The 72,089-nt window shown below is 40.9% G+C and overlaps 1 long non-coding RNA gene across 1 annotated transcript; it reads left to right on the top strand.

Moving 5' to 3' along the window:
* Positions 1–41,958: 41,958 nt before the first annotated feature.
* Positions 41,959–58,979, top strand: LOC124299877 (uncharacterized). The gene is made up of 3 exons (XR_006907091.1): positions 41,959–42,098; positions 56,209–56,211; positions 58,953–58,979. It is a non-coding gene; the product is annotated as an uncharacterized LOC124299877 (long non-coding RNA).
* Positions 58,980–72,089: the final 13,110 nt, after the last annotated feature.

Here is a 72,089-nt window from a genome sequence, read left to right as displayed (position 1 = left end):
GTATCTCTCACCTCTATGGACGCACGAGTGTATACGTTTTCCGTACAAACTTACGCATCGCTTAGACGTGTGTTCACCGAGTACACCAGAGAGGTAGACTTCTGTTGTGTACTGGCTCTTCTCCAGGCTGCCGCACACTTAAACGGCCTTTATATTAAACTACTAGCAGCTTACGTGAAGACGCGACGGTAGTCGGCTCTAGCTCTTCGATTCCTAACAACAAATTAACAAGGTCGTGATGAATAGCCTGTGCCAGACAACCCTGGACGGGGGTCCAACTACCTCTCAATGCCTCTCTTGAGCATCAGCACTGCAGGAAGGTCGGTTTGTCAATTTAACGCTGAATGCAGTCCGGGCAGCAGACCGTGCCGAGTTGGAAGGGCTTTCAATCCCCCAACTCTCAAAGTTTCGTTTTAGGTACCCACGAAGTTCGAAAACATGCTAACGATGTTCTTTTGTCCATAGTATCAGTTGAAACACTCGGTTCTGTTTCGTCTTTGTCAGAATTAAAATCACTCTTGAGGAATTTTACTTTCGGAATTCATATTCCGGAAGGCAATTTGAGCCAAATACAACTTTTTATACATGTTAGATATCTGTAGTTGACCGTATTGACTGTCATCGAGAAGTGAAGATAGCTCATTTAGTGTGCAATTAGACATTTTTGTTGCAGGTTAGACTCCTTGTGTAAAATTCAAATTTCAAGCCTTGACATTCGGAAAGTCGATCTTCTCAAAGTCAACTTTGAAAATATCTATAGTTGGTCGTTTTGACTGTAACGAAGAAGTCAAGCGAGTTCATTCGGTGCGTAATTACAAGTTGGACTCAGTCAGTAGAATTCAAAGATTTCCGACACCAAATCTTTAGTTCCTGTCGCACCGTCTCGCTCGCCAATTATCGCCGATATTGCAGCTCGAGTCAAAACACGGGAGATCAAACGAATATTTCAAGAGCGAGGGTGGAAAGGACCGAACAAGTACTTTGTGCTTTGATTTATCCTGAAAACCAGTACAAACCACATTGTGATACATGATTCTGAAGAGTTTTGACAATGGTGGAGGAAAATTTATCTCTGATCTAGTCCAGGGTCAGTATATTGGTCAAGCAGGTTCTTTCAGCGCTGTGCTGACCCTATTGAGCTCGTTGAATGGACCGTTTTGCTTCAATGGACGTGTTTTGGTTTCGATGAATGCGCTTTGACGCATCGAGTGCTGCGCGCAGCCTGCAGCGCGAGTCTTCTTTCAGTATTTTTGCTATCGCGGATGGTCCGGATGGCGGCGACGGTAGTAAATTCCTTGTGAAAACTAGAAGTGAGCAATTCTCGAGTATTCAGAAATAAATTCAACGGTCAACCGGCCCTCGTCTCTGAGGGACTCTGGACGGTCAGTAAAGAGGAGGGAACGAGTGGTCCACGTCCGCTGAGATACTTATTGATAAATTGCCCCGGCAACGACGATCTCCTTCAGCTCTTATTATTCCCCATTCTACCGTCCATTCACGTTCTCGGCATCTCGGATGTGTTCTTTACACATTTTTTTCTCCCATTATTCCTGCTCTTTTCATTCCTCTCGCGTTTTTTCTCCCACCGTCGATACTCTCTGACAACTTCGGGAAGTCTGTGGATACTTTTTTTTTATCTTTCACAGTATGATCGGCGTCCGGAACTGTTTAAAAGTGATTTTGTCAAAAATTCAGAATTAATTAGAACCTGATCCGAGTATCAGGCCAGATTTAAATCACAGATGCTGATGACGAACTGCTGAGAAATATTTGTTGCGATCTGAAGCAACGGGAAAAAATGTCGGGCCTTGATGCTTTTAATTTTTACTACTCCAGGTAGGTTAAAAAGGTTTTTTAGGCACGTCGGTACACTAATCAACTCATAAATGAGCAAATAAAAAAATATTATTATACGATTCACTGAATAGTTTCATTTTTACCCGGAAAGGGGAAGAATATGTCGGCGCCATCTTGGGTGGGGATTACAATTTCTCTTTGTCGCAGACACCCGGAACATCTGGCCGCAGTGTTGCACCATTGGCTGCCCTTAGTTGAAGGGAAGAATTTTCGCACCCCACCCCAGAAGTAACTGCCTATAACCCTGTTCACAATATCTCGCATCTGCTTCCTCGATAGATTGTCCGAATCGTAGACAGTACGTTAACGATGATGATGGTGATGATGATGATGGTGATGATAAAGTAAATTACTATGTATCAAATCTGTGGAAGTACGTGTAGAAAGGTCCCGAGTAAAAGGATTCCTGGTCAAAAGTAAAAGATAATGGTAATTTTAAGTGTTGTTGACAAACATAATCATGTTTCATCATTACGGATAGTTCGTTGGAAGTACAAGCATTGGGTTATGCTGACTGGGACTTACGGTTCTCTCAAAGATCAACGAAATCGGCGCGCATCGTGCGATCGTTGAAGACCGATAACCGGGCTTCGAGAAGCGTGAGTTTAATCAATTCCATGACTAATGGAGTCGCGGTTATGCAAGGGATTGAAACAACGACATGAGCCAATCGCGACAATCGCTTAATACCTGGTTTACGATCCAAGCTAATTCGTATACGGATATGTGGCTGATGGACCCAGGCCGTCCTTTCTTTTCGTGGTTGATTCATGAGCCATCTCGAAGGCTAGTAATTATTGGATATGATTTAGTCATCGGTATAAAATTGTCTGCAAGAATTCAACCGACGAAAATTCATGAGGTTCTTTTTCCGGCTGACGTTTCGTTCTCGAATACAATGTCACATTATATGCATTTGACACTGTACTTAAGACAACGGAACGGAGAGCGTAGCCCATGATGATTTGGATTGTGTTTATGGTGGGAATTAGTGGGAATAACTACGCAGCATATCCATTACACGAATGCAGGTATCCGCATGACGTGGCTATGGAATTAATTTTAATTACGTTTCATTGATTTGTGATACGCCGTTCATGCTAGGTGTACTTCATAAACTCGCACGTGCAAACGACGACGCCTTCTCACCTCGCATATTATATCAATTCTATTCAGATGCATGCGGTGTGTAATACGGAGATGAGATTAGCGACAACCAAGGACGCGAACATCCCGGCTCCTCTCTCTATCTTTTTTTTTTCCAACAGACCTGTAAATCACACGGACTTGCATTCAAGTTCGTTTGTTTTTTTACATCATCCTCAGTTCTCAGTATATTCATATAAAAGACACGGTGTTGGTCGGAAAATTTTTATCCAACAGAAAAAAACAGGTGGGGAAAAGTTCAGGAATTTCCAATCAAGGATTTAGGACATGGACGAACGAGTATTCTAAAAAAAAAAGCAAGGTGGAATCTGTTTTGCTCGATGTATGTATTCTTCATGAACCATGAACAGCGCTGCACGCGATGTCAAAATGTTACAGGAAAATTATTATATTCCAATGAGCGAACTGTAATCTGTAATTTTCCATAATATCTTCGCTACATTTCCACATATATTCATCTCGAAGGAAAAGTCTTGCTGCTCTTCTAGAAGATCTCTTCTCCACTGGTTGGACTGTCATGGTAGTCGGTCTTTGCAGTTGTGATCTTAGAGTCAAAAAATTTTCACACGTGAGATCTGGCCACTTAGAACCAGTGGTCATAAGGAGCTTTCAAATATTCAACGACAATATTATTTCGGGCTAAATTCCGTGTCCTCCTTGTCCATTCACGGAACGTATAACAGATGCCTTAGCCCCTTTCGCAACACCTTCTTTCCCTCCAAATTGAATCATTCTACTCCGACCGCGTAACGTACACGTCTTATATAATTCCCCGAGAGACAACATCGGGATACCGATTGTACTTGAGATGGTGTCTGAGCCGCTTGAGAAAATTTATCCAAGAGAAGCCACGCGGTCCTTCAGAATCACTTCGTCAAGTGTGTGACATGTGCCAAGAGAGAAGCTTCGGTGCAAGTCTGTAATCTCGGTTTCAGAGCAGGATTTCATGCTGGTACAGAACTAATCAGCGATAATGCTGCACAGTCCGACTGGGTCTGGCACTCCTGATTTGACCGAGGATGAAACCTGTTTTCAGGCTTCATATGCGTATATACACTACAAGCACAGAATCATTTGTTATTCCGTAATTGTTTGCTGTCGCGTTAAAGCTTTTGTAGTCGCGATCTATCACTTCTGGCTCCGTATAAACGGAGTCTGCGGCAGGTAGTGCAAGTATAAATAACAGGAAGAAGCAGAAGCGTAAAAGGACATCGTCATTCTGTATTAATATAGTTCCCGGGGTACGGTGCAGATGCGACTTGGCAGGCAAGGTGTGACCTTTCAAAACACGTAGATGATTAGATCTGCAACAATTTACGATTATTTACACACCCGCGGAAAGAACTCGCATCAGCGTATCGAGTTGCAGCTTCTATGGGCATGAAGGTATAAGCTCGGACTCGTCAAAGTTGCTCAACAACCCGCGATCCTTCTTTCGATATCGTGATTAAATATCTTCAAGATGCTGGAAGAATTTCCTACCCAATTATCCCCGTCTAATCACTAATCACTCTATTCACGATCGAGGTGCACCTACATATAATCACTCCTGGCCAACTATTACACGTCAGGTTGTATGAAATACGAGTTTTATTGTCCGGCTTGATCTATGCTCTTGAGATCCACGTCAGTTGATGCAGCTCATGCTCAAGTTGTTTGTTTTTCAACGTGTATTCACACACGCTTTGAATACACAATTTTACTTCCTTCTCTATCTTCTTCTCCTTCCTCTTCTTCTTCTTCTTCTTCTTCTTCTTCTTCTTCTTCTTCTTCTTAGCCTAGTCCTCCGTGTTTTCAATCATTCGCCGTGCTCTTTGGATCGAGGAAATAAAATTATAATAAAAAATAGTAAAAATCGTTGTTCCAGATTTACGGGAAATTGCCAATCTGTAAACGGAGCTGCGATACGTACGTGCGGGTATTATACTGTTCACCATGAATAAACGGCTTACATCTAGGATACATCTCGAACTGGTTTACGATTCAGCCGATGATGTCAACAGGTAGAATTATTAAATGGATCCCGATCAAGATCACACCTTTTCGGATCAATGTCACGCCAGTCGAGATCTGGATACCATGAATCACTATCGGCCGGGCGAAGCGGTCTAGATAACCAAACGTGTACCGTGATCCATTACGGATCGGTACAATAATCCTCGAGGACTGACGTAAGTCGGCGCGTCGAAACAAATTAATCTTTCCTCTTTGACGCTGTTCAAATCCGTATATAGCAGCTACCCGCATTCGTGCAGTGTGTAAAAACCTTACGTCGAAATTTCGTAACATTAAAACGAGGATCGTGGCAAACTTCCTATTTAGAGATTTTCTTTACAAAGAGATTGATTCGAAATCTTTTCATCCTTCAGGTAGTCGGCGTTTCTTTAATCAAAGAAGATTTCATTTAGTTGATTTAGTTCCAGGTAAATCAATGAAGATTTATTTCAACCATATGATAAGGCAACAACATTTTGAGTTCGTTCGAAAATGGTTAACGTCTTTTTCTCGTGTTGGGATCATTAAGTAATCAATTTTACAACATTACACCGATATTGAACACGATCGACGATTAACATAAACGTTGATTTTACTACTGCGAAAAAAATTATTTCACGGAATGAAATCTACGGAAAAAAAATAAGCCGTCAGTCCTTCAGTGAAACTAAACGAATCTATCAGACTTGAAACTATTTTGAAATGATTCGAAATAATTCTACGTAATTCTAGTATTTTCTATTTTATTAACTTTTGAAGAAATCTTCGTACTTACTACGGAAATACAATAATTTGCCAAATACTAGACGTACGATTATTCCATATAAAATTTGATAACGAGTACAGATTTTCAGCCAAACAACATTCAGCCGCTGAAGTTTGGTTAGAAAACGTTAAAATTTGCAATTTACAAATATTTCACACGATCAACCTCAGTTCCACCCTTTAAATCCTCGTTTCGCAATAGTTTCGTCCTAACCAAGCGATGAAATTCCGTAAATACAAGTCGGTATGTACATAAATGAAAGATAGCAGCAATTACCGAAAGACACCAAAAAGTAGTATAATTGCACAGCGATTGCAGACCGGTACAGTAGACGTCGGGAAGAAGGGAGGGGTTAGGGGAGGGTAAATCGCTTAGCGAAATGCCAATTTAAGATTGCCTTTAGCGGCCGCAACCTACGGAAGATGTAACAATCTTCTTAACATCGTTCCGCGTAGGAGATGCGCGGAGAGTTGAGCGTATGAGCCGGTTAAGAATAGTCGTTAGTTAATGGGCACCAAGGACAGCGGTCGGCTAATCAAGGGGTCCAATACTTATGCGAGTTTAAAATTCCCCATAAACGCGCCGGACTCTGCATCGGAACGGCCGGATGGTTTATCGCGGGGAATTCTAGCCGATAAATTGAATTTTTTATCCGATACGAATATAGTACCGCCCATTGAGACTCGCCGGGTCCATCGGGGACCATAGGCTTGATCCTGCAGGTTGCATCCTACCCCCTTTACAAGAGAGAGCCACTCTTTCTATCCATTCAAGAGTCAGCGCCCAGTTCGGACGCGCTAAATTATACCTTCGAACGGATTCACACGGTGGACTCAGGTATTCTATTGTAGACAAATATACCGCTCGAGACACTCCGTCTTTGTTTCTTGTTTCAGAGTTTTAGTCGCGTAGCTCGGTAGGGGTGAGATGGAAAAGGATCAGAAATCAAAGGGCCGGAACGTCGAATCTTTCAAGAAACAAAAAATTAATATGTACCGAGACGATCTCTTGAAGCTCGATAATCGACCGCGCATGCGCGAGTTTTATCGGCTGTTCGCGCAGGCTGGCCAACCCGAGTTTTCAGCTGTCAAAATGTTTCTGGCGGCGATGCAGTTGATACGAATTTTCGAGGTTAGAATCTCGAATAATTGAGACAGTGACTCGGAAAGGTTTCGGAAGCGTTTGTTATTGGGTCGGAAAGTTGATTCTTCAAAGAACGGTCGGAATTTAATGCTTATGCTCTTTGAAAATTCATACGTACACATTTTGCGTAGGTTGGCCAACCTGCGTCGCGGACAAGAATATCGCTGCGGAAAGATTTCGCCGACCAATGAGATTTAATTATTTGGCGCATGCGCGGTTGATTTTCAAGTTTCAAGAAATTGTCACGGTATACAGCGATTAAAATATTCAAAAGTCGAAAATTGGAGAAGTAAAAGATTAGAAAAGTCAGAACATAAAATGCCAAACTGTAGAATCTTGGAAATTCCTCTTGATAATGTAGAATCGTATAGAGATCCCCTTTCTATATTTCGACTTTCCGTGTTTTCAATTTTCTGTACTTGAACTATCCACACTTTTAAATTATACGAATAAGATTTTCGCGTCTGCGAATATTGGATATTCTGGTACTTCTGTCAATCACCAATCCTAGTTCTTTACACTTTATCCGCGCAGCTTTTCTCTTTCAAGCTCATTCTCAACTTTGTTCGGTACTCGTGACGTCCTCCTCCATTTCTAAAGTACACTGATTTCCCATGATATTGAAAACACTTCATTAAATTCTCAAATTCTGATCGTTGAACTCATCAGTAAATTTTCTTTTTTTTTTTTTTTAGTTTATTTCAAGGATCATCGAGTCACTCTTTTAACTACTGCTCTCAACTCTTTCCATAATTAGTTACTTCAAGTGTTGTTTAGAGTCACACTGTTTCAAGTATTAATAAAGTTGAGAGGTTACTTGCGGCGCATAGTTCTGATTAGGTAATATTTTCGACTATCTTGTTGTACTAATTTTCATTCCGTGACTCGTTTTTACATTATGCTCTATGGGTACACAAGATTTGTAACACAGTGAGTATGGTAATTTTTCTTCCCGAATCTTCAGTCTCGAGTACTGTTTATTTATGCACTGACGTTTCTAAAGTGTACTTAAAACACTGTATCGAAAAATTTTTCTCAAAATTATATTTACATCTGGAATGTAAGCGTTACGAAGTGGTCTTCAGAATACGTCACTTTCGTGTTACAGTGGGATCTCTGTCAACGTCAGGAATTATTGCCCGAAGAAAACAATCCTTGAGAATAATTAATAAGAATCAATTTCAGCCTGAGTGATGAAAGCATCGCTAATGAACTAGAAACTTTGTATCTAAATATGCCTGAAGGGAGTTATATTCCCGTCAACTTTTGTTCGCATAATTTTATTTCACGTTTATTTGCACAAGAATGTGACACTGATTATTTTGAATTGTTTACACATGCATATTAATTAAATGAATTTAATGAAGTTTCATTAAGAATTACAATATCGTAATGTGGAAGAAAAATATTCTGCCGCTATTAGTTGAGATGAAAATCTGTTCAAAATTGCCAGATTGCAATTTCTTAATGATACATCAAAGTGTATTCTCATGCTGGGTTATATTATAGTATCATTTTTCATAACGGCTGACTTCTCGAGTATTATACAGTAACGCGGGTGTAGAAAAAGTGTGAAGAAGAAGTAGAAGAAAAAGAAGAGAAAAAAAAAGACGTGAACCGTAACCCAGTTAGTTTGTTTGTAATAATGGGATAAACTGAGTAAGAGGACGGCAGTTAGTCGAAATTGCAGCAATTTAGCGTAACAGCTGAGGTGTCATTCGGTAGAAGGTATACAACCTAAGAACGGAAGACGGACGATGGTAGCGTGAGAATCGTACTTAATCGTAATATCCTGCCGGTGCAGTGGCCGAGTGGAAGAAGAAGAATAGAGTTAAGAAAGAACAAAAGAAAGAAATTGAAAAATAAAAAAAAAAAAAAAAACACAACACCACACACAAGTCCGCTCCTGAAAAAAGAAATGGGTAACGAAGGAAAACATAAATGGTATAAAAAGAAGTTCCAGCGAAAAAGTAATTTGGAGCTAGAACATGTTACATGTGCTCAATCAACCGACGGTCCAAGCTTCCACATATTAACAGAATTGGTACACCGGACTATGCAAGAACTATTAGGGTATCAATCATTATTTCACATCCACGGAGAACTTTGTACAAAACGTTAGGTACACCGGACCAAATTACCTTTTCAGCCTCCTCCATTGGAGGCACATTACTTTTTATAATTAGAAACCACGGATCAATGTTCTACGTGTAACGACACGTGGTATCGAATTAGGACAGTCAATCACTGAGATTTTGGCACGAAAATCTCGTTATCTTATTCTTAGATCAATCATAATACCGTCTGATGCATGTTCGTTTAACAGGTTCAATTTGATTCGACAAGCTTTTTACGGTTTTGGTACCGTATCTTATAGACAGAAATCCTTTGTCCTGGTTTCGCTGTAACTCGTCAATTCTCGTGGCTTTTATCTGGGATTGAGAATGGGTTAGAATTTTAAAACTGTGAACAAACCCGAGTCCAAATTTAGCGCCTCTATTTGACAATAACAAGGTTCATGTAAGCATACTTTGAAGGACACTGAACCTAGACATCCTACATTGCTTTTATAACTCTTAGAAATTTAAAAACAAATTCTACGTTGAACCTCCAGCTCCTAATAATTAAAGTACCAAACTCTCTCAGTAGACGATTTAACAACGTATTTTGACGCTATTCAATCTACAGCTGTTCTATTGGACCTGTAACTACATTTTTATAGATGTATTATTACAGCGATATTCAAGTATTCGCAATAAGTAAGCATTTGAAAATTGAATGTTGCGTTTCAACTGATTGAATATCCAGAAAATACGATTAAACGCTTTTGTAAACAAATTTCTATTTATTGAGATTTTAATTTCATTTCATGAGTTTTAATCGTATTTTTTGTATTTCAATCATAACCAATCAGAATTGACGGGTTTTTATCAGCGGGGTAGGATTTGGAATGTTAAAGGATGGTTTTAAGCAAGCAGGATGTGGTGGGTTAAAGAAGATTCTAAGCAAACTTTACTTTGAGCCTAAACTTGTTGAATCGGCAAATGTCGGACATTTTTAGCGTCAAGGTAGAATCTGACGTTGGATTTAAATAGAACCTACTTTAAAAAATAGAAATTTCGACTCAGTAAGACAGGATGCGCAGTGAGAACTGAAGGATTCGTCGAAGAAGAACAGTTTACAAGTCCTGCATCGAATTGCATCAGAATCGGTGATGTGACTTTTGACACCTTTCATTTTCACATCCGAGCCGATGACACGCGATGGCTTTGCCAGTTGTACGGCGTTTGCATCATTGTTAAAATGGAATTGACCCTGGAAGCGGTGAGTGCGTGTAAATTGTTTACGACTTTAATTTATACCCGGTATCGAACACGCGTACTTGTATACGAATTTTATTGCGAGTTAAAATCGTTTGGTAACGGGTGTCGAGAGGCTGGCCGATCACAGGTGTGTGGGCGCATATTTATGGCGTTAACTTTCGGCTAAACTGTTTTACATCAAAACGATTTTCCTTCGGCTATTGTAGGCACGATACCTCGCGCTTGTTTCTAGTCGACGTGTACAAGATGCCAGATTAATACTACGGCCAGTAGAAAGCTGAGATATTTACTAGATTCCTCCTTCTACTACTCCTGGGCCATCCATCCATCCGCGCTTTAACATTCCATAAAACATCCAACGTCAGTATTCTACGCTTCGATGTCTGCTGCGCTCAACCACGAGCAATAAAAATACTTACATACGGCGTTAAAACCGTTTTCACGATCAACCCAACGCCGTCGTCGATTCGTTACACATCATTCTCACTATTTTTCATCGCTCGGTGAGCTTGCGTGAACCAATCAAGATACACTTTTAGACGCGTCATTTGAACAGTGCGCGAGCTTTTTCGTTTTCTCATACGACGTCTTTGTTTACTTAACGTGCTGTATCCATTTACAGTGTTTCAGAAATTGAGAAAATTATGTGGTCAATAATCCGCAAAGATTTGTTTTTTTTTCGTTTTTTTTTAACGTAGAAATGATATAAGACGTTTGAAATTTGCGCAACATTCAATTTTTAAAATCAACGCATTGATCAGAACGTTTTCTCAACGCTTTCCGTGCGCTGAAGAATGGCACAAACGCAACACTTTCATGCAGCTTAAGCGGTACCTTACGGGGATGAAAAGCGTCGCTGAATTTTGTATAACCACAGAGATCTTGATGTATAGTAAAAGGTTGTACAATTAACGATAGCGATCGCTTAACTTCCGGACGACATTATCCCCCGGCAACAGTAAATTTTCGTTATTTATCCTTTTGCGGGTGTATTCTTACCTCCTCTTCAGACATACTCAACGAACTCGAGGGTATCCTGTTCAAGGATCGACGGCACGGTTCATAATAAGCACATCGATCCAGATAAGATCGCCGCAACAAACCGCACAAATGTATGAGAGGCGCATTGTTGCGTAGAATCGTGCGGTTGATTTTCTAAAGAACAAAACGTTTTGTGCGTCGTTGGTTCGAACCGGGTATTGCAATACCTGCATGGAACCCGACGCCGTGAGTCGTGTCATGTTCTACGTTTATAAAAAAATTTCAAACTTGTACAGAGTTTGGACACAATATTTGTCAAAGCATTATAACGTGCCGTCTCGAATAAGATTTTCGCACATTCGTCGCTGATTTATCGCAGATAGGCGAAGTGAAAATAAACTGTGATTTTGTGGAGCTTGCTGACAAAACATTTTGAAATTCTTTCTCATACAATATTCACAGATTTTTGTGCAGATGTAGCTTAATTTTATGCTAGCTTCTCGATGTGAAGACTTTTCGTTCAACTGATCCACGTTTTTAATCAGCCTCTGAGATGTGTTTTAGAAATTACTGAATTTTAATGCTAATCCGTGAAACTATCCGATCCGATATTCTTTCAATTTTATGAACAAGCTGTTCTTCTCAGTTGTTGAATTGTTTTTTTTTTTTTTTTTGTTTTTCATTCACGTTCAGGTTGCAAAATTTGAAGGAATCAGAAAAAATTTATATTCAAATGATTTGTCTGTTTTTCTGGAACCAGCGATTGCCGTCGCGTTGTTTACAATGAAAACTGTTTAAAATGGCGAACATTTGAAAATAACGTTACGATTTGGCCATATTTTTTTGCAGAAACTAATTACGCAGTATTTGGGTACGTATGATATTTTGTCAACTTTTGTTTCGAGGCTAAACAACGTTGTGTATTATTATTGCGACAGAGTATAATCGATACCGAAGTGGAACAAGCTGCGATCGTTCTCGAACATTTCTTGCGCGTCTAAGACCGAGAGGATGCAAGAAGTGGAAGGTGAGGAGACGTGTGTTTAATCCGCATAAAGTGCAGGTATATGTATGGTTTGACGATACATGCGAGACTTACATGTTTTCTGACGATCTTGGAGGGCACGTTGTGTGGTCCCGTTGTCAAAATGTGTCAAAACTCGAGTTTGTACGAGACGAGCGAAAAAAAAAAACCGGTTGCGACCGAGCGGAGATGCGGCGAATGAGAGAAGAAGCCTTCGCCGCCGAACAAATTAAGCCAAGCAATGATAAAGAAGCCCGATTTATTGGATCTGTCACCGATCTGTGGGTAATCGAATCGGCCTGCCGTCTCGCCAATCCGATATTTGTATCCTTATACGCTGCACAGCATCGACTGAATAAACGTCAATCATATCTTGCGGCCCACACGCAGAGAAAGGGTTTCTTCAATTCGCCAAACATGGTGATCAAAAATGCTGAGATAAATAGATTTCTTTTTTTTTTTTCTTGATTAAAAAACGTCTGTTACGTTACTGGGTCAGGTCAAGTTAGGTTACACAACTTATGAAATAATGTACAAAAAAATAAATAAAGTGTGTAACCTAATCTAACCTAATAACGTGACAATTTTCTAAGATTGTGTTACATTAGGTTAGGCTAGGTTAGGTCACACAATTTATTTTTTTATACATTATTTCATAAATTGATTAACCTAATCCAACCTCGTATCACCCAACCTAACCTACCCCACTAAAGTTACATTTTTTATCTCGATTAGAAAAAATTCTACATTATTGCCTTAGGTTAGGTCAGGTCACACTGTTTGTGGTCAGGAAAATAATTTGGGTCATCGAGTCAGTAAAATATTTCTTTCGCCAAACTTGATAAATTCAACAAATTTACATCTCTTCTTTTGGGTCGTGTGCGTTTTTTTTCTTTCCACAGCTTGAGCGGAATAGCTGGCGGTGCGAATTGAGCGTGACCATCGGATCTCCGTTGAGGGTGCGTGATATTTTGAAATATCGTTTTTCCTTCCTCGAAATGCATCGGTATGGAAATCGGCTGTCAATATCGAAACATCGCGATTCCGTTATATACCGTAATATCGTTAAATCGGTTCACACCGAAATCCGTACCGAAAATCGTTACCCAGTTTCCAAAACCGCGTACGGTTAATCTCCAGGGGCGATATATCGAGGCATGAGAACCGGAGGCTCGTAATTCAAATGCTCACGGATTTATCAAATGCAAGCGAGACGGTTGCGCGGTGGGAGACAGATCTATATATTATTATTCAGGGACGGGGGTTAAAGGAGGCGGGTAGGAATGTGTAACGGAAATTTCTAACCATCCAGGGTCATAATCGTTGAACGTGAGCGCGAACGGGGCCCGAGAGTCCCGATTCTGGGTTCCCCTGTTCCCAATTCCGTACGGATGAGCAAGGCCGGCTTTTGAACTAGTTTGAAATTTCTCGAGGAGGTGGATAGATATGTGTATATATATATATACACACGTATAACGCGGCGCGGCACGGTTCGAGGACGAGTTACGATCCATAAAAACGTAATGAAACTAAGACCGAGACTTTGGAAAGCATAAGGTATATTTCATCCGCAGGTCCGAAAGGCTAATCTGGCGGGAACAAATTGGGAAATACACTCATTAGGCGTCTCGATCCGCTCGCTTCGCTGCACATTACCGCCGCTGTCTCAAACGGCCACGGAAACATGGATGTACGGTATCGCGACTACGTAGAGCCGTTGGTACCCAGAAAACAAGAACAACCCGCAAGGGCGAGTGTAACCTAGAGATGATATATGGCCACTAAAAAATGTCGAGCAGGATACGCTAGGAGTAAGTTACGACGGTATCTAAGGGGTTCTGATGCCTGGGATTAGCTTCAAAGTTATCTTTAACTGCTCCAACCTATCTCGACACCACCGCTCTTCGCCCTCATACTCCGACTTTGACTTTAACCTCCTTTATTCATCCTCTCTGCAACTTCAAGTTCAAAGGTTCAAGTCCGATGGTGATTTTCATCGTTGGTTCAATTTTCAGAATATAAATAGACAGATAGACGATACACAGATGGACGATAAATAGATGGACGACAAATAGATAGACGATAAATAGATAGACGGTAGATAGATAGATAGATCGAGGTTTATTATTCTCGTAGCGATGTTGGACAAATACTTAACGACAGAATATTAATACAGGATACAACAAAAACAGAAAGAGCAAGCGAACAGACAGGAAAAATGACTTAAAGTAGGCAAAATCAAATGAAAGAAAAAAACGAAAACAAAGAGTACGAATTATAAAGTAGGTTACAGTGGAGAGTACAATGGTAGATTAAAATAAGGTGAGGTAAAATTAAATCAAAGTTAGATATAACAGGTAGAGTAAAACTAATAGAAACGTAAGGAGTGAAAGACGAAAAATAAAAGTAAGAAATGGATACCATTGACCGTAGAGTGACAGAATCCTGAATGTGATAGAATTTTTCATCAGAGAACGATATAAAATCTCAATCTCTCACGCAATCAGGTATACATATACTGTATATTTCATGGATTTTATTACGAATTTCGCAAGCATTTTAATTCCATATAATTTAGAGGTTGATGAATTGGAAGAAAGTTTTTGAATTCTTAGTGCCTGATGCGTTTCGAAAGATTTTTCGCCAGACTAAAGAACTCGAATTTCTATTCAACTCTGCTGAGAGAAACCAAAAAATACGTCAACACTGACTGAAGTTTGCATATGTGATTTCATCCAGTACCGATTTCGCTTTGCAACTTTCAATGCGGGATTGGTTTGAAATGAACTTTGCCCTGTAGGCATTTATCTTATTCTGGTACGGGATCATGCTTCTAACCAGCAAGACAAGTGGCTATAAATTTACATGACAATAATTTATACATAAGTTCTCCGACATATCGATTACCGTTGAATCAACACTCGATTATATTTATTCTATATCTCGGAGAATTTATTCTTCCCAATAACGTACCGACGAAATATAACAACAACTCCAAAGACATCGCGTGTCTTTCGTAAAAATAACAAAATATTGAATTCGTGTCAATTAGACCGTAAAATATCACATCCGATTCGACTAACACTCGACATCGCCAGGTTTAAACAGAGTCAACAAACATTCTTTCAGCCTACCTTTCGGCACTTGAATTTCAAACTATAAAAAATTTCTCACAAATTACCATATTCTCCTGAAAAAAGTTTTCAAAAAATAATACCGATTCAAAGACTAACTTCCCGTGAATAAACAAATGACCCATAAAATTCTAAACGTTAATTATGCAGGTTTACACAAACTTTTGCGTCTCTTGATTAATTACAAGAATAAAAGATAACAAAAAAAAAAAAAAATGGAAGAAATCGTCGGAAATGAAAGCAGACTGCGCACGATTATGGAAAGAGGAACAATTAATATCGGATCGCCGGGATGACGGGGACGAATTCCCACGCGTCCCACGCTTCGTGTCGCCGTGGCTCGTGCTAAGGGCATAAAAGTGTCCAAAGAGCCGAGGAGGCAAGGCGAAGAGGAGCGAAGAAGGCCTGGAGGACCAGGGACCACCTTGCAGCGGCGTGGGCGCGGCTTGCGCAAGCTGCCCGAAGAGGTGTTATAATGGCCGTTGGACACGTTCACCGGGTTCACTTGCCCGGGCCACCGTACCGCCGGTGTGACCACCACCACCACCACCATCACCATCGCCACCTACCAACCGGGCATAACGAAATTCCTCGATAACCTCACCAGATCTTTACGATTACACCGAGGCTCGGATTAGAGAAACGCATTATGACGTGGCTGGTGAACCGATGGTGTGGGGATGGAGGAAAAGTTCAGATAATGGTAGCAACGTTGATTTTCAATTGCGTGCAGAACTCGCAGCTAGTCGCGGCTCCGATTGCTACAATGAGCAAAATTTCATTTGTTACGGTAAATAGAAAATTTCAGTAAAACAGCTATCGTTGAAAAAAACTGTTTGAATACTGTTGGAATTACGAAAAACGAGGTACGCGTAACCATTTTGCGCTATCGTCGATCCTTTTTTGGTTATTGCAACGTAAAATCAGTTTGTGAGGCTTACTCTACTTTTTTAGTACTATATTTTTCGTATGTGGTAAAAAATGAAAATAGTAACCGGAATTAAAAGTTTCTCTCAGTGTAATATTCTCGAATGATTCTTGCGGCAAAGGTATTTCTTGTAGACATCGAAAGCTTGAAAACTTTTTAATGTAAGTTTCCTCTGTGGATGAAGGTTCTCGGTGTCTTAGGTCTGAATGAAAAATTGTCAATTAATTACTTGACAGAGGCTAATAATATATTTATAAAGATCTAAGTTGTACGAGAAAAAATTAATATGTAACCAGAGGAAGCTAAAAACGCAACAAAGAAAAAACGAACCTTTTTTTCTTACAATCCTGATACTTGTATCAAGTACATGAATTATCCTAAAAAATCATAATAAACTTCCGATATGGGAAAAACATGAGGAAAATAGAACAGCAAAATTAATGTAATGTGCAAAATTACAGATAAACGAATTCGCTTTTATTTCTCATAATAATCATCTTCCGATCGTCGTAAAGTCATTTTTATGACGGTTTTTTTTTTTTTATGACGGTCCGTACGTATTCATAAACTGATTTCTGAAATTCGAACACTCCATCCCTTTCGCAATTCGGATGATTCGTAGTTTTATTTTTCATCCGCTTCTCCCTTCCGTTTCACAATCTTTCCAGATAATTTCAATTTCTCCCAGAGAAGTTTGCCGTGCGTGAAGTCGTAGTTTCATTCTTCTTTTAACATTTCTTCCCCCCCCCCACAACAGTTTTATTTCGGTTTAGTTTCTTCCACTCCTCTCCCGTATTATTTATCGTTACTATTAAAATATAGCGTCGTCGTCGCGGTGGCCACCGATTTTATACACACGTAAATATACGCGCGAAGATACTGAATATGAATATTTCTATATGGGCGCTCACGAGGCGCCCGGTGTGATTTACAGTGGTAGAGTTATGGCAGCAACGCAAACGCAAATGCACCACCAGCCAAGCCGTAATGCCTCAACCATCCGCAGATACGAGTTCGAACTCACCTTCGTATATACTTGCGAGACGCTGGAACGCGTATCTTGTCTTTACAATCGTAGGTTGAACGTTTCGTAAAGAGAGAAAAGAAAAGCAAAAAAAAAAAAAAAAACGTTCAGTGCCCTGATACCGTGCTATTTTCATTTCAGATTGTTGGAAATTTTAACCTGAATTTCAAAATAAAATCAATCGAATTGAGAAAAAAAATCAGCGAGTTGATTTGCTGTTAGAAATTATTTGGAATCCGATGATTTACACAATTCGTCCATAAAAAATAATTACTTCTACCCTTTAAACTGGCTGAAACTGCTTCTATCTTATAAGCGATGATTTCGAAGTGTTTCTCAAAATAATCAAACTCGCTGCAAAAACCTCTGTGAAATTAAATCTAACGAACTTTGGCTCTAAGTTCAATCTGTAAATTGACATTTAATTTTTTCTACACTGTTTTTGATCCATTCAGTGCCTTAGTACCGTGTTATTTTGATTTTTAATTGTTGGAAATTACAGCCTGAATTTCAAAATAAAATCAATCGAATTGAAAAAAAAAATCAACGAGTAATTGTAAAATCCGGCAATTTATTCTCATCAGCTAGTTTGTGAGTTGAAATTGAAATAAAACTGCTTCTGTCCAATAAATGATAATTTCGAAGTGATTCTGAAGATAATCAAATTCGCTGCAAGAACCTTAGTTGAATTGAATCTAACGAACTTTGGCCCTAATTTGAATCTGTAAATTGAAATTTGACTTTTTCTGCACTTTGTTTTTACCATTTATTTCCCACGTCAACGAGTCGAAATTTTATCGCTCGTAGGAAGAGTTACAACAAGGTGAATACAAACAAGCGAGCCGAAGGCCAGAATTTTGTTAGAAGGCGATTACGGTGATCAGGGGGTTGGCAAATGTGTGGCTGCAGTTCATTCCGGGCGAAAATAAGCGCGTGCATCAATATTCCTGACTTTTATAGCCGTCGCGTGTCTTTAACGTCAGTCAAGCCTCCGGTATACCAACACTTTGTTTTCTATTTCTCCTTGCGCTTCTTCGACGACTCCGCCATCGGACTTCAGTGACTATAAAATCGGCAACCGATGCGAACAACTGTCCTAACGGTTAGCGTTTTACTGATCCACCGTCCCAGGAATCCTGATCAGCCATTCTTCGTCACCTTACGACCATCCTTCGTCAGGATTTTTCGGAATGTATAATTTCATGCCAAAGTTACGTACTTCAAACCCCTTACGATTCTGCAAGCTCTTCGAGGTAAAACACACACGGTTAAAAATCTTCAACTGTCATATCTTATGGCGCATTAATAGTTTCAAGTGTGTAAAAATTACAAGAGTTTTCGTTCTCCAGTTGGAATTACATACCAATCGTTTTCCAAATGCGTAGAATATTTTCACTAGATCATACAGAATTTTATATGAAATTTGAACAAATCTTGACTTGCAATATCGTAAAAATCTAGACATAAAATTTGGACTAAATTTGAACAAGAAAATTGAATACTGTTGAATGAAAGGGTGAACAGCAAACCGAAATTATTCGAACTGAAAAATGATTCGGAAACGAAAAATTAGTTTTATCCGTTACCAGAATTTAGGTTAAAGCAATTATTTACAATTATTGAACACATTTTACTACTTTATTTAAAACTGTACGTACTTGATGAAAATTCTTATATATATTGACAAGTTTCTGTTCAACGTAATCTATAATATAAAATGAATATCAAAAAAGAGTGATGTGGATTTAAAAATTTTGTAAAGTGAATGAGGGTACTTGTATTTATTGAAAGATCAAGGTAACATGTAAATATTATAATAATTGATAATAACACAGACCTGCAACTTTCTCAAGAAACAGCTGAATGAATTAATTAATGTTGAGTATGTTAAAAATTTGGATTTCATATGTCAAAGTGTACCACTTAAGTTGTTATTTGAGTAAGATTTTATTTTGACAAACGTGGAAAATGTGAATTTTTCGGGTTAAAAATATATTTTATGGTTTTTTGCAGACATGGTATTGTTTATCAAAATTTAGCGTGTCATTTGATAGGTCAAACATACATTTCTTTTCACTTTACTTTACGAAGCAGCTTGGATAACAATGCGCGTCAAAAATTGCATTATTCGTCAAAAATGTAATTTTTGAATCCGGATGACCCGAAATTCTAACGCGATGTGAAGAAACAAGCAGCGCCATCTTACTCAGCGTACCAAAATACGTCTAAAATACACCATCTCATCCATTTAGCGGTTTCTGAAGAAAAATTTTGCATCGCTGTACAATTTTGATCAATCTCAGGAAATCGTACAGTTTTCTTCGATAGATTCGTGCAAAAGTTTGAAAAGTTGGCAGTTTGAAAAGAAAAGTTTTACATCGTTGTATAATTTTGATCAATCTCAGGAAACTGAACATTATTCTTTAATAGATTCGTACGAAAATTTAAAAAGTTAGCAGTTTTCGAAGAAAAATTTTGTATCGCTGTATAATTTCGATTAATCTCAGAAAATCGAACAGCTTTTTTTTTCAAATAGATTGATGCGAAAATTTATCGCCCTTGTGAAGAAATCGGGACTGGATATCGAACTACGAACACAGCAGGAGCAAAATGATACGGAAAGCGGTGTGGGACTCCAGCGAAGCGTGTTACGAATCCTGCCAATCACGGACTTGTAATCGATATCGGACCCCGTAGGGACCGGTTAATGGAGAGGGGTAGAAGCATCGACGACGGATACGATCGGAGCCCCGCCCCGGGCGTGACTTCGTCCCGCTCGATTTATAATGTTAATATCCCCCAGCGACGCGTTCTCCAAGCACCTGCGTGGGCGTAAGTCAGGCGTCCCGGTCTTCGAAGGACGCGCATCCGCTCCGGAAGATCCTTCGTCGAGGTATCAGGTGTCGCCCCTCGCACGGAAGGACCTCGATCAGTTAAATTCGCATTCGTTACACCGTTTGATCTCGTTCGTTTCACCTAAAATATTGGTCTGAAAAAAAATGAATCGTTATTATCGCACTGGTCGACGAAAATTCGCTTCTTGCGTACAACGTGCAGACTTTTAACCGAGTGTAATAGAATTATTGCAACTGATTAACTGGTACTTATAGTAAATAAACAAAAGATCCTGAATCGAAAAAGGTCAGTCAAAATGATCAACATTCGCTTTTAGTGGAAGCTGATGCAACACAAAAATTAGACTTGATCGAATCAAAATAAATATGGTTTTTAATTTTTTATAACCACTGTTGTTATTTTTGAAAAACTTTATCGACTCTAAATTGGAAGAGAAAAATTCACACGCTATATAACAATGAATCCGAAGTATTAGATTCGAATTAAACTGAAGCTGGCACGTCGGGCTCGTTGAAGACCCCAAATCGAAAATTGCTATAAGTGTCTTTTACAAGATAATAGGACAGAACAATATGATTTTTAATTTTTAGGTAGTAATATTATATAAGTCACACCTCGATTTGAAACCTTTAGGTCACGAACGACCCCCAGTTGCCAGCTAAGAATTAAAAACAGTCCATGAAATGTAGAATATTTTTCTGAATTTTTTTCAAAATGTAAAAAACTTTGAAATTTATACATTGGATAATGTTACAGGAGAAAATATTCTGCGAAAATGATTTTCTACTTTATACAAATGCATACGATATATCAAGATTCATTTTCAAATATTTTTAACATTTTAATCAAGATTTTACACTTTCCTAGGAAATATGTAGACGCTTTTTTTAAATATAATTCATCAATTACTACGGGTTATGAATAAATTGATCCGAGATTTAAGCATCTTGAAAAATCGTTCAAATCACTGATTTCCCAAAAAAACGAATAACAATTAACGACGACAGTATATTTCCCCATTTGTCAAATTTGACTATATAAAATTATCATACACGCATTCACACTGTATACATCGTTGAAATGTAACCGTTATAGTTGCGCAAAGCTTTAAATGCGATAATGGTTTGACGAATAATTTGGTAATATTTTGGATATTTCGGCTGATTACACATTAATGTTATGGTTAAACATGCAGATATAGAGATACGTATACTCGGTTATTCTCATAAAATTCTGAACGACTAATTTAGGCGCATGGTATTAGAATCGTTGCCGAATATTAAAACGAATTGATTCATCCACATGCACGACACGTGATACTGCAATAGTGTAATCTAACCACCAATGGAAGACGACGTAGGTTCAACATGCGTGAATGCTTGAACGTGAAAGTCGGTAAGGCGTCTATGTTCCTCAAAACTTCACCTGTAAGCAGGAGTGCGCCAGCAGAAGTCCCGCTGCATCTCTCCTCTCGTCTCCTCTCCTTTCCTCTCATCTCGAAGAGACCAGCGTGATGTTTAGATTTCCCACGATACGGTTACCGTGTAGTGACTTGCACCGCGTCATCTCGTCCTCATCCTTCAGAGCCCGCTGCACGCGGGGAACTTCGAGTAGTGGCGTTGCCTTCCTAGCTTTAAAATTCATTATCTTATGGTAGTCGCCTTCGCTCGGATTGACGTTAACACTCGTGACTATCCACTGCCGCACTTCGTTCTCGGACCGGGGTGATCGTCAATCGGTGCTAATGACGACCGGTGCTCGCTATGGTGGTCCAGAGTCCTCTGATTCAGTTTCCTCGTTCAGAGCATCGTGATCGGGTCGAAAGCGTCCAGGAATGCAGTCACTTGAAAATTCGGATTCACACGTGGAGCTCATAGTTTGACCAATTACTTGTGATCGCTATGGTGGTGTAGAGTTCGTTGATTCGGTTCTTTCACTTAGAGCATGGTGATTAGGTCGAAAATGTCATGGAATTCACTCGCTTGAAAATTCTTATTCATACACAGTTTTCATAGGTTGACCGTTAGTTGTGATCGCTATGGTGGTCCAGGGTTCGTTGTTTCGTTCGGTTCCTTCATCCAGAGTGATTGGGTCGAAAACATCCAGGAATGAAATCACTTGAAAATTCGGATTCGTACATGGAGCTCTTAGTTCAACTATTAGTTGTAATCGCTATGGTGGTCTAGAGTTCGTTGATTCGGTTCTTTCACTTAGAGCATGGTGATTGGGTCGAAAATGTCATGGAATTCACTCGCTTGAAAATTCTTATTCATACACAGTTTTCATAGGTTGACCGTTAGTTGTGATCAATATGGTGGTTCATGGTTCGTTGATTCGGTTCCTTCATCTAGAGTGATTGGATCGAAAACATGAATGAATTCAATCACTTGAAAATTCTTATTCATAAACAGTGCTCATAGTTTGACTATTGGATGTGATTTCATTGGTAGTCTAACCTGTGAAACATATCGAGATCACAATCTAGTATCGAATTCATTTCTGCACTGTTTTCTTCGTAGAAAACATAATTAGTTGCGCATACCAACCGTTTGGTTATCCAACGTCCGAAGTCTTCGTAACGAGTAGTTTCTATTGATTTCTCAAGACAATCCGATTGTTTGAACAGTAAAGACTGCACTTTCCACAGAGGTACTTTCTCACTTAAATAGCGGACGGATCACTGATTTGGAGAATCGAAAAAGACCGCGCACACAAATTCGGACGGTTGGCACAAGTAATTATTTTTAGCGTGTTCGTTCGGTGAAATCGGCTGTTAACATATTTCTCGTTACTATAGGCATGAATTTTATCGTACATCATTCTGACAAATTGAGACGTTTAAGTTTACTAATTTATCGGTAAAAATAAATGATCAAGAGATCGGCAAGTGAAATTTTATTTGCGAGCTGTCAACCAATTAAACAGTATCGAACCAGTCCACTTCGACATACCCTTTCGAATCGTAATCTTGAACCAGTGCGAATCTATTCCGAAGGTGCATCAACCATTTACTATATAGATTTCATTACGTATATTACGGTTATGATTAGCAGCTTTTCCATTTTTGACCCGAGCTTTCAATAGTATTTTATTGAAATCATCGAGTCATTTCGAATACAGTTTAGCTGAGGTAATCATAGGTATTCCAGATAATAGTCCGACTCGATTACCGACTATAAACAGTAGTTAAAATCCCCAGCATAAGCGGAGTTATTTCTGTTTCACACGCATTCGGTAACGAACGACTTTACTATCAACTGTAAATATGTTTCTAGACCTGAAATCTGGATGGCAGAGCAGTCTCGAACTTCCTTGTGAGAGTCGTCGATTGCCTTTAGAAACTTTCGACAAAAATATCACGGCTTCGTCATTGAACGCCGATAAATCGGTAGATCAAACTTTCCAGTATCTTGGAGACACATGCTGAATACGTTATATATAATACGTGATATTCAATAGGATCGGTAGATTACATGGCAAAGCCGAGTTGCAAGATATAGCGTGCAATGAAGCCGTTAAAAAAGGATTAACATTCGGCTACACGGAGGTTTGTGGATTATTTATTATCGATACCTGAATATGCACCGGTTATACTCGTAACTTTTAACTCGTGGAACGATATTCCCAATTTCTTAGACTTATTTACGTTTTTTTCTTTTCATTTTTGTTTTTCTCTCTTTCTCTCTCTCTCTCTCCAAACTAGAAAAACAACCTGATCGCCTCTTCACCGATTCGTATTTAATATATTACGTATACGTATATACGCATAGCCAAGCTACATCGCTTCGGTTATTAAATTTATAATTTTTTCTTTATTTTAACAGTTTTACAGGATCGCTCTCGAACAACTGTAATCGTTGCCGGGCAAATACGTTGATTTCGAAAATTTATACGACAGGATCGCAGTCGTTATTGGCATAACCGGTTCCAAGCGGCTGATTGATGCTTTCGATTTCCAATAACGCATCTCGGACTGGTCCTATTCGTGACTGAGTGTATAACCTGCACTTGGTCACGCTACTTCGTTCTGTGGGCAGAAGTGTATAAAGTGGAGGATTCGAATGATCGAGAAGCTTGGGATTAGCCGAAATATTGAGAAGGATTCCTCGATCGCGAATCTTGTATATATACAAGTATAAAATTGTCCGTTCCTTGGATGAATCTTTTTGCATACACTCGTAGTTACAATGTATATAATTATTATATATATTTATAGGCAGGGGGGGTCCGTACGACATACATCAAATAGTGATTATTACACGGGACTAACACGCGTCAATTAGCATTATGAGAATCACATTATGATTGGTATTACAAAAGTGCGAAACACGCGTCTCACGCGTTGCGATTATGCACCGCATGGTGCGGGGTAACAGCTGCAGGCCTCCCGAGAGGATCAGGAATGGCTAACGCTGATTTATACGTTTCAAGTATGTATCGTTCCTCTGCATATAGGTAGGCGAAACGATGAAACGATGTTTCGCAGACCCCGCAGGACGCTCGGCCTCCGCGTGGTAAGTGCGAGATGTAAGACGAACGCGTATTATTGTTGCAGCTTGCACGCCGCAGTTTATTGCCTCAAACTTTCCCCCACGTCCAAGAGAGAGAGAGACAGAGAGAGAGAGAGAGAGAGAGAGAGAGAGAGATAGAGAGAGGAAGAAAGTTGAATGGTGAGAAAATAAAAAAAAAAAAAACAATATATATATATATATTGGAAATACAGGGAGGAAATAAAAATGAAAGCTCACTTCACGTGATCACGGGGGTCATGGACTCGCTACCACGTGTGTCGCCTAATGGTTTCGCCCACCAGACTAGTCGACAACCTGACGTACGCCGCGACACTCGAACCATAACTCTCCGGCAAGGAGTAACGGATTATTATCAGGATACCGACAAGCTGCGTCGAAAGGAAATTATACTGAAAGAAATTTTTAGTTCCGGTTATCGCTCAGTCCTTAACTTTTTTCATTTTTTCAACACGATCGAAAAATATAGTTCTAGGTAAAAAATGAAAATTAGTTTTCTAGCTGTTACCGGAGAGTCTAGTATCCGTTACTATGCTTTCTTATTACGATCACTGTTGCATCGACAATAGCGCAAAATGTTTACGCCTACCTTGTTTTTCGTAATTCCAACAATGTTCAAACAGTTTTTTTTAACGCTACCTGTTTTACTCAATTTTTCTAGTTACTGTAACAAATGATATTTTTCTCAGTGCATTGTTGTTGGGTTAAGATCGACGGATACGCTCTCCGAGAGAGCGAAAGAGAGTGAAAGAGAGAGAGAGAGGGGGGAAGATTTGACTGGGTTTTAGGGAGGATCTGACGGAACGTGAGGTGGAAACCACGCGTCTGGATGCGAAAAGTCTGCTGAATTTATAATAATTCGACGGGGGGGTCGAAGGGGACAAATTGCAGGATCGGGTATCGGGCGGAGTAATTAATTAAACACAATAAAGTTAGGTCGACCCTCGTATCTACCATCGGCCACTCCCACTACAGGCCATCCCGCAGTCTCGAGAATCGTCTGATACACGAAAGCGCATACACAACGAACTAGCGATGATGCTCTTAAAAGATATCGAATCTTTGTGGCGCCAAGTGGTTTTATTCAGTCGGCTGAACGGAAAAGGTCGATAAAATATGTATACCTACGTATACCGGTTATTGTAAGGTGGCGAATCAGTGCGGCAGATAAGTTGCAAAACGAGGAGGGTGAAGGAGGGTTTGGAGAGGGGGGAGGATCGAGTCAAATTCTTCCCCCTTTCGGATGGTTTCATCGCAGAACTGCAACCTGCAACGATCGGCGATTCTCGTTTTTCGCCTCTGCCATGCTATCGAGGAATTCGGACGAGAAATAAGAGTGCGAAATTTTGACCTTTAACTTTCTAGTACGGCCTATGCTCGACCCATGAGCTTCCCACACTCGTCTTCTGTCAGATAATGCAGGCTGCCGCTGCTGCAGTATTGCGGTATTGTCTGGGTGAAGGTATAATCCGCAATTAGTATCTTCATTAATTATCGCATTATTGGCTAATTATTGTAATTATCGATCATGCCGTACCGTCGTGGCAAACTAGCTGTTCCTGAACCAGAATCGCACAGTTTATCTGATAAACCGAAAGGTCTTCCCGTAACAAGCACTTTGTTATACCGAGATAGCCGAACAAGCGGCGAACACGACCCACGGACATTGTAATGCGCGACGAGGCTGCAGCCAAGACTCGATACACGTCATTGTTGACAAAAGCTGCATAACGAGCATTCGTTGTGTAAGAGTAATTTGGTGCTTCGACTCTGCGGTTGGTCAATTTCTAACCGTAGAGAAACAATTCGTTGTCGACGAGAGTTTCGGATCAGTTTCTACTGCAAGATGACTGAATATCGACGATCGTCGTGCGAAAGATGAGAGCCTTGAAAAGTTGACTCTTATGCTTCTGGGAAGGGAAACAGTGATTTTGTAGACCACGATTTTATGGGTCGTTGCAACGTAGCTGTAGTGGACTGCATCGAGTTATGATGTGCCACCGGAGGATGATTTACGTTCGTGCATTTCTACGCCCAACTGATATATGCAACCCGCCCATATTCCAAGCAAGTTCTGAAAAAAGTAATTTATTTGATTGAACGAGGTTTCGCGGAACGCTATTTCGGAGCGATCGTCACCGGTGACCTTGGAGAAAATAAACTGCGCGATATCGCTGTCAGGAATCGATTATGAACGATCGAAAAAGAGGATGAGAATGATGGGGGAAATTGTTATTCACATCTGTCGGGACGAAGAGGAACGACTCGAAGAGCTGTATCATAGTCGACTTCCTCGAGGAGTGAATTGCGGCATTAGCGTCTGCGGACGGAGTGGAAATCAGAGCTGAGTATCACGGGGGAATGATTTACAGTCGGGTGGTTGGCTCGCGGTTCCACATTATCGTTTTGCAGAAAACGCGAGCAGCTCGCGACTTGCTCTCAACAAGCGTTCTTCTCCGTCCTTCACGAGAGCATGGCCTAGCATTCCAGGATGAATTGCCATAGACCCGTTTCGACACGGGATCTTCCAAGAGAGACGGAGACTTCTGCCTCCAGGCTCCGGAGAGACGTTCGAGAACGGTCCAAACGCTGGCACAGCTTTGGTGAAGAAGTCGCGGAATGATCGCGTGCATGTGTGCCTGGCCACGTCGTACACTGCTGTGTCATCCAGGCGCAGAACCGATGCAAGAACGCGCATTAGGTCTGAACAACTCGAGTACCACCGGGCACTGATGATGCCGGGATTCACCGCCGCTTCCTGGCCTCAAGGTGGATACGTATGAATACCCACGGCGATCTGGAAAAAGGAGCATAATGTTTTTCAAGAAATCGAGAATACCTTTGTGCATTGGGAACGACCGTTGGTCGGTATTCCGAACAGCCAACATTCGTAATTGGACTATATTTCCGAACTGTATCGGTGTAAAGGATCAGAACTCTGAATATCTGAATACGCAAACTGCCGAACGTTAAGCATTTTTGAATGGTCCACACTCTAAATGGTCTTATTGTTAGTCTTCCGATGGTCAGTTGACTCGAATTGGTCAAGACATTGGAACATTCTGAGTGTCGTTACAAATCGGAGTGGTTAAGAGTTTAAATCGTTCAGATCACTTCGTGATGAACACTCCGAATGTGCAGATCAAACCAATGAATCTCAAACTGACTTTAGAAGCTTTCCGAAATTCGAACAATTCATCCATTGCAACTACTCAAATTTGATCCAATAGATGAACCCAAATTCTGACCATCATGAATTTTGATGATTTCTTCCTAATGCTCCGGTTCGGTGGACGAGCGCAGGTCTTGAAGACAAGGTCGGTTCGGGTGAGCCTCTGGGCCATCAGATAAGGGTACGTTGTTGGGGGTGAGCCGGGGTGGACGAGGCGCATTGTTTGCCAAGCGGAGCCGATAATTCAGTAATGAACATAACAGACGCGCGCGTGCTCCGGAGGACTATAATTACCGATACCACGCCGGATAGCGGATCCGTTCCTGAGCCGAAGAGGAAGGTCTCGCCGGGCAAGAGCGCCGGGTTTTCTTGGCCGTGGATCTTAGAATGGGCAGCTCTAAATTAATAAATCAATGCTCCGGCTTATCCGATCGACGGTGGGTGGAGTTTGTTTGTTTAAGAGTAGGATTTATTAATTTTTAGCTGGGTGGCATTCCTCCGTCGAAACCGTTCCCCTCCCATCATGCACCGTTCCGTCCTCTCGGCTCCCCTCTCATCGCTATTCCGCTCATATCTCGCGCCGCGTTCTCCTCGTGAATCACAAATCAGCCGCTCTTCCTTTTTCAAATCGATAATTCCGTTCCTCATTTCCCCACGCAGTTTCACAACGAGTCTCGAGATCGACCGTTCCCGATTGTACAATGATCCTCAACGGCAGTCTTGATTGAATCAAAACGCACTCGCTCCCCATTGGCCAACGCTTATTGCTACAGTACGAGAATAGCCGTGCGGTTAACGGCTCTTTCCTTCCACTCCACACAAGACATTTCCCGCCAGTTGTTTAGAGATTAATTTTCAAGTGCTTCGCAGGTGCGTCTGCGGTAAGCTAGGATGTATTTCGCTGCATGATCATTCGATTTAGCAGGAGTCTGCGACAGGAGCCGCGATGCAAAAGGAAAGGCAATGCAGGATAGCGGATAAATACAGCAGCGCAGAGACCGTCCTGAGGCGTGTCTCTGCTGCCATCTTTCAACAGGTGTTTGAACCTCTCCACCCAGGTGCAAGTCCTCCACTGAGGATTTCCAGTCCAGCGTGAAATGCATGCCTGTTATTCTTTGAGTGATGACAGGAGCGACAAATTACGGAGTATCTTTTTCGTCTGGTATGAAAACTTGAAAATTCCTCAAAGATCTATCGAGTATTCGTTTTTGGATGATCAAGTGCCTTCAAATAACCCAATTATGACAATCACTATCCTCGAGGCATGACTTACACTGATCACTCGGTCTACTGTACGACTTCTGAATCAAACTAACCATGAGTTTTCATTTTAGATCAGAAAAGTTACTGCCAACTGTAATATTATTAAGCCAGTTAACCATAATCAATTAACAATCGAAAGACATATGATTTCTTCGTAACGTCGATAGTAACGCAAATTGCGTTGAGGATCTTTGAGAAAGAAAAAGTAAAAGTAATGTCACAAACGAAACAGCGGTAATAATGGAAACATTATAAAATACGATATCGTATATACGAATCGTATTACTTGTACGACCGATTTAGCAACCGATGGACACGTAACACAGTGAAGAATGAATGTGTTTGAGAAAGCATGGTGCACATGTTAAGTATCGGCTGACTCGTGGTACGTATTGACTGGCGTATAACGGTCCCCAGATAATTTCATAGCCCTATGTTGATTTGTTCAAGACCCAATGTGGAATATTGGCAACGGTTTTTTTTTATGTTGAGGTACGTAATGGAATTATAAACACTATCGTACCCCAACTTTTTCGCACTGTTTTGTTATTTCATTATTATTATATAGGAGCTGGAATATGAAACATTGGGAAAATTCATCCGTGGCTAGTGGCTACAGCTAATTTGTTTTCCTTTTTATTTACGTTCTATTCTCATTGAGAATGAATGAATCGAATTTTCGCAGCGCACTACGGACAACGAAGTTTCTGAGTATAAATGTAAAAATTCGGTGACGAAATTGAAATTAATACATTCAACACGTGTTCATCGGACTACCGACAACCAATTTAACCTCCCAATAGTTGATTGAAACATGAAAAAGGGAGGCCGAATAGCTGAACTATCGCATCTTACCGGGACGATGGAGCGATATTATCTTGGAACGACGTCTGACGCGTATAAGCATCTAATGCGTAGGTACGCAGGACCTGTTTCCCATTAGTACGTAATCTTATCAATATGTATCATCTCACCAATCAACAGATCTCTAAACGTAACATGGTAATCACACGGTGTTTGAGAGAAAGTTTAGACGAACTAATTTATCTGACTAAGCCGCGCCTCTCGATTTAACTATCCGAGAACTTTTTCGACTGGCGCCTAACGACACTCGGATTTAGATCGAGATCGGACCATTGATGAAATTACCCCTAATTCAGTCAGCGATCCTTTTAACTCTGCAATGCGCTTCGTTGGTATCTTCACTGTCGCATCGGTTTTCCTCCGTTTCTGGAGCTTCGCTAGTCATTCAGATAAGTTATAAGCATTCGTTGATCACCCAGAGATCCCTTTCCCACTTTTGTCCCGAAAGATTGTTGTTTTAACGGATACAATGAAACGACCAAACGGTTTTTTCAATCTCGTGAGAAAAATCTTGTGAAACGAATATACGTTGCATCAGTGAGATTCGAACGATTCAAAAAATTAAGGATCGATTTATCCAACAACCAAAAAGAGTATATGAACTGTCTCCAACGAGATGTGTCTCGTCGATCGGAGTAGACCTTTTCTTCGGTGAACATTTCAGAGCAAGCTAGAGAAGGCGTTCAGTGCTCCAGAATAGTGGTAGAGTGGGCATCGGATGTGTGATAGCCCCACGTTTGGTTTGGACCAAGTCTGGAAGCGGTAGGGCCACGAGGCAAAGTCCCACGGCCTCTGAACCTGAACTCGTCATAACTGCAAATGGAATGAAAGCCTATAGAGGTGCCCGCGGAGTAACTACCGGTGCCCATAGCCGTCGGAGGATGGTTACTGGCAGTAACTCCACGCCGACTGAACGAACGTTCGAGTCTCTCTAAGATTGGCTGAGATATTAAGTGCGGTTCTAAGCTGGAGAAGCGAGCCGCGAGCAATACGAATTACGGAATCAGAAAGACCCGACAACTAGACGCTCGGAGGTGGCTCTTCCAGCTTCTGCCAAGTTTCACGCGTACCTGCGGTTATCTTTCGCCTCCGTTTCGTCACACCTGATTCGCTCCACCACGTATCCATGACCACACCTGTCAACCCGGGATCTTGATCATCCGGCAACGAGCCGAGCTGGGCAAGTCCGTTCGATTCGAAGAATGTATAAGGATACGTGCCGATGATTGAGCAACGGGAGTGTAACGTCAGCCTTATAGGAGCAGGCTCGACGCATATATTCGCCAATTAACGTCTATTGAAACTTGGTCCGGAGGTGGAAGCCGCGACGCTGTCAAATTCCGATTAAGAGCGGTGCCTGACACGTAAAGCCCAATGCCGTTCGCCGATCCAGAAACATTTAATTTAGACGTAGCCGCCCGTTACGGCGAGGAGGATGTTAAAGCTCCATTCGGCGCCAGTCAACCATGCCCGAAGAGCCGAGTCGCATTCTCGACGAAGTTTGACCGTTTGACACGCGTGAATCGACTTTCATAACACACGTGTGCTCTGGATCCGTCAATTAGGATCTAGATCACACCGGACCGAATGGCTGGATGACAAATCACCCGTAGAACCAAATGCGTGGAGTCATACTCGGTAATTGTTACCGCTAACAATCGGGTTCGTCCCCGTAAGCTCCCCGAAGTAAGTCGAGTGTTATGCAGCCAGAAGATCGGCTTTGGTACAAGCGACTGGAGACGCGAGCCGCGGCGACGGGCAAAGACGGCTGTTATAAAAGGTGCTAAAGTGTGCGACGGCCGTTCTTCAAACCAGTGTAAATATGAGATCGCGGATTTTCAACCGCCGCCGTCGCGCGAACTCGAGTCGCGAACCAACTTCTTCGGCACTAAGGCTCCTGTATGTCCATGATGCACGTTGCTCACAGTGCTCGCCTTGTTTCACGCCTGCCAAGAGACCACCGAGATCCTCGCGTCTGTTCAACTCTTCTTACACGCGACTTCTTCGCCTCCAGATGGTCCACCTCGCTTCGACAAAGTCCATAAAAATTTGTGCACACAGTCTATACTTGCATTTAACGCGCAGCCACTTTGACGCGAAAAAACTGACTTCGCTTCTTTTAGCCGCTGCATGCTGAGGAAATTTGCTGGAAACTTTGTGCGAATACTCTGTTTGTCATTCCCAGGTGTTAGTAGAATGTTTCAGTTGTTAACACCAGTCGAGCGTACGAGTCCACCTTGGCATTCAGGAACAATTGAAAACCACGTGCCAAACGGTTGAAATTCAGATTTATCGCATTCTTGAATAGTTTGTAATTCCTTGAAGTGTCTGGGCTGAAAAGGCGTGTTTTTGTTGAAATTGATTACAGCTGTGATGAATTTTGAACATTTGGTAACTTGATCTATTCGAAGTCTTGAAGTTTTTAATTTTCTAATTTAATCGTTCAATGATTCAATCTTTTGGATTGATGAGATTCGAGATAATAATCGATCTGAAATATGACCATTCGGGATATTGACCCACACTTACCTAACTCCCATCATATGCGGCACGTGTTTTCCACATTCCACATTCCCAAACTGAAGAAAAAGCGATTCGAGGACGGCATGAAGGCAGGAGTACCGTTTGAGTGAATTTTTTACTTCGTTTTACATAGCGAGTTCATCGGAATGTGGGAGTCCCCTGATATTGGCCGGTGTTCAAGTCTCCGACGTCGCTCGTAGCCGGCACTTAGTTGTGTTAATTAGAGAATATGACGTGAGCACGTGTCGCAAGTAAACGGTTGCTGTAAAAATGGCTGGTATAAAAACCTCGGCGTCTATACGTTGTATAACTTTATTGCCGGTCTCTACTGAAATCGAGAACCAGGTGTGAGAGCTCCGCCCGATTGCTTTCCATTTATAAACACGCGTTTTTTAATTTACCTCAAGCACAGAGGGATGAGTCAGTCGTGTTCCAGCCGAGCTTTTCGCCGGGGATTAAGGAAATTAGTGACACGACCGAGCGAAGATGAAGACGAGAAGAAAGGAAGACGCGTACGCTAATCGAAGGATGTTTGATGGTCGTCGTTCCGCATTCCGGAAACGTTTTATCCGGCCCGTATAAAACGGCCGTAGATATATCCGCTTGGTAAACTATAAACAAGAGTATCTATGGGCGACTACCATAGCCTAGGATGCGAACCTACACAACGCCGAAGATCAAATCGGTGTGCGAGGATCGTTCGAGCTGAGCCGACGACGACCACCACGACTCGTTAGAAACGACAGGTTCGCCGCAAAGAATCCTCGAGACCTTTCAATGCTTTTCACTCTTTTACTGGGGTGACTCCACGGGTTAAGAACATAGGAGACGAGAAACTTTAATGATAACGATAATATTCCCCGGCTATTTACGTTCTGTAGAAATGATTTACAGCCGATTTTCGCTGCGCGCACGCGCTATGGAACAAGTTTCATACACCAACGATATGTACTTACTGAGAAAGAAGCCGTTGAATATTACTTGTCATAGAGTATTTATTTTTATTTTTTTTTTATTTTTCCTTCGATTATATAGATTTCACGAAAATATTCTCAACGCCTGTACGTCTAGTTAGATTTCTATTTTCACCCACATTGGCTTCCTTTTCTCCTAAACCCATTATTCTCCTTTCACGTGGTCTACAAGAAGTGAAAATCCATCTCTCGACCCGAACCTATACAATGTGAAAAAGAATATCGTTTTCAGCAAATTAGCCCCGTGTTACTCAGTTTCAAAATCGCGCGATGGACAACGAAATCGAACCATGCAGACCAAAATTGATGGTTATCTATACTGAAAGAAATTTTTAGTTCCAGTTACCGCTCAGCTCTTGACTATTTTCATTGTTTTACCACAACTGAAAAATATAGTTCTAGATACAAAATGAAAATTAGTTTTCTAGCTATTACCGGAAAGTCTAGTATCCATCACTATTATTTCTCATGACGATCACTGTTGCTATATTTTCTTGCAACTGTTGCGAAAATTTAATGCTCGTGCAACGATAAATTCACGTTAAAGCCTTGTTTAACTAAAAAAGTAGAGTAAACCTCAGAAACTGATTTTACGCTGCAATAACCAAAAAAGGATCGACAATAGCGCAAAATGGTTACGCGTACCTCGTTTTTCGTAATTCCTATAATATTCAAACAGTTTTTTTCAACGATAGCTGTTTTACTGAAATTTTCTCAGTGTATAGCCAAGGGTGAACGAATATCTTAAGCTCGAGAATATCAGGTGTATAACGAGACAGTGTGCAGGTTACCAGAAGCTCACGAGGTGTTCGAAAGGTAACACCTCCGGCAACAAGCGCCCCATTCGAATCCAGCTCAGCAGACCGCGTCATAATTCCGGTAAAGTACGCTGTACGTTGGCCTGCAGTAACGCGTAATGGTGTTTATGACTGGTTCTCGGTGTTGGCCGTAGAACTTGACTAGGATCAAGAATTGGTTAAAATTCTTCAGATTCCCTCGCGATTTATGCCGAATGACCTCGGTGGGATTTTGTTCGTGTAGCGCGGCGATGATCATTTTGCCGCAACATTATAGCCGTGTTCGATATTCCAACTTCCTCGAATTCTTACGAGACCTCTGGGTAATTGCAAAAGCTGAGAGACAGAAGTGAAAAAATTACTAACGACCTACCGGGCTCTTAACCCGGCAAGATCACCTCAAACTGCACGTCGCGGTCGCGTCAAACTATTCCGGGCACATGGTTGCCGGTCATAAAGGGACGCATTTGAATATGAATAAATCGTGCCGCGTCCAGGGTGGAGTGTTTTACGCATCTACCTTTATGGATTGTTTAATGGCGGCCGCCTACAAATTAAACGCACGGTAAATCAGTATCGAGTGTACGCCGCAGTAACGCGCACGACGTACATGCGGGACAGCCTCGCGTATTGTGTCTTCGACCCTGCGGTATACGGGATAGCCGCGTCTCCTCGACGTCAATAAAATACTGGATCGTCCAACGGATGACCGAGGATGACCCTCTTGTGTGGTCGGCACCAGTACGAGATTATTCATCCTCTTTCCAGAATCCACATTGGCGTTTTTCTTACCTATTTCGAATCCACCATCCCTCCAGTCACCCTGAAGTATTTGAAGAAGGTTAAACGAATCGATGGAACTCGACGACTGAGGGGACACGACCGCTTACGAGGAAGTGACCTTTCGCTAACAGTATCGCTGCAGGAGATGGATCCAAAGAAACTGTTCAAGCATAGCCAGAAGGTGTAATCTCTCACCCCGCGTCCAGCAGTTGATGCCATCCAAGAACACTAAAAGACTTCGTACGCGGAGTGATTACCGCAGGGAGAGCCAAGCTCGAAGGTTCGTCGTTTCGTTCCTACGGCCTCGCCGGGTTGATTATCCCACCTGTCCAGACTATTTTACTCCCGTGGTGCCTCGGCTGCTATACATGTCATGCGAACCCAAGATAGATAGACTAACGCACTCCGTTGGTCTTGGGACTACGAGGTTCGTACTCTTACTCGTCGTTGCCGTCATCAGTCGCGATCGTCGTGCCGGGTCTCAAGTTTGAGTGGTCTCATACCTACCACGAGGATCAGCTCCTTTGCTGTAAGAAGTTGAAGCGGCGATTGAACGCCGAACAAAAGTCGCAAGGCATAGAAATACTGGAATGAAACGACTCAGCTGGCGCAATGAACGCAACCGAGACGCGGAGAAGGGTTGGTAGGTACGTATAACGTACACGCAAAGGTTGCGTAAATACGCATTTATCGACGTAAACGATGTTGCATATCCGACGTCATTGAAAGCAGCCATGTGGCTCGCAGTGGCCGTTGCGTACGGATGCACCGGCTCCGGAGAAGGGGCACCTTGAGAAAAGTTTACTGCATCACCGCACTGTTCGTAATGCCGGGAGGACTGAAGAAGACGGAGGCGGAGGTGGAGGAGGAGGAGGAAGAACGAACGGCTGGTCTTCGTCGCGAGAAGTTGGTTTTTTGCCGAGGCCAATATATCAGCGGTACGGGCATGTCTAACGGGTAATACGTAGTCGCGGCGAGTCGCGTTGTGCGCAGGAGGAGATGCTTCGGTAGCATCGGGAGCTTTCTGCCGCTGTATGAGCGAGTTCCGCGCTCGCATGCGACGCCTTTTCGTTTCATCATAATCCGCCTGATGTCACCATGCGGCCGAGCCGCTGCTTAATTATCCCGCCGTGCAGAGACTATGCGGATTCCGGCGTTCGTACCAGCTCGCAGGTGAACTCCTGTACTTCGTCCTCGAGTCGGGTACGAGGTGCGGACCTCGGATCGTGCGGCAGACGAGCTTTTACCGGCGGCCTCCGAGGAGAAGCGTAACTACTCCAAGCATTCCGAGAGATGGGATCCGAATTACTTTTGCGGTCTCAAGGTAATGAGTCCTAAACCGATCGCGACAGACTCTGCGGTTTCTGGAGTTAACCTTCTTGATCCTGCGTTCGGGTCTTGATCCCGTAGAGGGGCTCAATTTTCCAGTTAGTCGGCAACTGGGACAGCTCTGGGATGGGTGGGGGTTAGAAATCAGAAAAACCGAAAATCAGAATGGCCAGAAATCCGAATTTATTAAATTCGAATAACAAATATAAGAGAATAGATGCTAGTAGAAATTATAAGTCCCTAATGGTGCCCAATAAAAAGCTGCGGTTTACCTAAAATGTATTTGGTAGAGCTTTTATTATTATCCGAACCCACTTATTTCAGAAAACGTTGATCCAAGAATTTAGAGATGCAAAATTTAATAATGTATAGAGTCAATGTTCCAGAGAACGAATTTGTAGAAAATTTTAAATTCTCAAATGTTCAAATATTATAAAAATAAAAGTTAGAACTTGATCATCTAGAAACGGCGGAAAACAGATATCCGGAATGTAAAAGGGTCATTATTCAGAATCGTACAATTCAGAAAGATCGGTATTCCAAAAGTAACCGACTAATCTATTTTGACTTGCAAAATGTTTTATATAAAGAATCAAACAAATTCTTAGGTGCATCGGGCGTATCTTTTCATCTGCAATATTTTTGTCTCATTAAAAGATTGAATACGACTTTTGATATCGTAAACTTATATTTCTTGGCTTCCAATACGATATGAGTTATCGACTCTTCCGATATATTGCGATTCTGCATTCCGACGATTCTGACATACCGCAATTCTATATTCCGAGCCTTCTATAAGATTACGACTCGGAGTTCTAACCGTTCTGATTCTTGATCCTTCGCATTTATGAAATCGAATAGACGAAAATTCTACTTTATGATCCATCCGAAGGTTATTTGTTTGTGCTTGCGTCATTCCGCCAATGGCCTTTCGGAATTGTCACCAGTTGCGTATTCTAAATTCGATAACTTCAAATTTCGATACTTTTATATTCTATTTCCATTATTTCTGGTTTAATGAAGATTCACCACTTTGTTCTTCCGCGATTGTGAGTTTTCGATATATTTATGTTCGGAATTCTGACCATTCCAATTTTTGGTTTTTCTGATTTCTCACCCGCACTCCTCTGGGATTCTCGTACGCCTCCGGTGAGCTTCGGCTCTAGAGGATGCTCTTCAAACTTCCCGACTCCCGTCTCTCGGCGACGCCTGCAGACGTGACAATCCAATCCTTTGCGTCGAGAAAATTCTCCGACTGGGATTAAACCCGGTGGCAATGCTCAGGTGCAACTGCAAGCCGCGGTCCATTGTCCCGGAGGTTTTTGCTACTGGAGCAGCCTCGTAACGGCAGCCTCTCTACGGTAGGAAAGACACTTTGCAGACGGTGATTTTGTGGCCGCCGCGGGCTAATCTTCATACTGCTTCGAGTGTTTAAAAATTGCCACACCGAGCCGCAATGGCCAGCTATGAGAACGATAATTTACTGCGACAGGCCTCCCGGGCAGCTATCTGGTTCATACGGTTTACTCTGGACACACGCATCGGAATCCTCGTTAAGATCAAAGAACTGCCTCGAATACCGATGAGATTCTACTCTCCATCCGCGATCGCATTTCTCCATTTTTCAGGGCTGAAACAGCGTTAATTATCCCTCAAATATCATTGATTCGCTGATTATCCTTCTGGAAATTCACAGACTAGAAGTCATTTCGTTGCATCAAGGAGTGGAAAATATTTTTTCGCATATTTCATGACGCTTATCGATTCACTGACAAAAAGCTGACGAAACCGTTTCCAATGTTGTTAATAGCTAGTGATCGTCGCAGACAAGCCGAAGGTTTATTCCTAGAATCTCTAAAGCATGTGTTATTCGCTTCTACGCAACTCAAATCTATCTTTTCTGAGTAATCATTACTCCGGATGATACGAATTACTAGGTTGTTTGATATTAACTGTAACGGAAATTAAAGTGAATATGTTTCACTGTTACTAGAAGTCATGGAAGAGATTCGTGAGCATCGTAACTCTACAGTAATCAAGTTCATTTCATTCGAATATTCTTTTCCAGGTACGAACAAGGCGTTGATCAATCTGTCAAGTTACTTCGGGTCGATCACTTGTTAGTCGATTCATCTAAATGCCATTCGAATAAATACGATTCATATAAATGAGTTTATTCTTCACATAATTCGTGTTCTTGAATTCGATAATTATTTATCTCATCGTTACAAATCGGTTCATGAAATTCTGGGGTCTCTTGTTGAAGCAGCCCTGGGTTATACATTAGTCGAAAATAGTTTTGTTCATAAAAATGGTTTAAATTCATATTTTTCAGCTTATAAATAGTGAAATGAAATCGTCAGAGTGTCTAGTGTACGATGGTACAGGAGCGAATTCGATAGGTTTACTTTACATGACGTGGTAAAATTTAATACAAAATGAGATCTAAAGAGCTGAGGAAAATTCCTTCGAATTGGCAAAAATAAATAAGCATTACCTACGAATTATGGTTACAAATTGATGAAGCTCTTCGAATCAATTCTCAAACAGCAAGTGTTTTATATTGATTAAAATTGCATAACGTGCAAGCGTGAGTCGTTGGATATTAAAATTGATTGATAAGGTGAGAAGAAACGAAGGCAGCATGTATTTCATCGCCATTGCGAGAATCGTCATCAATTTAACTCGAACGTTTCTAATATCACGTCTATTTCTGTAAGCTAATCCGTCTGATGTTACATGATTCCAAGAGGTAAACAGGATAGAATTACCTACGTGATAAAGCATCGTGCGTATAAACAAAAACACATTTATTATCAAGACGTCTTCCATGACTCGGATGGTGAATCCTACAGCCTGCAATACAAGACGGTGTGCAATTCGACTAATTATCATTGTGATTACCTTCGATGACTCGGTTTACTGCGCAGTGAAAGAATCTCCTGCGCTCCACGCGGTCGCACGATGCGATATTTATGTGGCAGGATTAATCAACAAATCTCGCAGGGAATATAATTACCACACAGCTGGCCTAGGCATCGATTCATACAAATCGGTGGATGCGTGGAAAATGTTTCAATTCGTTTACCAACCGATTCGACATTTTCGATTTCGTATTATGCACATCCACGTCGGTCGGTATACCTTGTCCGTTATGTGCCTCAGCTAACTAGAAAGTCGTCTGCCTTACGAGATTAAAACTTGATTTACCGACATGCGTGTGAAGGTGAATTCAAAGATCAACACGGAATATCCTCGGCTTTGTTTTCCTCCATTTCGTAGCAATACAATCTACCCGTTTTCTTATTCCACAAACAGTATGTACTAAATCTTTAAACCGAAAACTCAAAGAAAGAAAAGAAAATTTCTTCAGTATTAACATTTTTTTTTTTTTATTTTGCGAATGACAGACTAAATGACACCGCACAGAAAACGGAAAAATTTTAGTCAAGTTTTCGGAAAGTTGGATTAGGGTCCATACCTTTTAACTGTTAAAAAAAAATACATTTCATTTATAGAAATAAGCAATTTTGTTTGAACGAGTAATACATTGATTATTTTAATACGTGTTTCAGAACGTGGGCCTGACAACCGAATTTTCAAACAATGGCCAAAGATTGACTGCTGTAAAAGAACGGAAAACTGTTAATCGAACGATTAAATTACAGAAGTAAGTAATAAGAAAAAGAGTGAAACGTCGATATCGATTTTACTAGAACAAATGATGAAACTGTAATCCGTTTGATGTTATGTATTTCACATGCTCGTGATATAAACTTGTGTGCTAATGTGATACGATTCTTGAAGGGCAGAGATGTAAACACACAGAGCGTGATCGCGATCGAAGCTTAGTATCGAATTAGAGCCGGTGACGAACGAACGTCGCGAAATTTTCCTCGCATACTAAATACAATATAATTGTTATTCCGACCATCAGCGCAGTATTATAACGTGATTATACTGCGATTTAGGTCGATTTGCAAAACGTGCGAAAACAATCGCGAAGAACTCGTTCTCGGTGAGATTCAAAGCGGTAGTAATAACGCGTAGTTTCATGTTTTTGTACGTAACGTTGTTTCATTTTTCAATTGGACGGTATTTTTGTCGGCTAGTGTTTGTGCGTCGTATAAATTTATGTGATCCTCTCAAGTGTTCGCGAGTGATTGACTGAGTGAGTGAATTTTACCATCGCATCTCGGAGACAATCGCCGATGGAAGTGGGGAACTCCTGATCACCATAGCCTTCATGGTAAGTAATTAGTTTATAACGAGAATTAGTTTCCAGTGTATAATTTAGTCTCTTGCGCAGTCGTTTTTTCATTCTTCTTTATGTGGTATGCCTTGAATAAACAATCGTGTACACAACGAGTTTCAATCGAACCTCAGCTGTGAAATCGAATTGCAATGTTTGTGACATCTTTTTTCTTTTTTTTTTTTCTTTTTCTTACGATTCTGATTACTCGGAGTGCAGTTTTTCCTCGCAATTTTCTTCAAGTTAATTCCTTGTGACAGACTATGTAAATTTTATGGTTGTTCACATTGATTTTCGAAGTTTCAAATACCATGGAATCTGGAACGTTCTAAACTTGCAAACATTTGAACAATTGCGAAATGAAGGTACCGAAAAATTCTGCGCTGCTGATTTTGAATTAGGCTAGACTCAAAATTAACGACGTATTGTTATTCATCTGGAAAGTTATTTCTGAATTTTTTCGGATTCTAGTTTATGAATTTTGAAACAATAGATGTACATAGGTGATATAATAAGACGCAACAAATTAGATCAAAGCGAGTTTTCATTCGAATGAAAAACAAATTAACTCTTGGTACCTGAATTAGAAGTATTTAAATCACGATGATTTGTACATCAACCCTTATATCAGGTCCACCGTGTTTTAAACGTGAGTATTTCAATTTGATTTGAAAAGGTGAACTCGAACATGAATGAATATTGAGCATTGACTCGGTTGGTTTGCCTGTTTACGCGAGATGAGTTTTCCATAAAAAGATACAAAACGCGTCGAAGAATCAGGAAAAGGTGGGTGGACAAGACGTGCACACCTGCCGCGTAGCCTGAAATCGCTTTGCTGGCGGATCGAAAGGCCAAGAAGGAGCAGTCAGGTCGGCCGGCACAATTCTCTAGACAAGAAAGGAGATTGCGAATGCGTGTATAGAAACAGTAATTTCACACGTTAGAAGCGAAATTGTTCATGAACGCGTTGCAGAAGGATCGGGCTGCCGGTTAAGCGCGTTGCTGAAACCCTCGAAGAGTCTTTTAGTGCTCTTAAAACCTGCAAGCTCGTTGAGAAATTCTTAATAAACCATCTTATCAACAGCAATGGTCATAAAATCGTGTTTGTCACCTACCCCCACACTGAGAGAAATTTTTAGTTGCGGTTTTCGCTCAGTCCTTAATTATTTTCATTTTTTACCACAATCGAAAAATATAGTCCTAGGTAGAAAATGAAAATTAGTTTTCTAGCTGTTACCGAAAAGTCTAGTATCCGTTACTATTATTTCTCATGACGATCACTGTTGCTATATATTCTTGTAACTATTGCGAAAATTTAATGCTCGTGCAACAATAAATTGACGTTGAAGACTTATTTAACTAAAAAATTAGAGTAAACTGAACAAACCGATTTTACGTTGCAATTACCAAAAAAGTTTTTCGTAATCCCAACAATGTTCAAATAGTTTTTTTTAACGATACCTGTTTTACTGAACTTTTCTGCTTACCACAACAAACGAAATTTTTCGCAGTGCAAGCTTCGGAAAAGCAATGTCGCCGATTTCATGTTCAACTCACCATTTGTCCAAGAATATTCTCCGATTTTCGGAAACGGTTATCCTGGTCCACGACGTCGTGAAATTCAGTCGCGAAAAACTTGCAGCATCCCAGCTCTTCCACCGATATTCAATTTACGAATGTAAAATAACGGCTCCCGCGCGTCCGGTTAATTAAAATGGAGGCTTGAATCTTAATCAGGAGACTCGACTCGCGGCTCCTGTGGGAACGCATAGCAATGTCGACGGAAAAAGCGGCGCGGTAGACGCCGCGACATGCAAGAAGCTAAACTAGAAGCTAGTGAACGTTACAGGCACGCGGGAACGCCTCGAGTCCTCAACGCTGGACCCCGGATACAGGTGCAAATATGTCATACTCGGTGCTGTTTAAAATGCATTGGCTATAACCCGCGTCTTCTCCGCAAGTCCTGGGACCCGTGACCCTCAATATTCCGTCTAGGCGTCTTTCTTAGACGTGCTTGCGGCTAGTCGTCGCCTAGCTCGACGAAGAAAGCTAGCTGTCTTCTTCTCCCTTTTCCAAATTTCGTGGATCGAGGAGCCGGTGAAACGCTTGTCGTGGAACGAACTGCGTGCGAATATGAATTTGCAAGTGTGCGAGTCGTCGAGATGCGTGCGGAATTGATGCAGAAATATGTACGAGACGGGGTGGCTGTTTAAAATGCATTGGCAATAACGTTAGCCAACGTTACGCATCTCTAGCTATGCCGCGTGGCCTTGTCTGTGCTTAAAGTCATAAGCATCGTGTGTCTTCGTTATCTGTGCAACTGTGCAGTCACCGTTGAAGACAGGAAAGCAGAGGATCTCTGTGCCGCAATATTCACATCCGTGATTCGACTCAAAATTATAACCGATAAATACTCAACGGTGATAATTTTATGGGGTTACGTGGGTAGAAGATGAGGTTTCAAAAACTACATTCTTTTTATAAATTTTTTTATGAATTCAATAAAACAATTGTTTTAATCGAACTTAAGGTATATGAGAGAACAATGTTTGAAATATGTTACGTAGAAGTTTTATCCGAAAATGTTGAAAATTGAGTCGTTTAGAACTGGTTTACGGAGTAGACACAAAATCAAAAAACCATATATTTTCTGTTAGTGAGTGAATATATAGCTGTTGAATGAACTAAGGATTTTGTTTTTCTTCGCTCATAACTTATTTTACTAGGCAATGCATGATGTAAAGCGTACCGAAGATAATACTTTTTTGTAAAAAGCTCTGCCAAAAATTCAAATATCAATTTTTTCAAAAATCCTTCGCTCATTCACTAGTTTATATTCGCTCTCTAAAAGAAGATGTTTGTTTTTTCATGTCAGATAAAGCTAGCGGGAGTTACCGTGACCACCGCTAAAATACTGGCTTTCCGAAAATGAGAAATATAGTTCAAATATTATTTTCTCATATACCTTAGGTTTGATTAAAATAATTTTGTTATTGTATCAAAAAAAAAAAGAAAATATTAAAAAATGGATTTTTTGAAAATTCAGGACCTACGCAACCCCGTAATTCGCCTGACACTTGACCATGAACAACTTCAGACTATCATCCTGCTGCTTGATTTCTAGTCTCAAGAAGAACAACACTTTCTTTGAGAAAATTTTGAATTCTGATATTAGCTTCTTCAGAAAAACGTTTAACTCGTCAGGATAGTACAAATCTTACCGTTTTTCTCTCAAGTATATGTGTAAGAAGGGATCAACTTCACTCAACGTTACGAATTTCAATCTCATTCCAATAGCGAATCCAAATCACTTTACGTCACATGAACTCTTGACTAAATTCGATTTCATTTCACTCCGAATCGTTTCACATGACTCTCAAGTAACTTTGAACCCTTATTTTCCGTCATTTCAATTGACATCGCATGACTTCACGTGACTTGAAACAACTTCACGTATCCTTACTCAGTACTTGAAGTAGATACTCCGATTGAGACGATACGAATCAAACGTACCTTAATACGAAATTCGAATGACTTCTGGTGAAGTTTACACTTGACTTCGAGTATGATCAACTACCCACTAATAATAAGGTCATAAAGCTTTATACACATTACAGTAAAAAAAAAAAAAAAAATGATACGTCGACTTTGTTTCAAATATCGTCCAAGAGGCAAACTCCCTAACCGAACCGATTTGATGATCGTTCGTCGTTGCTTCATTCGATTAGGAATTGCGCCAAGAGTGGATCGAATGCAGGTCGAGAGCCGTGCGGTACGGAGACAGGGATATATGCGTGCGACGTGCACGGGGTTAAAACTTAGCGGACAATCTCGAACACAATCTTTCCCAGAAGCACCGCCAGTTATGTCCCCATTAGAATCTGTATGACCACGGGTCGTGAGCCCATATATCTAGCGCATTATGCTAACCTCGTTCACATGGACAACGCAGACGTGTGTAGATGCACATGTGCACGAAGATGCCGAGCTGGATGCTCCCACTGTGAGCGGCACAATGCCAGACGAATGACGCCCGCCGGTTGCTCGGTGATGCCGTGAGGCTGGGGGATAATCTCCGGAGCTTCCGTAAGCAGAAGACACGGCTGAGGCTGTGGCTGGATACCAGGGTTTGTGTGCGACAGCGGTGGAGCTACCGACTCGAGTACCGCTTGTTCACAATTAATTTGACGGACCGGAATTTCGGGTCTATTGTAATGAACGTGTTGCTTAATTATGTCATATTTTACGTACCTACCAAAGGGCCAGCTCCTCGACTTGGAGTGCCTCGCTGCCAACCTTATTTGTCACTCCAGGATGTCTTCTCGAAGTGAGTGATCACTGATTTAGGTCCAAACATGTATCCACACATCTTTTACATCGTGGTTTCGAGTCGAACTTCGAGTGCCTGCATATTTTGCTCGATTTGTTTTTTTTTTTTTTTTTCTTCATTGTAACGCAACATCATGAAAAACACTTTTCTCACAACGTGCGTGGATGGTATCCCGATCGTGATATCTAACCGCGGGACATTGTCGCGGTCTTGTAACACCGGGAATCCGTGATTGATTAATCATCGAAATTGACAGTGCGGTAAATTCTTTGTAAATTAATCTCGTTAACGTGAGAAGTTGTGTCATGGATTTGACCCCATTACGTTAGCTCCCGGCTGTTCGCACGCGGTCGATCGGACATCTCCATTTCGCTAGTGAAATGAGCGAAGGTGTTGGTATAGTTACGAAAATATAGTTAAATGGTTCGTTAGACGCGGATAGTGGCGAGATGATAGACGGTGATCAATCAATAACCTGAAATCGGTGAAGAAGCGGGCCATATACTTAGAAATGGGCGGGAGAATTGATGCCCCTCAAAGAGGCACAATCGTTCCTAATTTTTCTTGATTAATTCTGGCAATTACTAGTTATTAATGATCACGTCGATCAGCATATAACTCGGCGTTGCTGCTGCTGCTGCTGCTGCTGCTGCAGATGTCTGCAGACACGCCTGATTGGGAGAATCCGATTCATAGGTGTACAGAACGGGTAGAAGCCCACCCATCCTACCGCCAGCCACATTGCTGAGCTCTTTTGATTGCCGGAGAAATTTCATCCTTCCCACTTCCATATTCGTTATCCAAGTATTTTATAGCCTGATTAAAATAGGGTAATCACTTTCTATTCTTCTTCATCTCGCCAAGTTCGATGGCGAAGGTGTTCTCAGTCGTAACTGAGGAATTACTCGTTTCGATCATGACCGAACCTCATCGCCGAGGATGTTTGTCGAATATATTGAGAACCTCAACTCTGACTGTTGCGTGAACGCTGCAGACTGCCTACAATGAGCTATGATTAACATGAAACGCGATCTGGCCAAACTAGAAGCCGGCGAACTTTACGAATACTTAATAGAGCCGTACAACGCACCTCGTTACCACTGATCTGCCCGTATTCTCACGACTCTCAGACCTCCTTCTCTGGATGTAACTTGTCGTACATGTATCGGGACGATAGTTATGATCACATTTATGTAACTTGTTCATACCTGACTTTGCAATTAACCTTCTAGAACTTCCCTACTTTATGGATAAATCTACTGTTTAAAATTCGTTAACGGATCGTTAGCTAGCAATGGTTCCTGTCGAAAATAGTACTAGAATCTATTGTTCCACATAGAACATTCTCAATCGGTGAAACAACGGTACCGCATGAATTTGTTTATCGAAGTTGAATAGTGCAATGAACAGTAAGTGAACAATCTAGAATAATTTCGATACAAAGGTTCTAGTAGTGAAATAAATGAGTATCGTAATATGCTCTTCCTTTTCTGACATTCCAATGGTCTTCGAATCCATATCCTCTCCAAGAGTGGTGAGTGTTTCTTATTTTCTCCCCTCAAGGGCGTGGAAAGAGGTTAGCAACCACGACCACTGAGTCGCAAAGACGTCGTAAATTCCGCGTGTCGTTCTCGGCACTCGGCGTCAATTTCCTCGCTAGTCGTATCGGGTCTGAAGAGGCGTTTAGGTGGGTCCAATGCGGGTTGATCGGGGTTCAGTCCGGACGGAGTGACGGGTCAGCTGTACAGTTCACCTTTGAATCTACCCATAAAAGAAGAACATATCATCCAAGGTGTCAGAGCCAATAGGCATTCCCCCGAGTGGTGCGAGCCTGCAGCTGCCGAAGTGCAAGGATCACGCTTCCCAGAAAGAGCGATATAAATACGGCCACACATCTCGAACCGACTCTGAGGTTCCGCGCCTCCTTGCGTTACACGCATTTCCGATATGGACTCAAACGGCTTGAGCACCTCAAGAGTCCGAGTCGCTCCTGCCGTCAGGGGCCTCGGACCCTCCGAGGACATGATACTTTCAACGGAGGTCATGCCCTTACTAAACGTCAGACAATAAAAGGCGGTGCCCTTTGTTTCCCTCGATCAATCCGGACGTTCAACGCGGCTCAAGCTCCATCTCGACTCGGGGCAAAACCGTTCATCCAGGACGAGGGAGGCTCAAATTAAGAAGCACGTTTTGGACAGAGCGCAAACTGCAACTCGGAAGAGAGAGAGAGAGAGAGAGAGCGAGTGAGTCCCATTGACTTAGTCTTGAGGGGTGACGTGTTGCTCTGCAGAACACATAAACCAGGAACCTTTGAACAGTTTAATGAAAGGTGTTTCCCAACATGGTGTCAATTTGTATTCACATTTAAGTTCAATGATTGGGATTATAGTATTTGATCGTTCGAATAATTCAGATCGTTTATGGAACCTTCATTCCACTTCCGATAACTTCGTTTTGCTTCCAATACCTTCTGATCGTTTCGTTTCGGTTCCGATACCCTTCGACGGCTTCGTTCTTTTTCTCTTCAATTCGCTTCCATTTGCTTCGATGACCTTAAAGGCCTGTCCCGAAAATTTTCTTCGAACAAGATTGCTTCTGCGCAATTTTGCTGCGGAAAAGTACCTGGTTCATGGAATACCGTAACCGCAGCAACTGCACCTTATCTTCTTCTTACACCACGTTTGGTATCACCGTATCTTCCCGCATTCACGCTGATCCATCGCTGTTCGTCACTTGTCCTTTACCAACATCCCGCTGGTGCTGATGTTGCTGCTGCAACACCGCCGTGTCGTAGGATGCGCGTATTTATGGCTCACGCTTCTTCTTCTACTTCTTCTTCGGAGATTCTTATCTATCAGTTTCCGGGAGACTTTCAGGTTCGTCAATATATTTACGATCTCACACGTGAAAGTCCGTGCTAAGCCTCTGATGATCACCGCGCTTCTTCGCAACCGCTTCACGTACGTGCATGTAATATACGTTAGAGGTGCAGTTTCTTTCCATGAAAATTCTTATCAACGGTTCGATCGGAATGTTGCGGGACATTATTCTCATCGGTAAAGAAAATTAACGCATCGATTATCTTCGGCGTTTTTATCTTGCCTTAATGGTAATGGTGTCTCAGTTACTCTCGGATTGCGACAATCCAAATTTTGTCTTGTAATATTATACATGTCTTGTTTTTCGAATCGTTTTGATTTGGAAATGAAATTATCTTTTCCCACAAACACTTGAACAATTTTAAAAAATACAAATTTTTCCTAATAATTACGGACCGTTAATTTTCATCTTTCACATTTACGTATCTTCGCAACCAAATATTCCAAAAATTTCATACGATAACTAAATAGAGATTTTGATCGATAAAGGTAAAAAAAAATCCTAACAGTTCAATGTTGGAACAATAAAATTACCGGAAGCGATTGAAAGAATAATTTTTAAATGTATTAATAAATATGTCATTGTTTCAATACAAGCTACTCATGAACTGCACATTACTGATAAGAATTTTAATCTTCATACAAAAGATAGATGTCGAAAACATTATGTTCGGTTGACCATAGCTGAAGTTTGGTAAATTGATTTAATTATAGTCTGACAGTTTTTAAAGCAACTATTAGCTGCCGTAATTTCATTCGCTATTCTTTTTCTCATTTTTCTTTCGGTTGTTTTTTCTCTACTCGTTCCGTACGGAATACGTAAGAAAGCGGTCGATTAGTTCAATCTGCACCGGTCACTGATCCGTCGTCATCATTTCACGGTTGTTACGAGTGTAGCAGCGTGTAAAGAATCTTTAATATAAGACGAGCGATCAAGAAAGAAGACAGGCGAATCACGGAGCAGCGAGCACACCCACCGATAAATTTATCTTAATTTAATCTGGACCAGAATCCAGACGAGCTTTTCGAGTCGCGGAGCGAGGTTGGTTGTAGGAAAGGCAAGCGCAGGTTCGTATGGCTCGAAGCTTCGGTCGGTGAAATCACAAAGCTTATCTTATAAGATCGCTTGACCCCGTGACGAACCCTCGTTCCCTATTGGCGGTGAATCGCGTGCCTTATAGCTATGCGAAAAAAAACGAAACACTCATTGTCGGATAGAAACCATGCGAGATTTATTCTACGTTCTAATCATTTGCATTCCAGCTCCTCCAGATAATCTTCATCTCTTATCTCTACCACACGACCATTGAAATCCATACATATTGTATTATGTACGGACGTATAAATTACCCTCTCTCCGCATTGCGAAACACCACAGCGATTATTCAATTCTCATTCGACTTGTTTTTCATTTCTTTATTTATTTATTTATTTTTTTCTTAATTTCACCATTGATTGTCTCAAATACAAGAAAATGGTGGCATAATTGACAAAACAAGTACATATTATTGAATATGTTTAATCAATTCATGCGACACGAGTAAATTGAAACCTAAGCACTCACAACAATTTACTTCCATTAAAATCAAAAACTTAGGTTGCGTTATGATAAAATAACGTCGTCGATAACCAGCCTCTGATTGCCATTAGAGAACATTTTCCCAACGACGGCAAACAAAAAAATTCTTATCTCAATAAAACTTCCAATCCCGAGTTTATTCACCTCTTGTTTATCCTCAAACATGACAAAATCCTTGTGAGTTAAAATTTTCACAGGTATCTACGCAGCACACCCATACATTTTAGCAATGAATTTGATTCCTAGTTAATTTATTATTCAATATTCCATGGATTCTATACGTAAGGCATTTTTTTTTTTTTTTTTTGTTTTTACAGAGTTGGGAAGGGGGGTGAAAAAAAAAGATCAAAGAATTAGCGGTGGGTGATTTCGATGAAGGAGGAAGTCTTGAGACTGGTCGTGTATCCGAGATATATCGGGCGTTCTGGCGAGTCGGGCACAAGAGGAGGGTGAGGAGGGGGGCAGGGGAGGGGGCAGATCGCGCGGTGTAGAATGTCGGAAATTACAGGGTATTACCGTGGGCCCAGAGATGCGGGCGATACGCGGGCGCGTGTTTATAAGGCTTATAAGGTCGATTTTAATAGCCGTTTGCGTACAATTATGATACGTAATGGGCGCAACACTCATTACCCGCGCTAAACTGGAACTAATTATTATGTTTCACGCCACGTTATAGTTATACACGAAAAGTCCGAAGACCCTGAGACCGGTCACGTGATACCACCGATTATATTAACGAAACGAGTCCTCATCCCGATTTGGTTCGTATATGGAAAAATAGGAAAAGGACGAAGAAAAAAAAAAAAAAAATGAGGCGAATGTTGGGGGAAAAAAAAAAAATTAAAAATAAAAATTATTCAAACGCGTCGCGTTCGACCCGTTTACTTTATCGTTGTGTATAAATTTGTGTTATATGTTGCACGTATTCATATAACCTGATACGGACTGTTAGATTTTTTTAATCAATCATTCTCTGATGCCAAGTTCGCGTAATTTTTTTGTTTTTTATTTACTCTCGGATATGGAGAACACCAATAATTTACGGTTCTGTCGTTGGTTGGTGATCTCTTCTCTTTTTCGACGATTTTCTTGTCAACGCCGTTCAGCCTAAGAGTAATTAAACCGCATTCACTCTTCACCGTAAAAATCGTACAACTCTATTTTGCACTCGGTATGCGATTGCCTGTGGCAATTTATAATTATTTATATCGTGTTAGTTGTTTCTTCAAGCAGCTATCGACGAATCATCGTTGTAGTAACCATCGTTCTGTGCAGGAATTTGGTAGCGATAAATAGTGAAAGAACGTGTTTAAAAAGAACCCAAGAACGAAATGATGATAAATGATTAGGAGTAATTAACTTCGGATTTATTTCTGTTCGAGCTGTTTATTTTCAGTGGGAATCATTTTATCGTATTACAGTAAAATATGATTTGTCAAATGAATAATAAAACAATATTCAATTAACAAATGTTGTTTCATCTATGGTGAAATTAGTTAATAGAAAAACGTAATCGTACAACGCGTTGAGAAAAAGAGTCTCTCAAGTTGAATTTCATAATTAACTTTAGTTTTTTTTTTTTATTCAAAACAATATCTTGAAAAAGAAACTTGCATCTGTAAAGTGCTATCTTCAGTTTCAAACTAATCGTGTAACCTGGCTACGAGTTACATAAAGAGATGTTCAAACATCGGCGCAAGGTGAGTTCAATTGACAGAAACGCATAAGAAGCAAAAGATGATGAAAAATAAATGAACTAAACGTTTTTATTACGACGAGGGAGTAAAAAAAAAAAAAAAATGCAAACAAATCAACGGCTCTGCTCTTCTTCCGGCGAATATCCTGCACGTCGTTTATGTATAATATAATATACGTGTTCAAACACACGCAGACGCGCTGCAACACACCGTTATATATTAACGGCAGTATAAAAGCTCGGAGAGTTCGTGCTCCGGGCTCTCGTGTCTTCGGTGCTTTCGGTGTACGAGTCAGCGTATTAACACCTCGAACGATTTATAGTATTGAAGAGTGGCCGAGGCGGGCGGGGGCGAAACGGACGAACAGGACGAAGAGGGCCAAGAGGACGAAGAGGACCAAGGGGGTCCTGGTCCCCCGCGGCATAGCGGTACGCTTTCACAGGGACCAAGGCACTGGAACAAATGGGACCAATTTCGTATTTTGTAACACCTTTAGCCCCCCCCCCCCCCCCCCCTCTCGCCCGTGCCACATCCACGCACCTGGCGATCTGTTTCATCTTCGTATTTCTTCGCATTGAGAAAAATTTCATTTGTTACAGTAACTAGAAAAATTCAGTAAAACAGGTATCGTTAAAAAAACTGTTTGAACGTTGTTGGGATTACGAAAAACGAGGTACGCCTAACCATTTTGCAATATCGTCGTTCCTTTTTTCGGTAATTGCAACGCAAAATCAGTTTGTGAGGTTGACTCAACTCTTTTAGTTGAACAAGGTTTTAACGTCAATTTATTGTTGCACAAGCGTTAAATTTTCGCAACAGTTGCGAGAAAATATAGTAACAGTGTTCGTAATGAGAAAGAATGGTAACGGATACTAGACTTTCCGGTAACAGCTAGAAAACTAATTTGCATTTTTTACCTAGAACTATATTTTACGATTGTGGTAAAAAATGAAAATAGTCAAGGACTGAGCGGTAACCGAAACTAAAAATTTCCCTCAGTTCACTTAACATTCCAGAACGATCCCACCTTACCCCCTTTTCATCCGCAGAATTGTGGTCGTTTTAATGCGTTGCAGCGTTTGCAGACTTACCGAGTTAAAAAGCGTTTATGAAGATGAAAAAAAAAAAAAAATTATGAACAAAAAACAAGTCAAAAAAAAAAAAAGTAATAAAAATCTCAGTCAGAGGCAACGATTTTCACCCGGCGCACGCGTGGAACAATTCCATGTATCCGCAGCTGAAGTCTCGCCTATTCCGGATCTTACTTGCCAGATATCACAGCTCGGATGATGCATGGCATCGAAACACGCACAAGTCACGCCACCCCCGCGTAGCCGGTGCTGGAACCCAGACTATAAGCTGCGATCGTGTACGAAACAAATTAATACCATTTATTACTAACAGCTACGGTGCTAAGTGGAAATCGATTTTGTTTGCCCTTAAGCAAAACAGTTCATCATCCGGCATGCCTAGATATATATGTATATATATACCTACAAGCGTAAAGAAATTCAAATGCGACGGTGAATTTGGGCCTCGAGTATACGAATTTTTGATACGAATCAAGAGCCCAGATACTTGACGATGTGTGATTCGTTTGCTGCAAGTATAATGAGAGACAATCGTTTATTAATTTTCTGTATATTAATTACGGATCATCGTAATTGAATATTAATTTTTAATCACATGGTCGTTATAGTGAAAAATCGTGTTCATTTGATCGAAACTAGTATGTAAATAACTATTATGTATGTATATAATACATACATGCATACGCATCGAGTACGAACACGTTTAAAGAGAATGATATAAGGTTTGGCTTATCCGAAGATCTATTTGCTTTACTTTTCGTGTGGGTATATGTATACTCTGTATACCGCGTGTATACCATTCGTACATACATTCGTGAAGACAGTCAACGTTTGCTTTGTAATTATGTAACGCAGTCAAACTGTTTCACCAAACATAACCAAGTGTTACCTGGAGATACCCATCGCTCGTCTTCACAAAGGCGGCAACTCTTTCTGCTACAGATCTCACGTGTTTAACTATCTCACGATCCCACGATCGTTCTGTCAACATCACCAAAATTTTATCCCATGCGATACATGGATATATCTATACATACACGTACTATCGTCTATGACTTATTTGACCTGCATCGAACGCGTATCTTTACTCCAGAATACAACGAACAATTTTTCCGAACAATTCTATCAGCTTTTTGTACGGTTTTTTCTCCATTTTTGATGACGTGAAATTCTTCAACATTCGATATTTTACCTAGATCGACAAATTTGTGTTTTGATTCTCTTCAATACTTTGAAAGCATTCGGATTGTCAAATCGAACGAATTGAAGTCAATTGTAATTTTTGCCGAAGATCTGCAAGTCTTGGGGTTGATCAAAACACATCGAATCTTTTTATGTATAAATTTATGCAAAGAACTTATCACACTATGGAAATCTTGAAAATGGTCAAGTCTCGTCGAGTACTTTTATATTATGCTAATCAGAAGAGTCCCCAATTTTCGACAAGCTTATACCGACGTCAGTTCCAGACCGGAAATAGTGATCGTTCAAGAATACTCGGTCAGTAAATATTTGCTTACCACTCACATACGTGTGTGTAATTTTCTTTAAGAGTTTCATCTACGTAACGATATGAATCAGTGAAGCAAATCATTACCAGTTTGAAACAAAGACAAGGAAAAAAAAACACGATGGCACGTTGACGTTTGAACGTCTCTAAACTACTCGAAAAAAATGTGTAAACCGCACGTGTTAACAGTCGAAAATTGTACTGAGGTTAAAAACAAGTCCTGAAATGTGTCAGATCCGTGACTTTAAGTATTTAGTAGTGCGAAATAAATCTATGACCAGTAATTGAAACTGGTGTATTGGAAAATTATTAGGATAAAGGTCTTTGTATCGAAGTTTGATAAGTTACTCATCATTTTCACCTCATCATCGTTTGTGCTTAAACTGATATCAATCGAACACAATTGTGGATTACTGTATTCAGTATTTCGTCTCGAAAGTTAAGTGAAAATCATAGATCATTCAAGCTTTCTGTCAAATTTCCAAATTTCTAAATTTTCTAAAAATTGGATTACAACAGATGAAGTATAGCCGATAAAGTTCGACGATTCGTTTCTTTTCGTGACGTGAAACTTGCGGAGCATTTGGGGGGTTGATTCTGTGTTAGTGCGGCCATCGATCTTCGGCGGTGAGGGTCTCATTATAACAGTCCAAAAATGCTGAGGTCCAAATAGTCGGTAAATTGGCGCGGATCCCACAGGCACGAGTGCACTCGTAGCGCACCTGTGTGCAAGTTGTCTGCAGCACCGGCATCACCGTTCACCATGCACCGAACACCATCGCGCTAGCAGCACGTGAATAGAAGGCAAGAGAGAAGAGGGCGAATCGCGCGTTGCACGCGAGGAAGGATCAACTAACCTCGCGCGTATTATAATGAGCTTGGTAACGTGAACTTGTACACGCTCGGACCCTGCGCAAATGCGCGTATCCAGCCACAGGACAGGATAGAATAGGATAGGATATAGGATGTAGGATAGAATCTGTGCTCAACGGCATCTCGTAGTCTGAGCTCCGAGCAGCTTGCCCTGAGCCTTGGTGTTATGCGCGTGTTTGTAATTGCGAATATCGTCTCTACAGGGAAGATTTTGATTTACATCTTCATATATACTGTACACGGGGATTGGAGCTGAGTGGAGCTGGAGGATATGTGGGTGGCCAGCAAACGAGATTGATGATTGAGGGTGAAACGTAGTCTTTGGGTTGTAAAACAACTATCACCGTTTTCAAGTTTATCTTCTGCGTCTGGTACTGTAGTCATCAGTTACAGACAATGGATTAGGAGGAATCGACATTGTTCAGGAATTCACATCGACTTCGTTCACCTTCCATTGAATCATCTTCATCCGAAATCCTAGGTTCAAAGAATCGTTACAGGTGAAGTTGGGATACAACGGGAACGATGTATTCAAATTGAAATGGAATCAGCTGATTTCAGACCGTAGTATCAATTCAATTATTTTCAATTCCTGAGCTGAAATTTTCAAAACCTTGATGAAGCCAATGATTTACCTTCAGTTATTCACCGAGACGAATATTTTATTCTTCGGTAAACTTTTCCCACATTGCCTTGATCTCGATCGTATCACAACTACCGATGACAAGCATAATTATGTTATTCAGCTGGCTTAGTTTGAGAGAAATATATCATCGTTTTGTTCTTTCGTTTACCGTTTAACCCTCGAAAGAAAAATGAAAAGAAGATGAAATCCTGACTTCAACGTTGTAATAAACGCCACCTTCACACAATTTTGTCAGAACTAGATTTTCTTGGAATATTTTTAAATACCTTGGTTTGATTTTGTGGTCTTATGTCTTATCGAACCCAATAATCTCCGAGACGGATATACATGGAGCACTATCGGTATATTGTCTCACTAATACAAAACTTGGGCATGAATGTCGTTACATCACGGGGTTGTCACGTTGACAACATCGCCGGCGATTACCATTTTCCTGTCAGGGGTTTCAACGCCTCGGCAGAAATACATATGCTTGTCTCTGTCTTGAATTCTGGACCATCGTTCCCGTTGAATATGTGTTGTGGTAGCGTTTTTTCCTGAAAATCGTGCCCTGTTTCTGGGCCTGAAACGTTGACCGTGCTAGTAGGCTGACTCGGGAAGCTAACTGGGTCAAGGGAGTTGTTGATTTCGTTTGATAATAAAACCAAAAATCTGAGAGTTATTTTCATGGGTCACTGTAAATTTGTATCATTGGAACTTAGTAGTTTTCTGCCCGTTTCGTTCGACAATTTCATTTCTTACAGCAGTTTTCGTAACTATCTTATTCTGTTCATGTTTTTTGATGGATGTGTTTTATACTAAGCGTGTTCGGGTTTTGATTCCCCGTGAAGCTGACGCGGGCGTTAGGACGTATTGCATAACAAGATAAAATGTAGTATCAATGCTTTAGAAACTAGAATCGATAGAAAAATAGCGAGAGAAAGTTGTTCATCAACAATTATATTCATTTTCAACGACACTATCGATTTGTCTTTGAAACAAAAGATTTTCGAGTCTATGGCGGAGCTGACATTCGTTGACGATTCATTGACCTCTAGAGTAGCAGGGTACGAAGTGATAGAGTAAACAATCTACAGACGACGCGGGTATCATCGACCGTCAAATACTTCGAGGATGGTGTCGGAGGTATAAATCCTGGGACGAGAACCGAATGATGAAGTCATGTTGGCGCCTGACCTGACTCTTGCCCCAGACACGGAACGGAGATAAAGAGGTTGGGTCTGTATTCAAAGTTTAAACAAGAGATAGCCAGGGATCGCGAAGGTTGAATGGGGCAAAACGAGGTGGAAGAGAGCCTAGGACAGCGGTTAGAGACCCGGCACGTCCTTAAGAGATCAGGACTCCACTAGAGGCTGAAAGCTTGGCGTCCATCCAGATCTGAGCCTGAAGAGTTAGCCGTTCGCTGCACGCATCAGCCGAAAGGATCCCGTCACACTGGATGAAAATAAATTATCTCTTGAACCCGGTGAACGGGGAAGGGAAAGGGAAAGGGTTCCGCGAGGCAGAAACGACGCGCACCCATACCAGTAATACGCGCGTGCGACGAACCCGATGGCAGCTCGCCCAGTCTCTAATTAAAAAGTCCCCGTCAATTCCTCCGGCCACATCTTACAAACTACACTCTATCTCTCTCTTTCTCACCGTATACTCACTCGAAAATCCCGTTCTCTTTACACCCACTCGAGAACTCTGGAACAACTCCAGTACCGCGATCCGCGGCTCTCCACTTCAGAGCTAAAACGAAGCTACGCCAACGAATCGGTCCTGCAGTGTAGTTGCCCCCCGCAGCGCAATGCTGCCTCCTAATTACTGAACGAGCCTATCTTCGGACATGCCAGACTCTCTCACAACTCCTCAAAGGCACCCCACCAAAGGTACACCACCTATAGGGTGGCTGATCGGTTCACCATTGAGGTACCAGCAACGGTGCTGAGTGGTTGAGGTTTCCAAGTGACGAGGAACGATGATTCACCTCGTGAAATACTTCCAATACTCGAAACCCTGTTTGAACCATTCGTTATTCGATCATTCGATGAATCACTCGTAGCTTCGATTCTTCCGTAATTTACTCAAAGTTCTTACCACTCAGTCTTGAACGAGGTTCCAACTATGACAGTTGATCCAATTCTCAATAAACTACTGATCACACTGTGCAACCATGGATACCAATTGAATTTCAGAGTAGAACCGGATCTTGACTAGTCGAAAATTCGACCATTCACAGTCTTGACCACTTCGAGTGGGAAGCCTTCAAGTATAACGGTCAATCTGTCTCACTAAAAACTAGTGACAACACTGTACAACCATTCACACTTTCCATTGAAGAGTCAGGCTAACGATAAGATTAAATCGTTATTGTTCAACAAATTTTCAACACCACCTGCTGGACAATCACACTTGGCAATTGCTTGGCTTTGATCAGGATTTGCTGAATCAATAGACCAAATTCTGTAGCACTAGGGAAGATGTTGTCAAGTAAGTTGGAATCTGATGAACATGCAGATCTTTTTCATACTCTTCGGTTCTAATTTGTCTTATACATCGGCTCGCACCTTTCGGAGTACCTTGAACTGCGAATTATTATAGAAGTGAGCGATATATTGTGTGTCAGTTTGTTTCCGTAGCACCTTGTACGTGGCCGAGCGATGGTATGGCGAATAGTTGGTTGAAGGAACGTGCGTATAATAATGTTGTACACAGAAATGAAATGAAATAAGCAAGCATGCATGCAGCTGTGTTCAAACCGCGTGTCCAGCTGTGAAGTTCGCATAAACTCTTGCCGATTGGATCCTAAATCGAAAGGCTTGTCTTAACCAGAATACTAACACCATCCGAAATTACCATAATGTCTGCAAATTTATGCATCGCGAGACCTACGCCGTTTTCCTTCTATGTTATAAATGTGTTATACGATTTTCGCCATCTTTATATGCGTGCTGACGATAACATTAATTATCTTTAAAACCATCCAATTCTCTTCGCTTATTATAGTATCATCGTACACTCCACACTATGGCTTGAAAGGCTCAATTTAATCGTGTACCGTTGTAATTTAATCGTTGTTTATAATATGTCGAAGAAAAATTATTCCTCTTACGGATGATGACGAGGATTTAAGTTCCACAATTATTACGGCTAGACAAGAAAAGAGACTCTAAAAGATAGAAGATAATAATTATTCGACGAATTTTTCTTCTGTGTAAGATTCCTTTATCAAAAACAAAACAATATATAGAGACTCCAACTACCAACGAGATGAAAAATTGAGTGGAGCAATGAATTTTTCAGTCAGTTCTAGAACATAAGAATTTATCACATAGTCCTTGAAACACGAATAAATCAAAATCTTCTGACTTTGTTCGAATTGATCTATTGATCTGTCAACACTGAGAGAAATTTTTAGTTCCGGTTACCGCTCAGTTCTTAACTATTTCCATTTCTCACCACAATCGAAAAATATAGTTCTAGGTACAAAATGAAAATTACTTTTCTAGCTGTTACCAGAAACTCTAGTGTCTCTTACTATTCTTTCTCGTTACGATCACTGCTGCTATATTTTCTTGCAACTGTTGCGAAAATTTAACGGTTGTGCAACGATAAATTGACGTTGGAGCCTTGTTTAATTAAAAAAGTAGAATAAACCGAACAAACTGACCAAAAAAGGATCGACAATATCGCAAAATGGTTACGCGTATCTCGTTTATCGTAATTCTAACAATATTCGAACAGTATTGTTTTAACGATACCTGCTTTACTGAATTTTCCTAGTCACCATAACAAATGAAATTCTTCTCAGCGAAGCTTTAGGTTTCCACGTGCGACCCAAGATGGGAATTTCATGATTTTCTCACTCCGACCTGAGGCAATCACAAACGGGGATGGTCCAGATCGGCGTAGATCGATATTATCGGTCGAATTCCCCGGGGAGCACCGAGGTTGAATCGTGATTCACGAAGCGTGGTTCTGTACGGAGGAAGAACAGTCCGTACCTACTCCGGATAAGTCGGCGATGAGTCGCCCATTAAGATCGCTTAACCGTGGACCGCGGGGTGAAGGCGGCCGGTGTCGAAGGCTTTTAAACAATCACGAACATAGTGGACCTGTCTATCAAATATAGCGCTGCGGGAGTATCCGGGGCCAGTGGATTATGCGAGGTGAGAGGTTATACAAACAGAGACGCGTTATCTGATGGACCGTCAGCCGGGGAGCAGGAGCACAGACCGAGATGCTGACCCCCAGATCTTGGCTCGACTTCTTCGGCGGGGGCGGAGCGTCAAGTCTCCTGTTTTGATAGATTCAATTTAAATCATTTTAAAACATCGACGTTCTGCTCTTGTTTGGATCCCCGACTCCGGATCGAAGATCGGAGATCGGAGATCGAGCTCGAAGTCGCTCAGTCTCGCCGCTCTTAAAAGGGCTGTCTGCGTTCAGAAGTTACTGTCTCGGCTCTTTTCTTTCGGGATCGCACCCCTTTTTATATTATTTTCTTACTCGATTTACCGTAACGAGATCATAGTGTCGAAAATTTGAAATGGATAAGCGATGGTTAGAATTTGGAGATGAAAATGTATTCGGTAGTATCGATGCAATTTTTTCTTCCGAAATTGATCGAAACGTAGAACAAAATATTTATAAACGATTATCTCGCAGTTTGACATGCGCGACGCGTACGGAACCAAATATTCACACTTATCTAAACCAGGAAAATATTTCGAATAATGTCTGACTCGGGATTAACGACACGAATTTTTTTTTACAAATTTAGAAAAATTGAAACTCCTTTTTTTTAACTTTTGAGTGTGGCGACCCTTTTATAAAAGTCATGAAAGCGTTTGCTTACTGTTAAAAATATGGCTCGTTACGATGACGAAATATTCAATTTTTACGTAAAATGTTGCGTTTTCTTTTTTTTTTTTTTCTTCCTTAATTTCAACTTCCATTGTACAATCAGAAAACAAGTCTTCATTTTCTTACCGCATAATCAGAATATAATTTCATACAAGACAGCCACCTAAAATTGTTTTCATTAAAAAACGCAGAGAAATTCGTAGCGTGGAATCGAAATATTGAAGTAAAAAAAAAAATAGTCCTCGGTTATACGGTATTTAATTATTTTAAGCCGATTAGATGTTCCAAAAAAAAAATATATTTATTTATGTTCGTAATTGGTACTTTGGATTGAGTGATGAAAAAATTTTCACCATTCTTTTAGCATTGTTGTTATATAGCGTGAATTATGAAATTTTCTAATTTTCTATCTAATAGTAGGTAATCGAAACTGTGTTTTCAAGCTGACACGTGAAAGTTGAATATATTTTAGGCGTAGAAAATATTTAAATCTGATCTTCGGGGTTTTCCTAGATTTGAAAGTGGAGCGATTTAATACCGCGTTTTCTATATTTTACACGCGAATAAATAACCTAAGGTCAAAGGTCGCGTAGTAATCTAAGAGTAGAATGTTCGAGAATTTTATTAAGGTGACGTATTTTAGCGGGCGGAGACTTTTATTCGCCTCTCGATTCAGCTTTGCCTCAGCTCTTCCAGATATTTACGGTTTGATCGAATCTGCATGATTTCTAGATTAAGGTGCGACGCGAACGTCGTATAAACGCTGCTTCGTTTTGACTTGAAAAAAAAATTATTTTACACTATTCGAAATTCTAATTATCACCTGTCAGAAATTACGTATATGCGGGTCTCGTAATTACATCAAGATAAATCGATTGATACGAAGTTTATTGTCGATCAAAATGAAGATGGAACAACTTTTATGAGAATTTATAGAGGTGAAGAGAATTGAGAAGTAAAAAATTAAGAAGCAAAGTGCAAACAACTTTACGAGCACGAATGATGAAAAGAATATAACACGAATGAATAAACAAAATTCCATTTGATGTTTACTACACGCCCACGCATTCAGGTCTGCTAATTATAAAGGTGGAATAAGCACGGTTAAAAATCGTCAGATAAGATCAAGCCGTCGAATATGACTTCACAGAATCCTACGATTATCCGAGAGCCGAAAATAACCCAAGATTCTGTCGAGATTATAATCAGAGTAGCTGAGACGTAGCTAGAATAGGTTGGGGTAATATAACTGATGGAGGTTGAAACGGTCCTGTGCAGTTGTACGTCATCGAAGCTGACGGCCAATCAAGTAATTAGTTAAAGATAATTAAGAGATCCCTCGAGGTGCGCATTAATCAACATTAAATTGATTTGTCAGCTGTAGTGCAATGATGATTAAGAATCGGAAGAAGAAATATAAGAAGGCAAAAAATAAAAGGAAACGGATTTAGAGACAAGAAGAAACGGTGGGAAAAGGGAAAGGGAGACGGGCTTGGGGAGCCCTTGCAAACCTGCATGTATAAACCTGACCACCATTAAGTCGTACCCTGCCCACCCATCCCAGGAGTGTGCAACCCATCCGTCTACGCAATAAACTAATTCTCGCCACCATGGGCAGAAAAGATGGTCAGCATCGCGTCTAATTGAACCGCATTCCATCTCAAAGATATACCGATGCCTTATGCGTACCTTATATATAACGACTGACGATATTCCTTTCACGTACAAATTTATTTTATTCCTTGAGAAGTGCACGATTAAAGCTTGATATTCACATTTTGCATCAGGGAAATCAGACACAGAAGTTGGAAAATTGAACAGACAAAAACGAAACCAAAAAAATTTGTATGTTTGGATCAAAAGTACCCATGTCACATATATTTTTATCATAATTGTAGAAAATTTTAACTCTGCAAATAGTGATTTTCACTGTTTGTAGAATAAGTTCTGAATTCTACGAAGGATACTTTACCAAAAAATCTTATGTGTCTCTCTTTTCCTACAGTTTTGAGTGAAATCTGCTCTTTTATATTCTTCGTGTTTGATTGCGAATGAGTGTGGGTATCGCTCCTAACTTTCACCGAAACGACAGAAGTTCATCGGCCATTTTCTATAAGGACGGATCCATGATCGCAAAATGAACTGCGAGGCTGGTAATCACGGCTTTGGCAGCTGCGGTGGCCGTAGGTGTCTTCAAGAAAACTTACGCCTTTTGCATCATCCCGATATCCTCAAGGACTACGGGCAAGTCCGAAATATTCAAAGGATTGAAGTTAAAGGATCTGGTTCAGACCGAGGTTGAAGTGGTTCGAGCCGTCCGCTCGTCTTGCAGACGTCAAGGTCAACCTACCGTAACCAAGATTAAGTTGTTGTGGCATAAGCGGTGGTCATCATCAGGGTCATTGGAACCAAATCTCCTTGTAACCCTCAGCAAATGATGAAGAAGGTCCGGACATACACCGTGACCATGGCCAGACGGTACTGTTGCCGATGCCAGGAACGCATAGGTGAGTTTGGACGTGCGTGGTTAGACGATTTTCTCGTTTACAGACAAGGTTCCACCTTAGATCGAACCTTCATCCTGGAAACCGGAAAAGGTGCGGATAGTCCAAGACGTAGTTTTTTTGGCTCCGATGGATTCGCCATACTTTAGAAGATCATCGGTGCGATGGAAACATCTCCGAGTACGGCGTGGAGGGATCTGGTGATGGACGCGAAGAACAAATTTACCGATTACACGACGGAAAGGTCGACGGTGGCTGTCCATTTCTAAGCGAGTATACCACCAGCAGTTACTTGGCGATACTGGATCGTGCTCTAACGATTTTGCTGGTTTTGGAAGTTCTCAGCAAAGATCCTTTTCTTAAGTGGAAGCCAATGGAAACAAAACTGATATGGCTTCCACCTTCCGGTTTTGTCAACAACGACTGGAATTCTCGACGCATTGGACGTCATTGCTCCAAGGGTAGATGTCAACCATGACCAATTATCAAATACTCATATTTCTGGATCGATTGATCGCCGAGGGTTCTAAGGGAGTTCATTTTGTTCAGCGTGACGAGTACTTTCATATTGTGGGATTAAAGATGCTAAGTAACACACCCCCATCATGGGAGGGGCCAATTGGATAATGGTGAAAGATGGAGTCGATGCAGACATCCTTCTTCTTTCCAAATCAAATCACTGCCATCTCCCTTATTACCCTGGTGCGAAGCCTCCTTCTGACCACTGTTTTCTTTTTACCTCAGTAAGCGGTAATTATAACTCACGACAACGAGTGAGAAATTTACATGGAGTGAAAGAAAAAAAATTCATTTCCCGTCTATGGCTTTGATTTGTATTGGCAGCAGAAACAAATTTAAATTATTTAAAGAAAAGATTTCTGAAAAGTGGAAAACGAGACGGTGCGGAAGGTGAATGAAAAGAGGACAAAACGATCATTAGGGAAATTAAGATCGAGTTAACAAGACGGCGAGGATGAGGTTCGCGGGGGAGGGGAAGGTGGAAGGAGGGGAAGGCATGCTAATGCTGTATAAAGCGAGTGCTGGCTCGAAGCAATCGTTTCATTGCCGAAGGCGAGATAAATAAAGGAACGAGCACACGTGTAGAGCGTGGTGTAATTGCTGTAATTGACAAGGAAATTTCATATTCAAAAGAACTTGCAATGCCCGTGAATGTATATACATTTATGTTATAGACATGTATACACGACACGTTACTACGCATGTCTGTCAGCGAGTATACACTGTATAAATGGATTTAGCTCGATCATTCTCATCGTCAGCCAGAGGGATACGTGTTTAATATTAATTACAGAATCCGTGGGAAGTATGCGGGAAAAACTGACCAGTGATAATCTACTTGAACCCCATTGTGCATACCTACTAGATATTATATAAAACGTGAACAAATGTGATTTGATGCGGGAATTTGTTAAAAAGGAATAAGTCGTCTTCTTGTGTGGTTGAAAAGAGGCTTATGTACCATTAGCAAAGTTCTCACGAATTGAGTTTTGGTACAATGTGTATCAATGTTATGAACTGATTCGTCGTGAATCGAAATATTCGTGGAAAGGTTTGATTTTTGAAATCGCATCTGACTTTCGAACCGATGAAGAGTAATGAGAGTACATCAATTTTAGCCTGGGAAATTTTCTCGCACTTCTTTTTATACTGGAATATATGTTCTTTGTGGTTGGATTTGAGAGAAGATAAATTTTTTCTGAGCAAAGGTAAAAGGAATTTTTTCGAGAATGTGACAATGTTGAATTATTACAAAATAAAATGCTCAAGATATCGCAATTTCGAAGGTGTAAAAATCTATAAATGCAGAAACGTATAAAAGTAAAGCATAGAATATCAAAATATATTTTACCGTCTGAATGAATGAAAATGTAGCAAGCCAAAACTGAATCGTCAAAATTTTGATCATTAAACATATATTTTAATTTTCCATACTGTTTTTCCTACATTTTAAATTTACTGAATTTCAACATTCTAGAATCTCAAATTCCAAATACAGTAGATTCTTGCGTTTTTAAAAATCCTATATATCAAGACCCATCCATTTTCTCATCTTTTTACATCGTCACCTCAATCCAACACTCCATTCTCAGGACATAATCAACTATTTTTCAATCTGATAAATTTGATTTTTTTCACCAGCGATCGGATCGATGCCGATGTTTCACAGAGCGTTGAATAAACGAGTCATTGTGTCAGTGTTTCCAACCGTTTGAGGTGATCGAAAAAATAGTGCGACGACACCAATCGCGGAGAATCGAGTTGGCAGGTTGTCGAACGTGCAGTACGTGGACAATGGTTCATTAGATCATTGTCAAGGCACAATATCACACAATTAGCCGGAGCGTTTTTAACACGCGCGATCCGAGAGAGAATATTTAACACGTGTCTGCAGCCACGGCTCAGATATCGACTACGGCTCAATTCTCCATTATGTTTATTGTGCCCTTTATCTCGTCTTCTTGTGCCGCCAAAAATTCCAACCTACTAGAGGCGGGCGTGACCGGATCCTCACGATATATCGAACATTCGGATTCAACGTTACGTGAAATATCATCAGCTCGAGTGGTTCAGATTCTTGACAAATTTTCAAAGGAGTCGTCTTAATGCTTTTCACAAACGCTTTTTTTTGTTCACATTAATTATTGAAATCGTATTGAATTTTTTACTAGGGGTGAAAGTGTCTGAATAGGTCGACGAGTCACAATATCGAGTTCTCAAAAATTTGATTTTTGAAAAACTCGAACTCAGGAATGGTCAGAATATGGGAAAACCCCAAAATTATGCAAAGAATCGTCAGAGAATACAACTGTTAGTTAAAACGTGGAATGGTTAGAATTCTCACTTTTATATTGCGATTTTCTCTACTAAATATTATTCCGAATTGTGACTTTTCTGTATCTCGACTTCGACTATTTTCACCCTAGTCACTTACAACTATGGAAACTTCTATGTTACCTACACGGGGTTACTCAGACCTCAGCCAACTTTGAAACGTTATAATCCAGAAATAAACTCCATTCTTAGTTTTAGCAAAAAACGATGGAGGGTATGGGAGAAATTCTTGAAGCAAAACGAGTAAAACAATAATACCCCATTTTTTTTCAATCATTCTTCATTTTACTTGCACAAACAACCCTGATTCAAACACGCTGACTTTGACATTGTACGTTAAAGCCGGTTTTGGAGTAAGCTGGACCCCATGTAAGTGACTAGGGTTCAAATTCTGTAAAACAGATTATCGTTGCTTTGAAAAATAATCATTCTGACTCTTCTGTTTTATAATTTTTTTGACATATTCACCCTCACTCGAAATTTCAAACTCCGGCAATATGAACTATTTGGAATTTCAACTTTTCTGGAATGAGGTTCTCGAAATTCGATGATTCCAAGCTTAAACCGTTCGGAAATTTGGTCGTTTGGAAGTTTGGAAAATTCAACCCTTCCGAGTATTAATAATTCGAAATTCAGACGATTTCAAAATTCGAATCTTTCCAATCTTGATACCATTAATTCAAAAGTCGAGTATCCCACGTATTGAGAATTCGAAATTTTAAACATTCCGAATCTTCATCCCCTTTATATTCATGAGAATTCACATAATGGCAAATTTTCATTCCGTGTAATCGGAAAAAGGACCCGCAAGCTCGGGGACTAGAAGAAAAATCCGCGTCACGATACGCAGCGGAGAAAATTTCCGCCCCGTCGGTCCCGCAGTGCGGGACGATATTCAAGCATGCGGCGTTATCTCGTAATTTATTGACCTCCGGAGAGGCATTTTTTTTTTTTATTTTTTTTTTTTTTGGTTCTTTTTTTTACTTCTTACGTAGATAAATTATTTCGCCATTTGATCTCCATAAATTATCACCAAAAGAACTCGCGTCTCGCTCTCGACGTTCGCCGCCATCAATATCAATAAATCATACTTTCATGCCATTGATTTCGACGTGTTATATTTCATGCGCTCACCTCGTGGACCGGGAATGCATTGACCAATCCCCCCCAAAAAGTAACCCGTCACTCCACGCGGGCGAGGATCGTTCCCTTGATTCGAGTCTCAGGTCCAAGTTCAGCGACAAGTTTAAACCGGAAGTAGCACTTCGAGGCTCCGAGAAAGTCCCGAAATTCTTGAGGATCCAGCCTGGACATTCAGGTATTCGACAATAGCAATACTGCTGGATTATCGGCACGTGGGAAGAGGGGGAAGTCCTTACACCAAATAAGGACGAAGGTCGGGTATCAGAGACTCGGAACCGCCCCGGGTCGAATAAAGCACCGAAAGAATAACGAGCTTCGAACTGTCGCGGTGAAAATATGCACACTGAGAAAAATTTCGTTTGTTGCAGTAACTAGAAAAATTCGGCAAAACAGGTATCGTTGAAATAACTTTTTGAATATTGTTGGAATTAAGAAAAACGAGGTACGCCTAACCATTTTGCGCTATCGATGTAATTCCAGGCGAAGAAAAGCTCCGAATACCGGCAGTCAAAATGCTCCTGGGTACGTAGCAAATGATGATGGAAAGTTTTACTCGAACCAATGCGCGGTTCTTCCCACAGTAGCTCACCTCCGAGGCGTATGCATTGGATATTGTGCGTGGCAAGTACAGTACGAGACGCAGGGATAGGCTCATTTTCATTAACTCCCACTACTCGGGGCATGTAGCTTGTGGGCTTGCGAAGCTGCGCTTCCTGCACACCTTCTCATCATTTGCGGTAAAAGTTATAACTCGATTATCCGGCTAACTAGCAATTTCAATACTATTAAGAATACGCCGCGGCGTTAGTTTCGTCCTTGTATGAAAAAGCTGGAGTCGCACCCTCTGATCTCAAGGGCAATAGTTATGCCCCTTGCTCGGACGCGCGATCCGACCCGAGGAAAGACGGGGATTGGAAGACCGGGTGCCGGAAGCCGCCGCGCAATTCCGATCCTCGTTTCAAATCGCTAATCGAAATCGCGAATCCATTATATCGAGCCGAGTCGAACACTCGCTGTAATTCCTTGTGCACTGAGAGAAATTTTTAGTTCCGGTTACCGCTCAATCTTTGACTATTTTCATTTTTTACCGCAATCTAAAAATATAGTTTTAGGTAGAAAATGAAACTTAGTTTTCTAGCTGTTACCGGAAAGTCTATACTATCCGTTACTATTCTCTCTGACTGCGATCGATGTTGCCATATTTTCTTGTAACTGTTGCGAAATTTCGTTGCTTGTGCAACAATAAATTGACGTCAAAGCCTTGTTTAACTAAAAAAGTAGAGTAAACCTCAGAAACTGATTTTGCGTTGCAATTTCAGCGCAGTCTCAACACACGTCAGAGTAGCTGTAATCAGAATTGCAGAGACGGTTGATGAACCGGTCACATACGATGGAGCTTAAATAACCCTTGGCGACTGGATATTGCAGGTTGGGAGGAGCGTAACACCGTAACAGATATATAATCCTGTTGGTCGGGAGAGAGAGAGAGAGAGAGGGGGGGGGGGGGGGGGGGGGGGGGCTCGGTCTTACGCGTAGGTAACGAGCATCGGAGAGACTATCCGCCTAACCGGGATAGAAATAGGAAAGCTTTATAGAAATGTAGTAAAAGATGAACATAGACAGAGTAAGAGAGAGAGAGAGGGAGAGATTAGACGACGTGGAGGTGGAGGTGGAGGTGGAGGTGGAGGTGGAGGAACGGTCGGGCTAGACTGTTAGAGAGGATCGAGTGGGCACCAACGGTGTGTACATGTGTGTATAGAAATCGTCGATAGTATCTCTGCCGAATGAACTCTCCCACGCCTATGGGCTGGGGCTGGGCTCTGGTGGCGAGCGCGGGGTCCAGGCTGCGACCTACGACCTCTGCACGTATTCGCCACACCCGCGCACCGACGCTAAGGTGGCCGCCGACGCCGCAACTCGATTCTTACGGTGCACCACCATAGACCATAGACCATGGGCAAGAGAGGTACAGGTTGCCGGTACCTCTGGTACTTCCAGGCCTATCAGCCTCTACCTATGCCTACGAAATTAATAGTGCTTGGTGGTTGAAGAACAAGAAGAAGAAGAAGAAGAAGAAGAAGAAAAGAAAGAGAGAAAAAAAAAAGAGAGAAATAAAAAAAAAAATTGTACTTCACCCGCGTAATATGTCCGCCTGTATACGTGTGTACACCATGCATCCTGGATGTTGAAGGGTGGGGGGGAGTGCTTTTTGAAACGTTGATGCTGCTGATGCACCGTTCTCGGGGTTGTTCACGCTGCAACTAACAGCTATTCCCGTGCATCGCGGATTTCTCTCTTACACGTCTTGGAAGATTCATTGCTGTCATTAACCCCGAAGAATGCGCGAATGTTCGCAAGGCATGTTCTTTGGTATGTTTGCGAAAGTAAGAAACGAACGTTTTAGCGAACCGTAATATCGATGAAAAACTGACGCTAATTTTCAACGATGAAAATTAACAAACTTGTAACAGTTTAGTATCTTGATAGTTTCACGTATATATGTATACATATACTCGTGTAGTTTAGCTTTGAGGGAAAATTAGATACTTACGTGTATATTTTAAATGCTATCAATCCTTTTGGGAAAAAACATGAAAGCGGTCTCAAAGTCTCCGATATTATCGTCGGCTATCTCAACTCAGTAACTTTGTTATACCGCGAACTATATGTCTAGTAGATTTATGCAAATTGGGTTTGAATTTCATTTGATACAGGCAAACAGAAAAAAAATTTAATACTCTGATATCATTCCGACCATGATAAGAAGATCAGAGAATCTAGTAGAAAATTGGTCGATTTGTAATTCAAGGAAGCTAATATTATCGAATTCATCACTCCTTCCGGTATCACTGAAACTGTAACAATTCTTACAAAATCTAAATATCGACGATGTGATCAATTCTCTCGTTTCGTTTTTAGGATCTATCAAGATTCCCTATTTTGCGACTCCTCAAACTTTTCTTCGGCGTGAAAAGCTTTAGCTCAAGCTCAAACAGTCTTTCCGGTTCAAGGATTTCAGGGTTTGTCATCCGAGGTAGTTTGCGACTCTCAAAAAGTCGTTTTAAATATCCTTTGTCGGAGGACACCGATGATCGGTATCAAAGCGGGGTGTTAAGCGGTTCAAAGCTGGTAGCAAAGAGGTCGAAGGAGTTGGCGGAAGAGGCAGAGGAACATGCAGAAGAGGGACGGACGAATAAGCGGTCGGAAAAGAGAAGGTGAAGAAAAAGAAGCGAACAGATGAAACGGGGTAAAAATTCTCGGCGCGTAATCGCCGCGTATTAAAATGATTTAGGAGGGTTTCTTGCGGGTGAATGCAGAGTAGGTACTCGACTTGCCGTCCCGTGCACTAGTATAAATATATCCGAATAATAGCGCGGCCCGAGCCGAGGCAGTGAGTTTTAATATATGGGGTGATACCACCGTCCGCCATGGGTGGCCGTTAAGGCTTGCGGCTCGGCCACCGGCGCTCACCTTTGCTCGTTATGCCTCACATCGCCTAAAATATCATGGCGAGCAGCGTATCGCCGCTCTTCAAATTCGATAAATTTTATCCCGCTTATTGCCGGCAAAACGAAACCCGAGTAGTTTCTCGCATATATGAATTCGTATATCAGGATGCAAATTACCCGTCACGAACCGTTCGACTGATCTTTTTCCGCTTCTGCAGCATTTATCGCACAAGCATTTTAATTAATAATTAACCGTCGTTCTGCACCGAGAGAATTTTTGTTCGTTGAAGTAGCTAGAAAAATTCAGTAAAACAGATATCGTTAAAAAAAAAACTTTTCGAATATTGTTGGGATTGCGAAAAACGCGGTGCGCGTAACCATTTTGCGATATTGTCCATCCTTTTTTGGTCAGTTTGTTCGGTTTGTTCTACTTTTTTAATTAAACAAGGCTTCAACGTCAATTTATCGTTGCACAAGCGTTAAATTTTCGTAACAGTTGCAAGAAAATATGGTAACGGTGATCGTAATGAGAAAGAATAGTAAGGGATACTAGACTTTCTGGTAACAGCTAGAAAACTGATTTTTATTTTGTGCCTAGAACTATATTTTACGATTGTGGTAAGAAATGAAAATAGTTAAGGTCTGAGCGGTAACCGGAACTAAAAATTTCCCTCCGTGTGAATTTTTATTTGACATTTTTGGAGACACATTTGCAGTTTTAGTTACTTGAAATAATTGTGACACATTATTTCATCGCTTTTATAAATAACAATGACAAATTTTCTGGATTATTGAACTCCGGTGTATATCTTAGCATAAGTAACGTTGGGTCTTTTTTGTTTCCAATATGCGTCTACTTGGAAAAGTAAATGGTAAATATCCTGATTATTTATTTTTTTTATTTTTATCTTTTTGTCAACTATTTAAGATTCACCGATTTTCTTAAATTATATTTGAAATATTATTCAAGCGTAGATTATGCCGGTATTTTTCTTCTTCTTCTTCTTCTTCGAGAGAGAGATTAAAAGTTTATCTGACTTCTGATCGTTCTTTAGATAAGTATATAATATACCTGACCGCTCGCTCGTCGAATGTACATTTATTCGTATTTTTACTCTCGCTTCTAAATTATCATGCCGTTGGGACTAATCGTAGCAATATTTCAGAACATGTCCGTCTCTTGGCTCTTTCCATCTTTTCCTTGTATTTAAATCTTGATAATACATATAACTTGTGTCAGCTGCCGCACGGCTGCCGAGCTGCTGTTGCTGCTTAAACTTCACGTGTAAGATGTTTTGTCGACTATTCAAATTACGGCATGAAATGCCAACGATAACCCGCGGAGAGACTTCCATAGGAGTTTTGAATATTTCCTTATAAAAAATAAAAAAATAAAACAAAGTGAAGAAAAAATAAAAAATTAAGCTTCGCCCGTTACGCGTATTACGTCACTTACAACAAATCGACCCCTCGGTTCGGTTTTAATTGCTCGAACGACGATAGATTTCGTATTAAGTGACATTCGTAGCTTCGAAGATGATTTTTTTAGCACAGCTTTTGTATATTGTCTAAATAAATCTAGTGGAATACATTAAAATAAATTCGGCAGCGGCGATTTCAGAATTCTGATCGTCTCGTGTGGCACTCGGCTAATTTCCATACGCGTCTTGACCCCGATGGCCTCAACATTTCACGTGCAAAAATAAAATAACAGTCGAATATCGTCGTGGTAAGAAGAAGAATGAAAAAAAGAAAAAAAAAAACAAGCAAACAAACAAACAAACAAACGCTGAGGAGACTGGCGAAGCGACTTTTAAATCCCATTCTCGATATGTTTATATGCTCGCAAATTCCTTGGAATTGGTGCTACGCCATCGTCGTAATCCATTATACACCTTATTGCATATTTTCGGTAAGCTGCAGATGCAGACCAGCCCCCGTTCATTATTGAATAATTCTCTACTTGTCGTTTTTACGCAGGTGCAAAATTATTTTTTCAAATT

This window comes from Neodiprion virginianus, chromosome 3 (genome assembly GCF_021901495.1).
Source record: "Neodiprion virginianus isolate iyNeoVirg1 chromosome 3, iyNeoVirg1.1, whole genome shotgun sequence".
NCBI classification, from domain to species: domain Eukaryota; kingdom Metazoa; phylum Arthropoda; class Insecta; order Hymenoptera; family Diprionidae; genus Neodiprion; species Neodiprion virginianus.
This window is presented reverse-complemented; position numbering and strand designations above follow the sequence as displayed.